This window comes from Lupinus angustifolius, chromosome LG08 (assembly GCF_001865875.1).
Source record: "Lupinus angustifolius cultivar Tanjil chromosome LG08, LupAngTanjil_v1.0, whole genome shotgun sequence".
NCBI classification, from domain to species: domain Eukaryota; kingdom Viridiplantae; phylum Streptophyta; class Magnoliopsida; order Fabales; family Fabaceae; genus Lupinus; species Lupinus angustifolius.
Window position 1 is genome coordinate 25,380,130 of NC_032016.1, and position 61,991 is coordinate 25,442,120.

General features: G+C 35.1%; 12 protein-coding genes across 16 annotated transcripts; 5 read left to right on the forward strand and 7 right to left on the reverse strand.

The window, feature by feature from the left end:
- Positions 1,352–10,363, reverse strand: LOC109355621. The gene is made up of 13 exons (XM_019598864.1): positions 10,159–10,363; positions 9,718–10,045; positions 8,903–9,080; positions 8,775–8,824; positions 8,195–8,287; positions 8,022–8,110; positions 7,754–7,832; positions 7,321–7,403; positions 6,836–6,914; positions 6,010–6,721; positions 5,380–5,466; positions 2,250–2,760; positions 1,352–1,911 (listed from the first exon to the last, which is right to left on the reverse strand). Exons 1-13 carry the CDS (start codon positions 10,188–10,190, stop codon positions 1,770–1,772), a joined length of 2,463 nt encoding a protein of 820 aa, XP_019454409.1. The 5' UTR covers positions 10,191–10,363; the 3' UTR covers positions 1,352–1,769.
- LOC109355601 (structural maintenance of chromosomes protein 6B-like) lies at positions 9,285–36,692 on the reverse strand. 3 transcript variants are annotated; one of them, XM_019598837.1, is made up of 27 exons: positions 36,406–36,692; positions 36,198–36,331; positions 35,083–35,138; positions 34,628–34,714; positions 34,234–34,554; positions 33,478–33,597; positions 32,867–33,001; positions 31,859–31,935; positions 31,701–31,776; positions 30,565–30,639; positions 30,293–30,397; positions 29,561–29,730; positions 29,338–29,440; positions 27,585–27,697; positions 26,532–26,736; positions 25,949–26,080; positions 25,316–25,430; positions 25,115–25,200; positions 24,919–25,014; positions 24,584–24,720; positions 24,251–24,353; positions 22,709–22,788; positions 22,532–22,610; positions 22,283–22,340; positions 22,008–22,105; positions 21,771–21,928; positions 9,285–9,299 (listed from the first exon to the last, which is right to left on the reverse strand). In XM_019598837.1, exons 1-26 carry the CDS (start codon positions 36,675–36,677, stop codon positions 21,776–21,778), a joined length of 3,186 nt encoding a protein of 1,061 aa, XP_019454382.1. In that variant the 5' UTR covers positions 36,678–36,692; the 3' UTR covers positions 9,285–9,299; positions 21,771–21,775. The 3 variants fall into 3 exon arrangements, with proteins under 3 accessions (XP_019454382.1, XP_019454383.1, XP_019454384.1); XM_019598838.1 differs by lacking the exon at positions 9,285–9,299 and adding an exon at positions 21,598–21,699; XM_019598839.1 differs by lacking the exon at positions 9,285–9,299 and having other exon boundaries at positions 21,812–21,928; positions 22,293–22,340.
- On the forward strand, positions 10,508–13,420 carry LOC109355603. Of its 2 annotated transcripts, XM_019598842.1 has the most exons (4): positions 10,508–10,718; positions 10,797–10,975; positions 11,174–11,557; positions 11,600–13,420. In XM_019598842.1, exons 1-4 carry the CDS (start codon positions 10,520–10,522, stop codon positions 13,199–13,201), a joined length of 2,364 nt encoding a protein of 787 aa, XP_019454387.1. In that variant the 5' UTR covers positions 10,508–10,519; the 3' UTR covers positions 13,202–13,420. The 2 variants fall into 2 exon arrangements, with proteins under 2 accessions (XP_019454387.1, XP_019454386.1); XM_019598841.1 differs by having other exon boundaries at positions 11,174–13,420.
- Positions 14,343–16,927, forward strand: LOC109355607 (purple acid phosphatase-like). Its single transcript, XM_019598846.1, has 7 exons — positions 14,343–14,754; positions 14,842–14,953; positions 15,084–15,313; positions 15,386–15,524; positions 15,903–16,123; positions 16,351–16,472; positions 16,565–16,927. The coding sequence occupies exons 1-7, from the start codon at positions 14,374–14,376 to the stop codon at positions 16,761–16,763; spliced, it is 1,404 nt and encodes a 467-aa protein (XP_019454391.1). The 5' UTR covers positions 14,343–14,373; the 3' UTR covers positions 16,764–16,927.
- LOC109355605 (F-box protein At5g07670-like) lies at positions 17,948–20,749 on the reverse strand. Of its 2 annotated transcripts, none has more exons than XM_019598844.1 (2): positions 19,448–20,746; positions 17,948–18,513 (listed from the first exon to the last, which is right to left on the reverse strand). In XM_019598844.1, the coding sequence occupies exons 1-2, from the start codon at positions 20,623–20,625 to the stop codon at positions 18,246–18,248; spliced, it is 1,446 nt and encodes a 481-aa protein (XP_019454389.1). In that variant the 5' UTR covers positions 20,626–20,746; the 3' UTR covers positions 17,948–18,245. The 2 variants fall into 2 exon arrangements, with proteins under 2 accessions (XP_019454389.1, XP_019454390.1); XM_019598845.1 differs by having other exon boundaries at positions 18,349–18,535; positions 19,448–20,749.
- On the forward strand, positions 36,965–39,202 carry LOC109355612 (BAG family molecular chaperone regulator 7-like). Its single transcript, XM_019598853.1, has 3 exons — positions 36,965–37,648; positions 38,017–38,307; positions 38,556–39,202. Exons 1-3 carry the CDS (start codon positions 37,034–37,036, stop codon positions 38,784–38,786), a joined length of 1,137 nt encoding a protein of 378 aa, XP_019454398.1. The 5' UTR covers positions 36,965–37,033; the 3' UTR covers positions 38,787–39,202.
- LOC109355618 lies at positions 39,658–41,272 on the forward strand. Its single transcript, XM_019598859.1, has 6 exons — positions 39,658–39,792; positions 39,893–39,948; positions 40,040–40,163; positions 40,254–40,360; positions 40,991–41,060; positions 41,146–41,272. Exons 1-6 carry the CDS (start codon positions 39,708–39,710, stop codon positions 41,247–41,249), a joined length of 546 nt encoding a protein of 181 aa, XP_019454404.1. The 5' UTR covers positions 39,658–39,707; the 3' UTR covers positions 41,250–41,272.
- On the reverse strand, positions 45,104–46,260 carry LOC109355614 (protein EXORDIUM-like 3). Its single transcript, XM_019598855.1, has one exon. The coding sequence runs from the start codon at positions 46,187–46,189 to the stop codon at positions 45,134–45,136; it is 1,056 nt and encodes a 351-aa protein (XP_019454400.1). The 5' UTR covers positions 46,190–46,260; the 3' UTR covers positions 45,104–45,133.
- Positions 47,480–48,732, reverse strand: LOC109355619 (40S ribosomal protein S20-2). Its single transcript, XM_019598861.1, has 4 exons — positions 48,659–48,732; positions 48,459–48,575; positions 48,258–48,371; positions 47,480–47,840 (listed from the first exon to the last, which is right to left on the reverse strand). Exons 2-4 carry the CDS (start codon positions 48,568–48,570, stop codon positions 47,698–47,700), a joined length of 369 nt encoding a protein of 122 aa, XP_019454406.1. The 5' UTR covers positions 48,571–48,575; positions 48,659–48,732; the 3' UTR covers positions 47,480–47,697.
- On the forward strand, positions 49,084–51,657 carry LOC109355610 (putative oxidoreductase YetM). Its single transcript, XM_019598851.1, has 6 exons — positions 49,084–49,197; positions 49,272–49,418; positions 50,051–50,101; positions 50,246–50,417; positions 50,502–50,736; positions 51,016–51,657. Exons 1-6 carry the CDS (start codon positions 49,118–49,120, stop codon positions 51,534–51,536), a joined length of 1,206 nt encoding a protein of 401 aa, XP_019454396.1. The 5' UTR covers positions 49,084–49,117; the 3' UTR covers positions 51,537–51,657.
- LOC109355613 (protein BEARSKIN2-like) lies at positions 51,913–53,934 on the reverse strand. The gene is made up of 5 exons (XM_019598854.1): positions 53,772–53,934; positions 53,155–53,432; positions 52,549–52,888; positions 52,391–52,472; positions 51,913–52,283 (listed from the first exon to the last, which is right to left on the reverse strand). The coding sequence occupies exons 1-5, from the start codon at positions 53,932–53,934 to the stop codon at positions 52,046–52,048; spliced, it is 1,101 nt and encodes a 366-aa protein (XP_019454399.1). The 3' UTR covers positions 51,913–52,045.
- LOC109355609 (probable beta-1,3-galactosyltransferase 8) lies at positions 57,044–59,984 on the reverse strand. Its single transcript, XM_019598850.1, has 9 exons — positions 59,852–59,984; positions 58,691–58,893; positions 58,539–58,603; positions 58,212–58,408; positions 57,871–58,128; positions 57,704–57,791; positions 57,497–57,622; positions 57,304–57,413; positions 57,044–57,217 (listed from the first exon to the last, which is right to left on the reverse strand). Exons 1-9 carry the CDS (start codon positions 59,883–59,885, stop codon positions 57,069–57,071), a joined length of 1,230 nt encoding a protein of 409 aa, XP_019454395.1. The 5' UTR covers positions 59,886–59,984; the 3' UTR covers positions 57,044–57,068.

Genomic DNA, 61,991 nt, shown 5'->3' on the forward strand with positions numbered 1-61,991 from the left:
TTTCCTTCCATGTCCAATATGAATAAAAATCATAAAGTTAATAACACTTATGCAGAATTAGATAATTCAACTAGCCCTAACCACAACTATGACAAATAATAAGATACTTGGTCATTATTGGTGGGCTATCCTACTAAGTTATTAACTTTCATAAAATTGTTTGCAACTTACATAACATAATAAATATATGTTGTGAGCTTAGGTAGTTTATAGATTTATTTCACTAGTTACCAAATTCATGTACCTACTAATTTATCAATGAAGGCAAACATATGAACTATTTAAGTAATTTGTAATGTGTATTTAAAGAGTATATATATATATATTTTTCATTAGAGTATATTATACTAACAATATTCTTTCATATACACAAATCTCCCTATTTTATATAAATATATTATATCCCCTACAAGGAAGTAAATATAATTGCACTGAACTCTTCTTAAAGATGATAAGTCTAATTAAGCTAAACCTCAATTAGTGTTAATATAATTTACTCATTTTATCATTGTAATTCAATATAGTAACCAACTTCAATACTCAAATACCAAAAGAGTTGGTAGATAAGGCCATGTTGAGTAACCCAACATTGTTGGCATGAATGGTAACCCAACATCAGAATTGACTGCATCTTACTTGAGATACAAATTCAGTTTCAGGAAATTTTCATGTCAGCTCTGTATGAAAAGTAGCATAAGAGAAACACAGAGGTTAGTTGATAGTATTGTCAAACATCACATCACCTTGCATACTTGATACACCAATGCCCAAGCCAGTCAGCCACTTGAACATTGATGTAGTTTCCTGCTACATATCAACAAATATTAAACTAAACTATGTTGTCTTTATACTTACAGAAGGCTTATATCATCAACAGAAAAATATAGGCCGAATAAGGATGGATCTTGCAACACAATAAGCGAGGTCTACTATTCAGCTTCTAGTACTCTTCCTTACACAAACATTCTATGCGGGAAAAATTTAATTGTGTTTACTGTTTAGTGATCTTCAAGGTCACTAAAAAACTCATGTTTATTACATTTTTCAAAGGGATTACACTTAACTTACCTAAATTATGGTTAAAATTATACTAACTTATCCTTAGGAAGATAGATATAATAACTTGTAAAACAAGATTAGGAAATGCAATACTGTCACTGCTGAACACCCACAAAGTAGTATAACCATTGTAAACAAGATAGGCCAATGAGATTATTTTACCCATAAGATAGAAAATGCACTAGGTGAATAGGATATAATATTATAGCTCCCCAAACTCTAAATTGCAAATATATAAGACAGACTATCATATCATGTCTCTATTATCAATTTTACCAAATGAGCCCTAACATATCAGTTTAACAAAATGATAACAATTTCATCTTTCAAAATATCTCTATTCATGAAATACAGAATACCACTACGGGCGCTAATCATACATCTAACACTTTCTTAGGCTTACCTCCCTACTCTACAGCAATGGTGACCTATACATCACAAGCAGAAAGATACTTGTGAAATCAGATACATGCAGAAAAAAAATCTATTTCGCAATTAAAAACCTGCAGCCCAAAAAAGTACCGGGTCGGGTAAGGTTATTTCTTTCAAGAAAACTGAAATGGGTCTAATACATATCGCCTAGCCCAAAAATCAGTTGCCATGTGCGCATCTAGGAATATAAGTTCAGTAAGTAGAGCCCTCAGATGAAACAATCAATTCAATTAGAAAGTCTCCACATAAAATAATTACTGAGCGGATAAGCTGAAAGTTCATGTCTTTGATCGCTTCTGCTTTTGTGGAATAAAACGGACCCCCTGATTCCTGAGTTCCAGCATCTTCACCTTTCCACCATCTAAGGTAACATGTATCTTTGAGGTGCCTTCCACTGTGTCCGACACCACTCCCTTGTGCCTGGAGAAAAAAAATATAAAGGTTGAAAAAATGGTTCAAAAAATACGCATCACATTTATTTCTTGTTTTCAACTTTGAAAGATAAGTTAATGAAAGACACAAACTAAATAAACAAGTTCCAAAGCAGCTACATCAATAAAATGCACTAATCCTTCAGCGTAGTTCTTTCAAAGTGAAGCTTTTGGGGAGTAACAAACAGATGGAAGAAGCTTTATTAAAAACAAAATAGTTAATAATAAACAGCCGATACATCATTCCCTAACCCATAGCATTATTTAATATATAGTTTTCTCCCATTACTTGAACAGAATTTACATAAAGCTATACAAGGCACTAACCAAGAATTGTCAGATGTCTGATGAACTTCAACTCTCTTTCCAATTGCATCATTACCCAATTTCATCAATATCCAGTTTGCAGCCATGATCTCATCCATTTGACTGTCTTGATGTGACTGGCTTACATTTTCAGTCTCATTAAACAACATTTTCTCCTTAAAAGGTGTTGGTCTCTTCCTTTTCGATCTCTGGCCCTTGATTATAGTCTTCTCCTCCTCCTGATGAGGAGAATTTAGACTTTCAAGGCTTGGTTTCTTCAATTTAAATCTCAGTAGAGGTTTAGAATCTTTCGGCAAATATTGTGAAGGTGCAAGATTATTATTATTATGATTATTTCCATCTCTCTCCCCATACTTTCCTTCACCTCTTGAAGTAGCTTTTACTGTTCCTACTTGATCAAATATTCCATCAGTACTATATTTGCTCCGCAAGGCATGAGTACGCTCTAAACTTCCATCAGAAATATTCCCTCTACCTAAAAACTTTGCTTGGCCAAAGTCAACTCTGTTTCCTGGGTAACAATAACATACTTTACTTTCTCATTAGACAACTTAAACAAACATCAAATACATCTTCAAATGCTAACGGTTGATGTAATGGGAAAAGATAGACAACTTTGATACAGACTGAGGAAAAAGAAAAGAAGAAACCTAGTACCTTTACCATCAATATGTCTAGCTGCAGCACCTTGTCTGTCTAATGCAAATTTGTCTCCCTTCCTCAACTGGCTTATGTATTCATTTCCTATGAGGATATTTAAAAGGGAAAAGTCAAACAAAAGAAAGAGAAAGGAAGGAAAAAAAGAGATATTAAATCATTCAAGAATTCCAACAACGTGTTGGTCTACTGGTTTAAGGTCCCACTAGATCCCCAGGATGACCAAAAGGTCAAGGGTTTGAAACCTGAGAGTGACGGTTGTTGGAGGGGCAGCCACGCACCCAGAAATGGATTAGTTCTTTACTAAAAAATGAGTGAGGGGATACCCTTGGTAGTACCACAAAAAAAACATTCAAGAACGCACACACAAAGCAGATACAATCAGTGTAATCATTGTATGTTTAGTAATTAAATTATTCAAAAGGCCTATTGCATGTCTTTTCGCTAATAATGAATAAAACACGTAACTGATTTAATAAGTAAAAAAAGGGTGACAATTAAGAATCAATCAGCCAACCCAATCACACAGAAACAATTCCAAAAATGATATGTTTCTCTAGCTAATAATATATAGTGACAATCCCCCTCCCCAAACTCACACAGGAAAAAAAATAACAATTGAGATTATACCATTAACATTAACCAGATCTTGATCTCTTTGGCAGCTTGAAGTATCAGAGCACGGAGAACTAGCTACATTAATTTTCCGTGCACCCAAATTTATAACCAACTTCTTCCCTTTCACATTCTGAGTTTTATCATCATGTTTTTCACTCTCCTCTTTGCCATTCATAATATGTGTCTTATTGCCTTTAATTCGAACAACTCTGGGCTTCCTCTCTTCATCACTGACCATCACCTCATCAACAAATTTATGTTTTGAAACCCCTGGCTGATTGGTAGGGCAAGATATTTCAGCAGGTGATGAATAAACATCATGACCATCATTTCTCAGGGATTGTATATCATCATCGTCCAAACTATGTAAGGATCTGGTATCACTATGCCCTTCACAACTACGGCGTGTGTCAATTTTACCAGACACAAATGACTGAGAGTCCTTTTTCTTAGCAGTCTTTTTGCTTGAAGATTTCTTTCCATAATCTTTCTTCTTTGGTGTGTGATTGGACAAATTCTTTAGAGAGAACTTATAGGAACGCCCAGAATCACTCTTTAATTTTAAAGGCTTGCCAATATCCTCATCGTCTGAAAATGGTGAAATAGAAAATATTTCATCTTGAGTTGGTAAACCAGCTGCAGCCCTCAAGCTGGCAATTAAATCTCTATCGTCAATATTCCTTCTCCTCCAAAGCTCTTGAACAGCTTCATCAAGACCCTGGACCTGGAGCATACACATACATACATGATTGGTGCAGAGAATAAAATGGACTTAGATGTAATTGGAAGAGTATTTTCCTAATAAAATAGACTTAGTTATGTAAGCCACACTGATTACCTGATGACATTCCCCACGACATGTGGGACATTTATACTGCAGATTCCCATCCACTTGAAATTGATGATATTTTTCATCACTGCAAAACATTTGCTCCAAAATAAGCAAACTAAAAATACTATACTAATTTCATAGACAAAGAAGACAATATAACATGATTTATAAAGACCCTGTCAGGAGTATGGATCAAAGAGCAGTATCATTCCAACAACAAAAGGACTTGAAATAGAAACATATTCAAAATAATTAATCTACAATATCGCTGCATGATTAAAATCCGAATACTAATATTGTTGCATGATTAAAATCCAATTACTAATCAACCAGGCACTGAAGAGTTAAGATCAAGAAGTTAAGAATGGTCATGACATAATAAAACAACAACGGAATGTTCATCAATGTAAGTATTCTGGATTTGCAATTGAAAACGGTCCTATGATACAGTGAAATTAGTCCCTCTTCACTCATATGATAGGTAAACTAACCTAATATTATCACAATGGATATGCACCCAGCGCTGGCAAACATCACAGCAAACCATTGGTGTCGACTCTGAATCTCTGTAAACCTACAAAATATGACAAAAGCATATGGTCAAACTTCAGATTTCCTACTCTGCCACACATTGTTTATATGTACATATAGGTATCACTACAGTATTTAGGGAACACAAACAATGATGGAATTTGAAGGTAAAATGAAATTTACTTCATATATTATGCATGAAAGTACAGTGTAACATTTGAGAAGCAGAGGTGCGTGGACATGGGACCTTATACAAGTTTGTGGCACATTTTAGATACACAAAAGTCCCCTTTAAGATTGATCTACATACTTTCCCCAATGATGTCAGGGATATGTTTTACTAACTATTCCCCAAAATCAGATTAGGAAAATTCTCATTAGACAACTTAAACAAACATCAAATACATCTTCAAATGCTAACGGTTGATGTAATGGGAAAAGATAGACAACTTTGATACAGACTGAGGAAAAAGAAAAGAAGAAACCTAGTACCTTTACCATCAATATGTCTAGCTGCAGCACCTTGTCTGTCTAATGCAAATTTGTCTCCCTTCCTCAACTGGCTTATGTATTCATTTCCTATGAGGATATTTAAAAGGGAAAAGTCAAACAAAAGAAAGAGAAAGGAAGGAAAAAAAGAGATATTAAATCATTCAAGAATTCCAACAACGTGTTGGTCTACTGGTTTAAGGTCCCACTAGATCCCCAGGATGACCAAAAGGTCAAGGGTTTGAAACCTGAGAGTGACGGTTGTTGGAGGGGCAGCCACGCACCCAGAAATGGATTAGTTCTTTACTAAAAAATGAGTGAGGGGATACCCTTGGTAGTACCACAAAAAAAACATTCAAGAACGCACACACAAAGCAGATACAATCAGTGTAATCATTGTATGTTTAGTAATTAAATTATTCAAAAGGCCTATTGCATGTCTTTTCGCTAATAATGAATAAAACACGTAACTGATTTAATAAGTAAAAAAAGGGTGACAATTAAGAATCAATCAGCCAACCCAATCACACAGAAACAATTCCAAAAATGATATGTTTCTCTAGCTAATAATATATAGTGACAATCCCCCTCCCCAAACTCACACAGGAAAAAAAATAACAATTGAGATTATACCATTAACATTAACCAGATCTTGATCTCTTTGGCAGCTTGAAGTATCAGAGCACGGAGAACTAGCTACATTAATTTTCCGTGCACCCAAATTTATAACCAACTTCTTCCCTTTCACATTCTGAGTTTTATCATCATGTTTTTCACTCTCCTCTTTGCCATTCATAATATGTGTCTTATTGCCTTTAATTCGAACAACTCTGGGCTTCCTCTCTTCATCACTGACCATCACCTCATCAACAAATTTATGTTTTGAAACCCCTGGCTGATTGGTAGGGCAAGATATTTCAGCAGGTGATGAATAAACATCATGACCATCATTTCTCAGGGATTGTATATCATCATCGTCCAAACTATGTAAGGATCTGGTATCACTATGCCCTTCACAACTACGGCGTGTGTCAATTTTACCAGACACAAATGACTGAGAGTCCTTTTTCTTAGCAGTCTTTTTGCTTGAAGATTTCTTTCCATAATCTTTCTTCTTTGGTGTGTGATTGGACAAATTCTTTAGAGAGAACTTATAGGAACGCCCAGAATCACTCTTTAATTTTAAAGGCTTGCCAATATCCTCATCGTCTGAAAATGGTGAAATAGAAAATATTTCATCTTGAGTTGGTAAACCAGCTGCAGCCCTCAAGCTGGCAATTAAATCTCTATCGTCAATATTCCTTCTCCTCCAAAGCTCTTGAACAGCTTCATCAAGACCCTGGACCTGGAGCATACACATACATACATGATTGGTGCAGAGAATAAAATGGACTTAGATGTAATTGGAAGAGTATTTTCCTAATAAAATAGACTTAGTTATGTAAGCCACACTGATTACCTGATGACATTCCCCACGACATGTGGGACATTTATACTGCAGATTCCCATCCACTTGAAATTGATGATATTTTTCATCACTGCAAAACATTTGCTCCAAAATAAGCAAACTAAAAATACTATACTAATTTCATAGACAAAGAAGACAATATAACATGATTTATAAAGACCCTGTCAGGAGTATGGATCAAAGAGCAGTATCATTCCAACAACAAAAGGACTTGAAATAGAAACATATTCAAAATAATTAATCTACAATATCGCTGCATGATTAAAATCCGAATACTAATATTGTTGCATGATTAAAATCCAATTACTAATCAACCAGGCACTGAAGAGTTAAGATCAAGAAGTTAAGAATGGTCATGACATAATAAAACAACAACGGAATGTTCATCAATGTAAGTATTCTGGATTTGCAATTGAAAACGGTCCTATGATACAGTGAAATTAGTCCCTCTTCACTCATATGATAGGTAAACTAACCTAATATTATCACAATGGATATGCACCCAGCGCTGGCAAACATCACAGCAAACCATTGGTGTCGACTCTGAATCTCTGTAAACCTACAAAATATGACAAAAGCATATGGTCAAACTTCAGATTTCCTACTCTGCCACACATTGTTTATATGTACATATAGGTATCACTACAGTATTTAGGGAACACAAACAATGATGGAATTTGAAGGTAAAATGAAATTTACTTCATATATTATGCATGAAAGTACAGTGTAACATTTGAGAAGCAGAGGTGCGTGGACATGGGACCTTATACAAGTTTGTGGCACATTTTAGATACACAAAAGTCCCCTTTAAGATTGATCTACATACTTTCCCCAATGATGTCAGGGATATGTTTTACTAACTATTCCCCAAAATCAGATTAGGAAAATATCAAGAGAAAAGACTGGCACCTTCAAACAAACAGGGCAGTAGTTTCCTTTCACAAACAATCTTCCACATGCATCACAGCAGGTGTATCCCAGAAACCACCTATAAAAGGGTTAGCCCATCAAATTAAAACATGTTGAATTTAAACTACTATTGAACAACTAAGAAAACTAAAAGAATTTTAAAGTACGTTAAGTAGCCTATTTGACTAACCAGTGCAAGACATAAAGAAAAGGAAATCACGTTATATATGCTTCAAATAAACTACTATAAGTCACTCGGAATTTATACCTCACACTCAGTCCATTTCCAGGGACATTCGATCCGCAACTGTGACACCTTGTGTGCTTTGGGCACAGATAGAGGCCAGTACTAACATTCTGCATTATGCACAATCATAAATGAAATGGGATGTACTGTACGAAACCAATATTAAGCGCATTGGTAAGTGACATGGAACCTACCTTGTGAGGCGGTTGAAGACAATAACAATGGTAAGCGCCATCACACCTTTTGCAAAACATGAACTTACTTGGATCACCGGTCCTTCTGCAAGCCTGGATAAAAGCTAATATAGCATAAGACTAACTTGATTTTAATGAAACATTATTGGGAGATGGCAACTTCTTCGCCAACACAAAAACCAAAGACATTCAGTTGATTATCCAAAATCAACTTAACTTCCAGACACAAAATATACATAGGATAGTGAATGAAGTCAGTCATCACACGGTATACAATATAAGTATGACTTTCCTTTAGAGAGAGACTTTCTCATTGTGTGTTAATAAAACAAATGTCCTACTCCATATAACGAACTAGCAAATCATACCCCCCATCTGATACCATAAACATAACTATGAAGTCGAGCAACATATTTAAAATCACAGGGCATGGAAACGGCAAAACACATAATCAAGGACATAGTAACTTCAGACGCTCCTGATGGTAAAACACTATTCAATCTATAGCAAGGACGATAAGATATTTTTTGCAAAAAATAAGAGCTAGACTGAGTCATTAGAATTACACGTTACGCATTACCTCACAAATTCGGCAAGCGCGACAGGTCCATGAACTCCAATGAAATAAATCTGACAAAGAAGAGTCAGAACATAAGAACGTATGGCACTTAGAAATATTAGAGCATAAGAGCAAATGTACTTTCTTACCTCTATTATGAGCCCAACTTCTCAAGCAGTTCCTATGGTATTTCTTACTACAACTTTTACATGATAGCATCTTTTTTGCTGTCTCGCTTCCATCATTTTCAACCCGATTGCACATTCGACAAAAAACTTTCACGTTAGATTGAGCCGGTTCTTCTCCATTAATATTTCCTGATGTATCCTGTTCAAATAAATCAATATGATAAACACATATTAAAAAAGTCATGGTATCGAATCTAACTAGACTTGAACATACAATCAAAATAAAAGGAAAAACAAACAAAACCATAGTAAAAAATTACTACAATAAAGCCAATATAGCAGCAAAGCATACACAAGAAACAAATGAACAGATAAATCCTCAACATCATTAACAAGCGAAATTAGTAATGATATTTAGCTCATCCTTTAGGAAACTTACTGTTACAAAACACTTATATGACACACTACCCACAGATAAGTCGATAAGTGTAAATCATAAAATAATTAAAAGATATATAGATGAAAAATAACTAAATTCTAAAATGCACATCAAGAGAACACATAATGATCTTAACACATAGCATATACTGGTTCTTCATAAAGAAAGTCTTGTAATAATATTGTAAAAAGTGACGAACGAACTAGAAACCGTGTGCTACAACCGGTACCATATAACTATGATTTCTAACAATCAAGACGACATTTAAGATGAATCAGCATCAAATGACTCAACAATTCACATAACATTTCAGCTGAATTTAATTACTCTAATAATCATCAACATCACACATTCTAAGTAAAAATCACCAAACAAATCGAAGAAGCAGAAGACTCACGGCAAAGTCACCGGCACCGGACTCTAACTGGCGAGCAAACTCCTCGGCAGCAAGCATAGCGGCGGCGCCTTTTCTCTGTAGAGCGACACGTTTGGCTTTCATCGATGCGGACTCATCCAAAGCATCAGCGCAAGGTGGAGCTCCATCCGGTGGCAGATTCGGTGGAGGCGGTGGTGGTGGTAAGACCTTGGGGACGGCGACCTGGACGGTGTCGATATTAGTGGGAGTATCAGCGGCGAGGAATTGACGAAGAGCGGTGACATGATTGAGAAAGGCATTGTTGTGAAGAGAGGTCGGAAACCCTAAAGCGCAGAAACAGATTCGGCGACTGAAAGAAGAATGAAGATATTGAGAGAGTGAAGAGAGTAATAAATATAATAATAGAGTTGAAGTAATTGAAATAGAAATAATTGAGATATAAAAGAAAGAAGGAAAATAAACCATGTAATTGGACAAGCTACATGAAATGCCATATTGTGTGTACTTGATTTAGGATTTCAATTTTCGGCTTCAGGGGATCCTTCCCTCCCCGAATTTGACTAGTATTTTTTTAAATATAAAAATATAATAGTTGGAAAATAGAAAATAAAAATAAAAAATAAAATGGGGGTGAAGGAGGGAAGTGGTGTATTGTAATTGTAAAGGAGAAAAGTGAGCGTGAGATGAGGAAGGAGGAAAGAGAAGATAATATATGGATTGCCTTTTGGGTCACTCCATTGGGTGAGTGTGTTTTTGTTGGGCTGAAAAGTGAAAGCCCATAGATAAAACAAAAGAAAGTTGCAGGAAAGAGAAAACGAACTGAATGGTGATGGTGATGGGCGATTGGATTTCCGAAACGAACTGGACGGTGGCCTCCGGTTCTCTCTTCAATTCTGTCTCCTTCCAATCTTCACTCTCTTCCTCTCATGATTCCGATTCTAATTCCGATTCCAATTCCAATCTGAATTCCCCTCTCATTCTTCACCCTCCTTCACCCGATTCTCCTCCTTGCCAAATCACAAGTCAGTTTCTTTCCTTATTTATAATCTATCATTCTTCGTTCCATCATATAATAATGACAACTATATTTTGAATTGCAGTTAAATTTAAGGAGAAACATGAGGTGAGACAAGTTTATGTTCGAAGTACGGCTCGGTTGTACGAGATTTACTTTGCAACCAACCTCCACTCCGACAATGACTATCTCTGTACTGTTCGTTGCGGTGTTGCCACCAGGGATCATCAACTCCTTCTCATTCACTCACCCACCACCACTCAGGTATTCACTTCAATCATCTTTTCATAAATATATTCATTACTGTAATATTGGATATTCTCTCGAAGCCTAGATCATAATCCTTTCATGCATTCTTTCACTTTCTTTTTTAGGGTTTCTCTTGCTTTCGTGATCATTATGGTATGACTCTCAATGTTAGATTCATTTTCTGACTTCTAGCTCCTCTTTTCCTGTCCCCAGGATCCTTTTGAGGCTACAGCGGAGATTGACGATGCAAATCCTTGTGTTTCTGTTACAATCCGTCTGCTCTCACTTCAAACTAAAGATTGCGTTTATGTTGATGAGATTTATGTGTTTGGTGATCCTGTTGATTCAGAAAGCCTTGAGACTCACAATAACGAAAACTCATCTGCCAGTACTCTCATGGCTATGTTTCTTCCAACTATAATGCAGTTATCTAAGTCATCAGGTCTTAGCTGTCTTAATGCTGTTTCAAAGGATGGTCTGGGAGAAACCCACCCGAGTGATTCTATAATTAAGACTCAGCTGAAAGGAAAGTTGACAGAGGTGAATGGATGTTTGGTGGGTCCATCCCATCCAGACTCACCCTCACAGTTTGCTAAAATCGAGAGCAATCACACTGCTGTATTGTCACAAGCTGCTAAAATTGACAGCAATTATAATGCTGTACCATCACAAACTGCTGAAACGGAGAACAATCATACAGGCGTTCACATTCAGGTTTCTGAAACAGAGTGCAATCACAGTGCTAACACCTCACAAGTTGCTACTACTGGAAGCAATCATGGCAATTCTTCGGGTGTCAGTGTCGAAAGTGCCTTGGAACGGCTGATAACACGGATGGACAGGATAGAGGAAATCTGTTTGGGCTTTCAAGAAAAAATGGTAATGCCCATGAGCAACATTGAGGCAAGACTACAGCGAGTTGAGCAGCAACTTGATACACTGAGTAAGAAACTGCAAAATTCTGGATCACACTCATGCTGTACAATTTCTGCACCCGATGCTTCTTGCCTTGAATCAGATGCCAACTCCCCTGACAATTGTTTTGGCTATACTGCCACCACGATAATCGAATCAGATGTGAAAGATTTGCATATACATGTACTTGATGCCTCTCCTGATGATACATCTTACTCAGCAAATGCTACTCAATTGCTCCCAGGTCTTGTAGTTAAAGCTCCTGAGTTTCCTGATGGCGATGATGAAGAAGATGATGCATCAGGACAAGAAATGAATTCTTCAAATGATAATGGGAAGCTGTCAATTGATGATGCTTTATCTTCTGCATTAGCTAATTTGTTATCTTCAACATCTCCAAGGTATAATACTAAAAGGCTAACGGTTAAAGCTCCTGAGTTTTCAAATGAAGATGATGATGATGATCATGAGATTGAAAGAAGTGACGAGATAGAAAAAAATGACTTGGTTCATGTCGCAATCAGTGAGAAAATTGATCACATCCAACTGTTGACTCCATCCGACATTTCTTTGCAAAGTAGTGAAATGGTAGACAGAGATTCTAATTGTAAACACTCTGAAGAGATTGCCCAAGAAGCTGAAGAATATGCTGAACTTTATAGTGGGGAAGCAGATCAAGCCGACGAGTCTGTGAATGCCAGTATTGTAGCTGAACATAATCCAAGAACAGTTTTTAATAACTTGGAAGATGAAAACGGCAAAATCAATGGTCGCAGAAGTGATGGTTTGTCATTCAATGGAAGCAACATTTCAAATGAGTTGCTTGACAATCAGACCACTAATGATTCTAGTATCACTCAGGAAAGATTGTTTGCAAGGACCGATCTTACAATTGCAACAGAAGTCCCAAAAAAAGCCTCCAATGAGGACATCATAGAGAATCTTCTTGGATTTTCACTTGCTTCCTCTGTAGTCAATTTTGAAACCCCACTCTTGGATGTGAAATTCATTTCTCAGACAAGTCCTGTTACTAATAAGCTTTCCCTTGAAGCCCTCCTGATTGACACACCAGAGGGCAGTGATGTTCTTCCCAATAAGGAACAATTTAAAAGCAATGGCGATGTGTCGGATGAGGGGCAGTCTAATTTGGTTTCAATAGATGATGGGGAGCATGTGAATCAAGTTAGTGATAGCCATTTTGCCGTGGATGCTAACTATTGCACGTCAGAATCTGCCCCTGTGAACAATAGAGATGATAGTTCGCCTGAGGATCATAAACGCAAGCGCGATCACATATATAGAGATTTTTCATCAAGTCTTATATGAAGTGGTTTCATGCTGTTTCAGTTCATTAACCTTGGACTTGATTCTAATTCATCACTGTAGAGCTCAAACATTATAAGCATGGCTGTTTTTGTGATTGTGATATTTTTCACCTTATCTAGATTTTGAGTCAACAGAAGATATTTAGCTGGAACATGTTGCAGTTATTACTTGCTTAAGGTGTGGTCGCATGTGAATAGGGTATGAAGTTTGAATTGTTAATCTGAATAGTCAATTCCACCGTGGTTGTACATGCATGATTTTTAATGTTTACGGTTCAAAAATTAATTCCGCCGAGACATGCATGATTATTGCATAAATAGTCACACCCAAAATGAATTAATTCCTTATCCTGAAAGTGAAATAGTACCAATAAATTTTTGAATGAAGGGTTAAGGAAACTAATTAGAATGTGCAATGGGTAGATATTAAACTTTTTTTCCATAGATTATATGTCAAAATGTGATTGAATAATATAATTTATTAAAATCAAAGTCACCAGAAAAGTAAAAAAAAAAATATTCTGAAAAAGGTGAGATATTAATGAAGTATATTTGGAGATGTGAAAGTCAACTGTATTCTTACCATCACTATTATACCATATATGTGTGGCACTGGCACCTACCGACACCGATTCGACAGAGCAAACAAAGGTTCGTGTAATAAGCTGAATATATATTCATAAATTAATAATAGTATCCAAGTTTTCCTCGTAATAATAAATATAATTTTTATTTTTAGTTGAGTCCTACAAATTACTCTTATTTTTAATTTTTTATCTTTTATAATAAATTTTATACACTATCATTATATTACATATTATCATGTTTTATTACTATTAACTCTCAAAAATATTATACCACCAAAAAAGGGTAGTAGTGAATGAAAATAAATCTATGTCCCTATTATTTGATGATTAAAATATAAAATTAAAAACATATGAAGTGGTAGACAGAAATTGAAAAGTGGTAATGAATGGTAGAAGTACCTTGACCGGCACTTTATGTCGTTGACTTGTAGCTATAATAGACTAATAATCTCAGAATATTCTTATTATTATGCCATTAATATCTTGCACATTATTCTAATTATGGTAATATAATTCCCATAAATACACCCCCCAAAATCCAAGTAACCTTGTCCTCGTGTCCTTGAGAAAAAGAAGAAGAACAAAAATGGGTTCTTTTTCATTTCATAGTTTTGTAACATTAGCTGTTTTGTTTGTGAATGTGTTGGTGTTTTGCGATGGAGGGAAAACAAGCACTTTTGTTAGGAAAGCTGAGAAAGCTATAGACATGCCACTTGATAGCGATGTCTTTGATGTTCCTCATGGTTACAATGCTCCTCAGCAGGTTCATATAACACAAGGTGATCTTGTTGGCAGAGCTGTGATTGTGTCATGGGTCACAATTGATGAACCTGGTTCAACCATAGTGCGTTATTGGACTGACAAGCATAGCCATCAAAAGAAAACAGCTAAAGGCAAAATTGTTACTTATAGGTTCTTCAATTACACTTCTGGCTTTATTCATCATACTACCATCAAGCATTTGAAGGTATTATTATTTTTAATTATTTCCATTCAATTGCTTCTCATTAATTCATAAATTGTTCATATGTTATGTGTTTTGATTTATGGCCAGTATAACACTAAATATCACTATGAAGTTGGATATGGGAATACCACACGCCAATTTTGGTTTATAACTCCTCCTCCAGTTGGTCCTGATGTGCCTTACACTTTTGGTCTCATAGGTAACTCTATTCTAGCCCTGATCTGATTCATAGTTTCTAACTCTATATAAAATTTCATTGTATCTGTCCCAATAGGCTAATGTGATCACTTGTTTCTATTTAGTTGTAACAAATTGGGATTATTTTGCAGGTGATCTTGGTCAGAGTTATGATTCGAATAAAACACTTACTCACTATGAACATAACCCGAGAAAAGGGCAGGCTGTGCTCTATGTTGGAGACCTTTCCTACGCAGATAACTACCCCAATCATGATAATGTTAGATGGGATACGTGGGGAAGGTTCACAGAAAGGGTTGTTGCTTATCAACCTTGGATATGGACTACAGGGAACCATGAACTTGATTTTGTTCCAGAGATTGTAAGCCTCTTACAAAAGTTGATTTACTTTGTTATTTGCCAATTGTTAATATAGATGGGTGATTTGTTTCAGGGTGAAACTGTACCTTTCAAGCCTTTTACAAACCGTTACCATGTTCCTTTTAAACCATCAGAGAGTACTGAACCCTTCTGGTATTCTATCAAGAGAGGTCCTGCACACGTCATTGTCTTAGCCTCATACCAAGCCTATGGTAACGCTATATATGTCTTTTGTATGATACATACTTTTTTGGAGAACATATTATACTAATTCTTTGATTTTCAATGGACATAATGCTGTTTGTAATACATTTCATAGTAGCATTTACCCATAACTTGTAAATCATCAAGTTATACTGAATAATTTATGTTCTCTTCTATGTAGAATATGCTGCTTATCTAGCATGTTTAGGTGTTATAAATCATTAGCCTACAACACTATATCACTTGCCTTAAGTGATTCACAATTTCACATGTTAACAAACATATAAAGTTGATTTGCTTTCTTCTGCCACTCCGTTACTGCTTCTATTACTCAATGTGCATGTGTATCTCTTTCAGTAGAATCATGTTCATGTCCATATTTTCAGGAAAATATACACCACAATACAAATGGCTTGAAGAGGAGTTGCCGAAAGTCAACAGGAAGGAGACTCCTTGGTTGATTGTTCTGGTGCATTCACCTTGGTATAACAGCTACAACTATCATTTTATGGAAGGGGAAACAATGAGAGTAATGTTTGAGTCCTGGTTTGTGAAGTACAAGGTTGATGTTGTCTTTTCTGGCCATGTTCATGCCTATGAACGATCTGTAAGTGCCACTGCCCAAATTTGTTGTTCTACTTAAAACTGAAATCCCTTCTTCTTTAAACTGCTACTAGTATGAATTATGTATTATTAGGCTTGTCCCTAAAAAACTTGTGAGGAAAATAAACGACAAAACATTGTGTTTACCTGATTAGTGGGATATTATGCTTTTCTAACCCAAAATAGACTCTGTGTTGCCTTTCATTGACAACTGATTTGTTTATGCATCAGGAACGCGTGTCAAATGTGAAGTACCATATTGTAAATGGTTTGTGTACTCCTGTAAAAGATCAATCAGCTCCGGTATATATAACCATTGGGGATGGAGGAAACCTTGAAGGCTTAGCAAACAAGTAAGCTCTATACACAAAACATAACAAGTGTTATTGCAATAGTAGTTAATTTTATGCAGATAGTTCTTATTTAATCATCCCTTGCACTGCAGCATGACAGAACCACAGCCAAAGTACTCAGCATATAGAGAGGCAAGCTTTGGGCATGCCATTTTCGACATAAAGAACCGGACACATGCTCACTATAGCTGGCACAGGAATCAAGATGGATATGCTGTGGAGGCTGATTCTCTATGGTTTTTCAACAGATACTGGCACCCAGTTGATGATTCCACAACTCACTCACATTAGCACAATGATTTATAGTGTTCTTTGGAGTGAAATAATAGATGTAATATTAATAAATTCATGATTTGGTAATTAAGTGTATGTCAAGAGCACCAACATTGATTAATAGGAGCTTTGCTATTCTACTTTGTGTCTCTGTCACGTTAATGCAAATTGCTTCCTTTTCATAATCCTAGAATCATCTTGTTTGATGATATTCAATGCATATTCCTTCCTATCTTTAGTTATGAACATGACAATAAAATGTGTGCTTGTTATGGACGAAATCTCTATAATTCATTTATGGTGTACTAATTCATACCTCATGTGAGACCTTTTTTATTGAATAAATAAAAAAGTGTTATTATGTTGTCATGCATAGTCAACTCTTCAAGTTGGAACTAGAAAAGGGGTTGTGTAGGTGCATTGGGGTTAGCAATTTATATAGAAAGAAGATTGAGTGTCTCTCACATTTTTGTTCTACACCTCCAGCTGTTAATCAGGTATTTACACTTTCATATTAAGGTTGTACCTTCATTATTTCTTCACATTAGAATCATTTCATTTTGGGCACATGACCCTTGCAATAAATTAGTTCTTCACATTTCTTCACATTAGAATCATTTCATTTTGGGCACATGACCCTTACAATAAATTAGTTCTTCACATTAAATCATTCATGTATATATATACATGAATGATTATGATTAAAAATTAATTAACGATAACATAATTATTAAGAATAAGAGAATAGTAGATGACATAGTTTTATATTAGTCTTATTCTATTGTCACACAATTTATATTTCTATCTTACATCATATTTATATTAACTCTCCAAAATAAACTCTAACACTATTATTAATAATTTTAATCTGCATCTATATGACTTTTATTCAAGTCAGTAATAATCTATTAAAAATAGAATTATGAAATTAAAAGAACATGAGTTTATGGAGACAACAAAACTAGTTTAAATAAAAAATAATTCGAATCTATACATGTCTGAAGAAACGTTAAATGTAACATGTACAAACGTTACATTGAATGATATAGAGAGAACTATAAATGTAGGGTTGGGCAATGCTTTGTTTGCTTTATGGTAATGTAATCATTGATCTAGACATGTAAGGACTTCCAAACTATGTCCATTAAAAGTGCTGCATGACAATGATATTGAACAATCACAACATGCAAAGGTTATTCAAGTCTCAAAGGCCCACATATAACGGTAGCCTATTATTATTTTAACTAAACTTTCACATTGTCTAACAAAGCAAAATGCAGATAAACAAAGTACCCAATTAGAGAATTGGGTTAGGCTAACATAATTACATTAGGGAAGACAACAAAGAACAATCTTCCACCCTAAATATCTAAGTTAACCTTAAATAAAGTGATTACACATTGATACAATTTTCACTAGTGCCAGTGAAAATAAGATGTTTCTAAGACAGTAACCTAGATTTAGATGACACAATAACTACAATTCAAATTCATGGTATCATCATGTCTTTTTGAAAAATTTACCACCTTTGTTTCCAATGCCAATCCCCACAAGACTTGATGGGAGAAGTGATTTGGTATCTGGCCTCCATGTCAAATCTTGGAGAGTGGTAACTAAGGTGGCGAGCGCAGGAGAGATTTCACTGTCCTTTATGTTCTTACATGAGACCACCCTAAGGCTCTGAAGCTCATTCCATGAATGAATTACTGACTCTAAACTTTCTGTTGTTAGCAATGAGCATCCTTCTAAGTATAACATTTTTACCCGCCTGAATTACACCAACAGTTAAACTGTCAATACATGACTCAGATATTAACAACCAGTTGAATACAGTTCATATAGCATAGCTTGTTAACTCAACTCAGATTAGCAAAACATGATAGAAAAAAAGAAGATTTTTTTTAATATTAAATGCTCAAAGTAAATTCAGTTGAGTTCACTGTCAGCCAGTTGCAGCATTAAGTTTTTGGCTTAAATATGTTTTTAGTCATAGTAAATATACGTAGTTTCGATTCTAGCCCCCCAAAATTTTTATGTTTTTAGTACAATTTTTTCTACTTGATCATTTTGGTTTAGTCCTTGTTGATGATGGATGTACCAACACCATAGTTGACCATGTCATAATAAGTATAACATGTGTCACATGTGGGTGTTAGCCACATCATCACTAGGGACAAAATCAAACTTTTGATATATATAATATAAGGACAATAATTCAAAATAAATAAATAATAGGAACTAAAATCAAAATCTGGTAAATTTCCATGGCCCAAAAACATATTTAAGTCTACAACACTCAATGTAGTCCTAAAAAAAAAGTATCGTCATCACATAGGTCCTTGAAAGTATTTTTGTCACTAATTAAAGCCTTAAAAGATTCAAAACACCCTTAAATTGAAAGTTTTTGTCACCAATGAAGTCCTTAGAAGGACAATATGATGACCTTTTAAATCTTTAAAGAAGGGTTTACCCTTTAAAGTTTCAACATATTAGTTAAACAGGCAGGACCACATTGAACCCAAAAGTTACTTGTACTTTATAATCTTTTAAGCTTTCTCTATAGAGCTACAGACAAGATTGGCAATACATTCAATATTGGCTATTTAAAAACACATGTCAGAATTTAAATTTCATGTGTTGTTAAACAGAGCAATTAGGATAAAAGTAACTATGAACCGATATATATTGTGAAAAGGAATTACCTGCAAACAATTGCAAAACTGAAAATGTTGTTATCCAGTCCCCAACAGTCATGAATAATGATCTCCCTGACAGTCCTGCACACGGAAAACATAGCGGCCGCAATTTTCTTATCGCGCAACTGGCATTTCTGCAAATGCAGCCGTTCAAGTGAGGGACAAGAACCCAAATATTCCTCAAGTCCCAGATTCGAATCAATTCTTTTACACGACTGGAACTTCAAGGTCTTCAAATTCTCGCAATATGAAAGTGCAGCCAACCACCCATCATCCATCCTATGATCGCAAAAAGTCAACTCCTCCAACATCTGACAACACTTCCCAATAGCTTTAATCCCGTCGAAGCTCCCTTCACAACCACATAGCTCAAGCTTCACCAACCTCTTACAGCCCTGAGCCAAAATTGTTAAACCGATATCAGAAACAACCGAATTGTAAAACCCATCGACATTCCCAACCAACTTTAAGATCTGCAAATTAGTGCAGGCGGCAATCCCGCGAAGCACATTGTCACTGCACTTCTGCAATTCCAATTCCTGCAAAGTGGAACACTCCTCAGCCACACTCAAGAGCCCCATCTCACTAGCCCCGATCACATGAAGGCGGCGTAAATTAGGGCATCCACTAGCAAGGGCACTGAGGCCACTATCAATGACTTCAACGGGCAACATGTTATCCTCACAAAAACACCAACCTGATGAACATGCGGAATCAACGTGCATCGAAATGACACGGTTGCTCAAGAAAATACCGGAACTTGGGGGCGAAATCAAGCAGCCATATATCAAATCAACGTGATTGAGGTTAGGGAAGCGATGAATCAACCTTCCGGATAAGAGAAAGTTCCAATCGAAAACCCTAATTGAACGAAGTAGTCGACCCTGGAGATAGAGCCAGCGCTTGCAAACAAGGGAATTGTAGTTAGTCTGGGAATGAGGGAGTTTGGAGAGGATCCTGAGAAGAAGCTCGTCGGATAAGAGAAGAGTCCGATCGATGATAGAGAGATTGGGGATTAGGGTTTTCCCAGACCTGGGGGAAGAAGGGAGAGAATTGAGCTTCATGGCGAGAAGCATCTCATTCATGGCTTTGTTCTCATTCACTGACAGATTTGACCACCTCGCCGATCTCTCCTCCGACTCCATCTTCAAACTAGGGTTAGGGTTTTCGTTCGGAAACGACATCGTTCAACTTCAATTTCATTCTAGTTCTAGATTCTATAGCAGTGTGCTTAGATTACTTAAAAGATTAATACTTTCGAGTTTTGAGGTGGGACCCACAATTCTAACGGATTTGTTCACTTTATTTAGAGAGTGTGTTTCTCTCTTTTGTAGTTTTCATTGTAAGAAGAGAAGACTCAGACTCACATTTTATATAATTTTCTTTCTCTTTTTGTTAGTTTATGGATTATGGGCCAACTAGTTGACTCATGCCTTTTCTTCTCTTCTGCCACCTGTGCTACTAACAGACAAATTATTCCTTCCTTCTTTTATTTACTAAATATTTAAATGTAATAATTATTCTAACTACTCCTAAAAGATCCTTAATAACTGAAGTCTCTTCAAAATTAGACATAAAAATATCAAAAAATACTAACTTCAAAAAATTAGATTGTTGGAAACCATTCTGAGTTTTATAATTGTGTAGAGATCAAATCTGTATAAGCAAATTTTGAGACACCAAAATAATTCTTTACTCTTTTACATTCTTTCCCATTTTTTGTAAATGTTAATATCTTTTTGAGGTTCATAGGTCACACGAATGAGTTCAAATCTCTTGCTAGCGTGATAACATTGTTAATATTTAAATTACTAAAACATAACTGTAATGATGTAGTAATGTAATACCACGTTAAATCTCAAAATATCAAATTAAGCCAACAGTTAAATATTCAACTTATGAGAATAATACAACTCTGAATTATACCAAGAAAAATTATAAGATTTAAAGGATCTAACTGGAAGCTTACAAGATTAAATTTATATATTTATTATACACTAAAAACTAGTTATTTTCTATAATTTATGACTGTTCTATAATATTGATTAAATTTTTATGTAATTCTTTTATCAATAGAACAACTATTCGCTTCTATTCATGTAACTATTGGTGGGTCTCATGCACCATATGATGTTGCTTATAATAAACCCATAAATAATATTTTTTTTGTTGCTATGAGAAAATTGTACTTTAACAAGCACAGAATCCTAAGTCGTTGATAGGGATTGATTTAAATAATAGATGATAAGAGTAAAGATGAGACGAGACGTACGGCACAAGAAAATAAGTGAAAAATAAAATAGCATGAAATTATGAACATGATGAGTACATTGATTAAGAACGTGGGGCTGCCATTATCAACTTCTTAACCCTGGGCCCCGCCTTGACCAAGCTAATATCATGAGGTGTGATGAATATCCATTGGGATCCATGTGCTGTAGCAAAATCCACCACACTGTCCAAGCTTATTTTTCTGCTTACTGGATCCTGCTCATCCATTTTTCATTCAACTTCAACAAATGGAAAAAACCAACAACTCTATAACCAAAAATAATAACACTCATACCATAAATACATCAAATTCATCCATTGCTCTGAAAGGGGCTTCTGTCATTTCATGAAGAGCCAATGCAAAGCACAATGTCGAAAAAGAACGCTCTCCACCTAATTACCACCAAACTAATTATTCAATACAGAGGAATGCATCTATAGACAGAGATATCAAACCATACAATAAGTTATCAGATTGTTTTCCAATGTCCCTCTGCTTTGAAATCAAAGGTCACAAAATGAATTGTCCTAAATGGTACCAGCATATTCATCATTATCCTACAAACAAACCTGAAAGCCCCCGAGTGTCATGAACAGCTCGGTTTGATGCGTCTTGCGGCATCTGTACCTACAAACCAAAAAAAACAAATAAAAATTATTAAACAAGAATTTCAGTCACACATTGAAATGCAAAAAATACACATATCACCAAGTATAACCAAGGGTGTTCGTATAGCAGCACAAATTTGTACCTACTTCACAAAAATAATTAAACTAAGAATAGGCAGAGGAAAGAATATAACAGAAAACTGACATTACCTCAATCGATAAGGTTTTCTCCTCATAACTAACTTTGATAAGTCCACTGATCCCCTTCCTTCGCAGATGGGCATTAAATCTGACCAAGAGGAATATTTCATGGAGTCAAGGTCAAACGGAAAGAATTAAATTGTGATGATAGCCAACAAAGATGGTATACAGTGAAAGAATTCATACTTCCAAGAAAGCTGGCCCTTCAAGTAATTTGCATTTCTCTGAAACTTGCCCCTTCTTAACTTCAATGCTCTCTTGCAAGCCTGCAATGAGATAAAAAAAAATCATTCCTCGACAATTGAATTAAACAGCTACACATCTAAAATAAATGAAGAAACAAAAACTTGTAAAAAGTTTAATCACACCTACATACTCATGCAAGGGAACATAGAATCCCATTGCCAAGAATAGACCTAAACCACAAACTGTGGATTTTAAAAGTTACATAGAAGTCTAGTTAACCAAAATTACATGAGACCCAGGTAAGATCATTCAAATCATTCACCCCAGGCCTGTTTGCTGTGCTGTATCGCTGGAATTAGTCACTGGTTTTATCACTGGAAAATTCACCATCAGCTACCACTGCTGATTCATCCAATTCCGGTCAACTTTTGAAGAGACGGATATCACCATCATGTCCAAGGTTGCCAATTACCTAAGAGGGGGAAGGCATGGTTGTTAAAAAGCATGCACCAAAGCGTTGAAGTGTGCGATTCAACGCTTTTGAAGGTGAATGGTGAGTTGGATCGGACTAAAACTCGTTCAAGAGACAGAGCGTGGCAGCGTGGTGCTTTGGAGCATAGAATCATTGAAGCGCTGCTCAAATCACATTGGAGAATAACACTTTCACTGTGTAGGTTATCATCCCGCATGTTCGGTTAATTGACCCATTTCGAGCCCAATTCTCCCAGCTGCCTAGCCCAACACTTTAAACCTATTTTTTTACCAATTTTAACCAAATTTTCCGAGCCCATGTCGCCCCAGCCGGCCAGCCCACTACATAATCCTATCTTTCAGAATCAATACTAAAAAAATGTAGCCTACCCTAAAATGTTTCAACTTTTGGACTCAATAAAACAAAAAACACTGGTGCCACTGCTGAATAATATAAACAACACTGGTGCGACATATATGTGTATTCTTCAAATGTAATTTTGTATTTAAGGTGGAGCTACGCTTTGTGTTATACTCCACCTCTTCTACGATCCTACCCTACCTTCCCGCTCCAAGGTTGACTCTATGCTTTAACCACTATGGTGGAAGGGGACATGAATGGATACATATTTCTAACAGTTCCAAAGTTTCAACAAAATTGGTCAAACTCCTCTCCTCCTGTAAGATAATAAGAGCCCTATTCTGCACATGCCAAGCAACTTCACAATGGAGGAACTAGTGACTACCAGTCACCTTACTCCAATAACAGATAACAAAAATTACATCTGTATGTTTATGAAATGTTAAGTGTAAGTTCTATTAAACATTATAAAAATTGGCGGTAAAGACTAATTCAAAGTTTTGACCACATATCCAACTACAGAAGGAGAGAAAAAGCAATTTTTAGAACCAAGTTCATCAATGAAGATATTAAATTGCATTAGCTTTTGTTCTACTAGGGATTATCATAGGCTACAAAGCATAGTGCATAAAAGAAAAAATCCAGAAAGAATCAAGATATCTGTAAAATTGCAATAATGATAAGAATAAATAAAACCACAGAAAATATACCTCCAATTTCTGCCTAAGCGCTTGGTAAACTTGCTGCCTTCTTGTAATCTTGCGTAATTTTTTCTCATACAGCATCCTAAGATCATCAATTGATTCAGAGTACCTACAAAGGGAAAGAAAAAGAAAGAAAATCATTAAAGAAAAATCTAGACATAAGCTTCTCCAGGCTACAGCATGATAAGGTGAATGAAAGGTAGTCATAAGATGGTCAAGTGGTTAAGGTGGAGGTTTAAGGAACGGAATAATAAGAGGTTGAGGGTTCAAGTCCCAACCACTACAAATACTAACATTTGCTTATAAAAAAAGGTGAATGCATATATTATAATTACATGCCTTTGGCTCTCCTGCCTAAGTCTCTGACTCAGTTTCTCTAACTGGGCACTGATTTGCTCTGGGGTGCTCCCGTCAGAACCTCCTAATGAATCAAGTTCCCTCTCACAGCAAATTACGGAAGCCTTTTTAATGTTCTCCTGCACTTTCAAACAAGGTTAATCTCAGCAACATGGAGAATTGTGGTGCATTGACAAATACAACATTGCCATCTTAAAAGTTTATGGTGCATTGACAAATACAACATTACTTATGTTTTTAAAGGAAACAAGTGTCAGGCATACGGATAAAACAATAATTAAACCTCCTTACCATCACTAATCTAAATAAAAACGCACCTCACGTGTCTTCATATGATTCAGATAGCATTCTTCTGCCTCTTTAATATCAGGCAGGACCTTATTTTTCATGACACCATCATAATGATCCTTATCCTGTAATTTTTAAAAATAAACAATTCTTTCTTTTTTCATAAAACAAAAATTATCAGGTGTTTAAAGCACTACTAAAGGACAAAAAGAGTAAAGAAGAGACCTTTTTTGCCAAATCCATTTCTCTTTCAATCTCCACAAGTTCTTTCTCAGCTTTCTCAAGGGCAGCAATTTCCCCGTTCGCTGACTCTACATTTTCATAATGTTCAATAGATTATGCATCATAAAACATTTCTGCAATTAAATCAACATAGCTGCTTATAATCACACTAAAATAAGAGAAATAACTAGTACAAAATCACACCACAAAGCTTGCTAAATTTTATTTTGAGATCTTCTGCTTTTCCATCTGCTTCATGTCTCCTATGCTGAAGGTCTTCCAACAAGTCTTTGTCATCTTTTATTTTTTTCTGGACTTCCTAGCGTTCAATAAGAATTACAGATTGCTTAAACATAGAAACAAAAAGTGTACCCTGCATTAAAAAATGAAAGGCACAAAAACAAACCTCAAGGAATAAAGACACATGTTCTAAAGAACTCTAGATTATATTATTTGGTTTTGATGTCTGTTCATATTTACCAGTTTTATACTTCATTAGTATTGTTAATCCTTTACTCCAATTTTTAATTTACAAATTCTCTAAGATCGAATATGTTCTCTACAATTTAAGCAAAATTCAGAGCCAGTCACATATTTCTCAATTCATTTGTATCCTTATTTGATTGATTTAATTGTGAGTTCTTTTTTCCTTCCATTAGCAATGTGTAGGGTAAAAGGACAATGAGCCTAGTTAAAGTTGTATCTCTCAATGAGCCCCCCACCCCCAATAAAAAACAGTCAAATACAATTCTGTGAATGATTGTGCCTATGGCTGTTAACAACACTGCTTAGAACAAGTAGTATCTCTTGTTAAAGAATGGGTAATAGGGAACAAACTGAAATTTCTTCAATAAGCTCATCAACAGATGATGAAGGCGTTGAGCTCTTTTCCACAGCCTGTTGATGCATTGCCTCATCCAGAGCTAGTTTCTTAGAAGAATAACTTTTTTCGGCATTAAAACAAACCCTCTGGAAGAAAAAGGAAACAAAACAAAGAAGCAGATGAAGCACTAGTCAGTAAACATGGATATATCGATAGGCAATAAGTATAAATAGATGGTTGTTAAAATGTTCCATTTCAGAGGATTTAGATAGGGAATATTTTAAGATACTCCAAAATGTGTCCACGTTTTGGATTTGTGGCAATCATGATTGTAGCTTATTATAGCAACTATCAGGGAAATCCTCTCTCCAATTACTTATGAGATTGCCTTGTTTCTTGGCTTTTAGGTGTTACCCCAAGGGTTCTTCACAGGAGCTTTAGAAATTGATTTGCGAAGGAATGTAAACACTTTACAGAAGTCATGAAATATTTTAGGACTCTTTGTGCATTGTGACCAGCTACTACTGCATAAAGATAATTCATTTTGGAAACAAACCAAACCACCATTACAGATAGTCTAAAGTCTAACCAAAGCACCTTTATAGATTTCAGTTTACTTTCAAGCTCCTCAAGCTTGATCTCTGCCTCTCTTTTATTACTTTTGCCATCGTTAGCCGCCTTTTGTTCATCGGATGCTTCAATTTGAAGATCCTTAATCTGATCTTCAAAAGAACTACGTAGACGTCCAGTTCTTATCCATTTACTTGGGGGAATATGAGTCTGCACTGAACCTCGTGAAAAACTAGAAATAACCAAGATCAGAAAATGCAGTTCCTATATCATGGATTGAAAATGCATGCGTACACAGAAATTTCTAACGGATTGAGCTGTACTACTTCATAATAAAACTTCACGCGAATCAACAAAAAGGAGTTGGAACTTAGATGCATCCTGAATTCCTGTTACGTTTGGTATTGAAATGAAATGGTAGATATACTGTCAAACAAGTATTGCATTTCAATGCACCATTAGTCACCAAAGGCTTAAGCTATTAGGTACAGGTTCAGAAACGGCTCTATATCTTTAAACATGCCACCTCACTACAATCCTTTGGTCTTGACACATGGGCAACGACCACTTTAGTAATTTCACCTTTTTAAAAGTTTTAATTAGGAATGAATGCAACAGGGATCAGACTCCTGAACAATTGACCAAAGAGGCTCTAATGCAACATCAAGGAACACTCACTGACACTTTTAATTCATATTGCAAGAAAGACTGCAACTAATACATCAAGGTAAATACAAATGTAGGAGCCATAATACCCTATTTATTTTCACAAGAAATGGGAGGGAAAAAACAAACATAAAGGAACTCCAAACTCACGGAAGAGGCATTCAAGAGAAGACCATGCCAAGAAACTATACTACTTGCAGGAACTCTACTGTCAAGGAAAGAACACAAGAACCAAGACTAAGCTAGTAGACAATTAAACCCAATTACCCAAGCAGTGTCCTACTATATGAAATAGTAATATTTTCATCATTTAATTCTTTTGATCACGTGAAGATTCGGCATTATGCACAAATTATATATTTACACACATGATGTGCACATTAGACACAGGGAGGACAATTCGCATTCACTTACCATTTAGATCCATTAGCCATGTATACCTCCTTCAAATTATGGATCCTTTGTTCGAAGGCAATCACTTTTCCAATATTATAATCATTAACAAGCACTTGTCTTTCAACATTTCCCTGGCAATGCAATAAACATAAAAAAATGTAATAAGAAGACCGGGAACTCAAAGATACTTTTTTTCTGAAATCATTTACCATTTTTTGGTTAAAAATAGATAACTGCGGATGTTTTTTCTTCTGATAAAGGTAGGAATTAATTAAGACCAACAGATGTTCATTATGAAGAATTGGGCAAGATATCCTCCATTCAAAATAAAATAAAAAGAGGAGAAAGAAGAAGACATTAAAAAACACAATGAAGCAAGGCCACTCAGTTCCCCAAACTTTATATAAAGGAAACCCCAGAAAAAGATCATAAGCTTTAATCGAGTAGGAGCCAAGTGCCAAATGTTTATCTGAAAGGAGATGATCATCCAAAAATATCTCCTCAAAGATGTGACAATCACACTCCAACCAGATGTACCAAAAAACGGAAGAGTTGCTACAAGAACTGTGCTTTTTTCTCCCAAATCCAGGAAAGCTAGTCAAGAGACACTGATCCAAGGACCCACAGAAAACCCAGCACTCCCGGAAAAGGCCAAACAAAAATCCATAAAGAAACAACTCAAGAAAATATAAGCACCTATGGGGCTAACTTGAGATGTAACTAATATGCTAGAATAATAAAATTTGGCAGTAATTAATGATAAGCTACAAAAATAAAAAAATTAAAGTAAGATAACTTTAGGTTTGGATAAAAGATTTTATTAACAAAAGAGATAGAGTCTCGCCTTTGGTGGTTTGACCATATAAGGAGAAGACCATTAGAAGCCCTATTAATAAGAAGAGTAGATCACGTGGAGGGTAGCCATATAGTTAGAGGTCAGGGAAGGAGTCGCGTAACCGATAATGGGTGCGACAGCATGCAAAAAATACTCGTACCTCTTGGTAAAATCAATAAAAATGACACTGACTGAAATAACCTTTTAACCGAAATAGTTTATGACAAAAAACAATGACATAGTTTGATCGATATAGCTGAAAAAACAATGACATAGTTTGATCGATATAGCTGAAAAAACAATGACATAGTTTGATCGATATAGCTGAAAAAACAATGACATAGTTTGATCGATATAGCTGAAAAAACAATGACATAGTTTGATCGAAATAGCTGACCCCAACTAGTAGGAAAAGTCTATGTTATTGTGATTCAAAAGATGGGGGTAAGATATCCTCCCAGAATAGCATTTAGTAAAGAATGGGAGAAAAGAAAAGCAATGGATAACATAATTGCAATAGGGCTACCCAATCCCCTTGCTAAAGCAATGAAGAAACAAACCTTCAAATAGGATATTAACTAAAGTTTAACAAAAGACACAGTCAATTACCAAATCCACTAAGACGTTAATCACAATATGATTATCTGATTGTAAGAAAAACGATGACATAGTTTGATCGATATAGCTGAAAAAACAATGACATAGTTTGATCGAAATAGCTGACCCCAACTAGTAGGAAAAGTCTATGTTATTGTGATTCAAAAGATGGGGGTAAGATATCCTCCCAGAATAGCATTTAGTAAAGAATGGGAGAAAAGAAAAGCAATGGATAACATAATTGCAATAGGGCTACCCAATCCCCTTGCTAAAGCAATGAAGAAACAAACCTTCAAATAGGATATTAACTAAAGTTTAACAAAAGACACAGTCAATTACCAAATCCACTAAGACGTTAATCACAATATGATTATCTGATTGTAAGATGGAAAAAATTGATGGATGGTTTGTATCAGGAAGCATGTGCGCTGGTATCATCAACCTACACCGAAGAGTAAAACAACATGATCACAACTACACATAACACCGCCAAAGGAAACCAAACTGATATTAAAGACAAGAGCATGGAAGCAGGCATACAGAGATGGTGATAAGAAGCTACCTTGGTCTGGAAAAGTCATAAATAATAATTTGAAGGTTATCATAGTGTGCTTCCTTCGCACATTGTTTCAGAAGTTGAAGATCCTTATGATCAGCCACTATAAAAGAATTGAGCATTCGCCCAATTGCATGTTCAACGGCAAGCGCCCATTTATCACCATTAAGCAACTTCTGTTAAATCATAAAAAGCAATCCAAATTAGAATAACTTACTGTGCCAATTAACTTCCATTGACAGTTCAATTAACTGGTAAAGCAAGGAATAAAATTCCATTGACAGTTCTGGGATATAAAGTGTTGAACATGGAAGGAGTCAACACCTCAGACAGTTTAACTATTGCATCCAACAAAGTGAGAATATATTAGAATAAAGGAGAGTTATAGAGCAGGAACTCTCCTAAGAGCAGAAAAAGCAAGGACAGGAATAGAAATAATCTGCTGAATAGAGCTCCATAATACCTCTGTATACTTAATAAATAACCCCCTCGAAACAGCCATAAGCATAAACCCACAAAGAGAAAAGATAAAGCACTGTTGATCAATTAAATTAAAATGGTCTTACTATATCAAGCATATATTCATTTATTTCTTCATCTAATGAGAGGGCAACGGCTATCCATGAACAGAAACGGTACTTTGATTTACTCTACAACCATCAGAATGCACAAATGTACAAATACACCGAGAAAGCAATATGTAAGATGTGACAAGAAGGCATCATAAACTATATTTACCAGATGGGCGCCAATTGGACCAATAGGTGGCATCTTAAACCTTCGATGATCTCTCTCAATTATGCGTAAGAGGTTCATCACTTTATGTCCTCCAAAAGCTGCAATCTGCTTAAAAATATTGTCAAGGTTATGAAATACCCACAATAAAGTAAGAAACTTCCAAATAAATTGCTTTAGTTCATTAGATCTATTACGGAAATAAACAAAATGCATAAACATGAAAATGAAAACCTAAATTTTGAGCCTCATCTAAACTGTCAGATTTGTCATACCTTGTTACTTTGGTGTTGATGAAGATCACGGATACTAGAGGAAAGACCACGGTGCCTTTTTTCATGATCTTGGATCTAGGAAAAAGCAAAAAAATAAAGTGAAAGGCTGTGTTAAAAAACAAATTTCAAAGAATAATGCATTCCAAAATGGTTCTCGAGGAAGTCTATATGAAACAGCCTCCAGGCCGAGTCAGAAAAATAAAACACTGGTGTCTAGATTGAATAAAACAATCTATGGTTTGCTATTGCTGGAGCACTGCAATATGCCACTATAACTAGACCCGAGATTAGTTATAGTATGAATAAAGTGTGTCAATTTATATCTCAACCCTTAGAAGAACACTGAAAAGTTGTCAAACTGATACTTAGGTCTCTAAAAGAGGCAAAAACATATGGACTTCTGTTAGAGCTTACAGTTTCTAGTCAACTACACACACTTAAGGCATATCATGATGCTGATTGGGCATCTGAACCTGATGATAGTAGATCTGCAGCAGGACTCTATTTTTTTTCTGTGACAACCTGAGTACAGGTGACGCTGTCTCAAATCCAGTTCTACACTCAAGAACTAAACAAATGGTACATGGCCTATTTTTGCCAACAAGAGTCTTATTGTAGCTCAAACATCAGCCAAGACCACTATCAGCACAAGACCATTATATTGCATGAAATTAGAATCGCACTTAAGGTGATGGATCAGTTTGCTGCGTCCGGACCACCCTGAGTTTGAGGGGGAACTGGAAATATTTACAATATATGTTAAACTAGTGAGCTGCCTCTCACTGCTTATGTTTAACCTAGGTGTTAGTCATATTGCAGATGTAGTTTTAGTTAACAAAGTTGAACGATTTCTGCCTGGTTGTAGAAAGATACTATCAGCTACTAACAGTTTCTGCTAACTCTACTATGACTAACTATTTTAACTGATTTTCAGTGAGATGAATAATGTTCCAGTTCTTTTACTAAATTCTCTCCTCCCTCTTCCGTCCTCTCTCCAGCACTTCATCTGATATTCCTACAACTTCTCAGATTTTATCTTCGTGATAAATATGTAGTGATTAAGAATGACTGATCCAGATTTTAAAATATAGCAAAATAGCACAGACAGCAGCTTAAAGCAATAAGAATCAGCACACCTCATCAGCAATCTTTCTGATTTCATCTTTTATGTTTTGTACGCTGTTACTCAACATAATCTCCTCTTCCTTCAGCCTGGACTGATAAGAAACTATTAAGAAGTGGAACTTCTTCAAATCCAAGTAAAACAAAAAAACAACACAGGTAATTGCATAACCTTTTCAGATCTAACTCAGCAGAGCGAACTTCTTCTTGGAGCACTATCAGTTTCTCCTCCATGTCAGCCTCTTCAGCCTTATTATTGCGAAAAACAATATGCATTAAAGCTCACACAGTAACATTAATGGCTATGTTATTCACATATTAGACATTTCAAGTACACGATCAAGCGGATAAAATCCAGCATACACCAAAAAGAGCATGTCAACACTATGGATAATTGCAGTGAAAAAAATAAAAGCAAGTGAACAGTAGAATGTTATCCATTGCAATGAGTATGATGTATAACAGAATAAGCAAAAAAGAAGAATAAAAGAGAGGGTGGACCAACGACCAACAACCAAAACAGTACCAGTCGCCAGAATTGTTATCCACCGGCCGGCAAAATCAAAGAACGGGTGGAGAGTTCTGTTTTGATTGAATGGGTTGAGAGCTGCTCGCACAAGGTCCTTTTGTTTGAAATGGGGATGGGGTGGAGGCAAAAAGGTGAAAAGGCCATAAATATAGGGGACTGTTCAAAAACGGAGGGTAAAACGAGAATTTAACCTGTCGACTCTAGCACACTGTGATCCCAATGGGAAACCATGAGCACAGCTGTGATTTGGGGTCACGACGGAGAAATGAGATGGGGCACGATCGCGCATCTCAGCAAGGCCTCAATTGAGACGGAATCCCAATAGGATTGACTACCTAGCCTCTGATTCGTAGTTTGATTCCAAATGGCAACCACAAAGTCAAACATCAAAGCAATGAAAACACTCTCATTATAGGGATATTATCATATCTAAAAATTAATTGCGAGCAGTTTAAAGGAATTCCATGAAATCAGTGAATAAAGAAAAAAAATTCACTGAATAAAGAAAATAACCATCTACAATCTTTAAAACATTAAGCCTATGCAAAGAAGGAATAAAAAACAACACAAAGAAATAAACTAGAACCAGAGACAGAGTAAGGAATAAGAATCATAAATAAATGTTATCCATATACAGGGACTTCAAAGAACCTGAGTATTTTTCATATGCTGCTCACGGATATCCTGCATTTGTTGTTTAAGCGTTCTAAGTTGCTGCTCCATTTTCCGTACGTTGCTAGTTTTGGATTTGCAGTCCAGCTCAAGTTCTAATGCTTCTTTTGTAGCCTTAATGGGGGAAATGCACCAGTAACAGATAAGACAACAATTATCATTAATGAAAAACAAAAACATGACAATTATTACCACACAAAATAGGCATAGAAAAAAGCAAAATATCCCTTATCCACAAGTTCAATTAAATGACAAGCAAAAGGCTAAAATAAAAGGGGTAAAAAGGCATAACTCGGAAGTGATAAAAGGGCGGCCAAATGCATGGGCTCCACCTTGTGGGTCCAGGGAGGATAGATGTACGCAATCTTACCTGCAAGCTCAAAGTTTGTTTCCAAGATTGAAACATGCAACCTCTTGGTCGCTAAGCAGCAACCTTACCATTGTATTGAGGCTCAACCATAACTCAAGCGGTAAAGCAAATAAATGGAAAGATTCTCCTAGTTGCAGGGTGAAATTTTGATCTGAATAGTGTTCAAAAGCATTCAACAAAAGGAGGAATAGGAGTAAGACCTCCCCCACTAAAAACATACCGAGGACACAGAGCGGCTTAAATTTTCCTTCAATTGCTTAACTTGTGATGTCTTTTCCAACATATTTGCAATTTCATCTTTTTTCATGGAACAGTTTTCTACCAATCTTTCAATCCGGCGCTGCAAAAGAAATTAGTGTCCAATTTAACTCTATCTATTAAATTATACACAGAAGAAAAGTGAAAATAGCAGCAAAGCAGACAATGTTGATAAAGTTTCCATATCGTAGGGCAAGCCTTTGCAGATATGAACAAAGATAGTATCTTTCAAGCAAAAGACATGCAAAAAAATGTACGTGTAAAGCTCTCAAACCTATAATTTAGTAACACGGAATAATGTAACATGTTTGTTTAAAGACCCGCAAGACAGATTGGAGGCGGGATTCTTCCGATCACAAACCGAGAAAACCGTTTAGAAAAAAAGTTATAAAAATGACGGCTCAATGCACGAGACTCACACTTAGTGGGGTCTAGGAAGGTGGATGTATACAACCTTACCTATTGCATCAAAAAGACAAACAACTAGACCACTAAAAATTGACCTTATGGAAGTATAACTAAACATAAAAGGAAGACACTTAAGGAAGTAGAACAGATTGCAAAAGGGGGGAATGATAACAGATTGAATCGATATTATTGGAAGTCCTTGCTTCATGCTAAGAATACATTATGGAATTTATTACTCCAAAGCAACAGACAACTTCACACTGCATTGAAAGATGGAAACACTACAAGACAAGCACACAGGCTTACATACCAGTTGTTGGTCAATCTTAGCTTGGCAGGAAGGTATCCGGCTCTTCAGCTTTTCAACTTTTTCGTTCTGTACTTTAAGTTGCCTGTCCACATGAAAAACCCATGACCATGCAAGTTTCTTCTTTAACTGCTGAACCTGCATAGATATTTGTTCTACATGTTCCATAGCTCTAATTTTAGCTTCAATCTCTCTGAGCTCCTTCTCTATGGGCCTTATTGCAGCCTCTAATTCTTCAACTATGCCAGCTGCAATATTTATTTCGCTAGAAATGCTTTCCAGTAGATCACTGACTTGCTGAAGAAGTGTGGCCTTGTAAAAAAACTGTAAATTGAACTGTCAGCGGAGGTTCTAAATAAGCTGCATCGAAAGAATAGCATCAACATGAAGAAACAACCTTAAATTTATCTTTGCTATTCCCAGAATGCAAAAATTCTCTGCTTTTGTCTTGACTCATAATCACACATGGATTCTCGACATCAATCTGAAAAGGGAGAGGATTAAAGAAAAATTTAAAGTCGGGAGAAAATATAACCGCCCAGATAAGGGGGAGGGGGAAAAGACAGAGTTATAGATCTTGTAGTTATTACATGAAGAAAGTAATAGGAAACCTTGCATTCCAATCACACATACATGACAGAGACTTTTTCTCAATGAATTCATCTAAGGCAACTTCTCAATAAAATAGATCATTAATCATGACCTAAGTCAAAATACATTAATTCAGGCAGCCATCCACCTTCATAAAAGATGGTATAATATGCTACAATTGAAGGTTCGGTTGAAGATTTTATTATATTGAGAATTTATTATTATATAAAAAAAAAGTAGTGTCTTACGAGAGAAGCCTACATTAAAATGTTCAATGATTTCTTGGAGATCTGCTCTCCCGTGGCTGACTGTTTTTCCTGCCAACAAACCCAGATATAGAACATATTAGTGAATAAAACATCTTTGACAATCATTTATAGAAAGTCTTCCAAAAGATTTTTAAATTACCTAACATTTAATTTAGGATCATATATTAGTATACTCTTGAATCAGTGATAAGTACCCCAAAAAACATAAAATTCATCATCAATAAAGAATAATAAAAAGTTTGGTTTAAAAAACCAACAAAAAAGGCAACCCAGTATACGAGGCTCTTACCTAGTGGAGTCTTAGGAAGGTATATATATGCAGTCTTAACCTCGCAAGTGAAGAACATGATTCCAGGAATTGAACATGTTATGTTTCCGTCTCAAAACCAGTTGGCAATGAGAGGAGTAACCTAACATATATTTAAACTATTCTCGAGACAATAAGATAGGCAATGTGAGACGTACTTCCCAACATGGCCCCTTCACAGAAGCATGTCGTACCAGGCGAAGGGTTACATTAACTCATAACTAAAGGACATGTTTTGGTCCATGACAATCAAGGAGAAGTTGGGCTTTGGCTGGCTTTGATATCATGTTAAGGTTCCATATCAAAACCAATTAGCAATGAGAGGAGTAGTCCAACATATATTTAACTTATTTCCAAGACAATATAAGATAGGTGATGTAAGACTTACTTCCAAACAAAACACATGACCTCCGGATAACAAGGCAAGTATTCTTAATGTTGCGTAGAGGCTCACCCCCAGTTTTTAAGATAAAAACAAAAATAATGTGGCACATTGCACGAGACTCATACTTACTAGGCTCCAAGAAGGGTAGATATACATAGGCTTACCCCTTGCAAGTGGAGAGGATATTTCCAGAATTTGAACATGTGACCTCGTAGTCACTAAGCAACAAACTTACCGTTGTGCTAAGCTCACCCTCTTTAAAATAAAAACAAAAGGAAAGAATTAACAAAGAAAAAGCATGACATAGGGAGCCGATCAGCCGAGACAAATCATTTGGAATTATTTAAATCAACCTATGAATGTTAAATTCAGTGACTCTTAATAGTAAAACAATTAAGAAGAGAAGAAAACGTACCTTGGTGGTCTTTTAATGTGATAGAGCTTGAAGATTGAGATATCTTACGTTGTACGATTATAAGATGACCATATTTTTCAGGTTTAAAAGCATCCTCTCCTTGATTTTGAATTTCAACATGGACGAGAGCATCGCTACGGAATAAAGAAGGGTGTAAGAAATGATGTTAAACATTGATATGAAGAATTGTATTGGAAAGAGAGAGAACCTGGCACCGTTTTTAATGAAGTCTTTGAGAGTGGATGCTCTTTGAGTCCCTTTAGCTCGAGAACCAAATGCAATGCACAAGGCAGTTAGAATTGCACTCTTACCACTTCCATTTTGACCAGTAATGAAATTGAGGAAGTTGTCGAAATGGGTCTCGAGGTGGGAATGACACATGAAATTGAGCAATCGAAGCTTCTTGATGATCCCTGCGGTTGGGTGTTGAATAAGAGGACTGCAAACCCTAACAGGAGAAGAAGAAGAAGGTTCCGCCATGTTAGTGAATGAAACGGTGTCGTGTTCGTAATATCTCTCTCTCTCTCTCTCTCTGGCGGGAAGGAAAGGGGTATGTGTAATTAGAATTGAGGAAAGGGATACTAATAATCAAAAGACGGGCCAACCCTTTAGCCCAACCTTGTTACACAAATTCTCATATTATCACTCCTTTAATTAATTACGTGTCACCAATCTTATGTTATGTTGGTATTTAACTATTTAATCTTATGTTATGTTGGTATTTAACTATTTATCATACGTACCCTACTTCATTTAAACATATTCCCTTTCAACATCAAACATCCATTGCTCTTTTTCCAAATCAGCTATAACCGAGTCAAACTCAGTTACTAACCATGAGCCGATTCAGACGATTCCATATCATCGAGGAAGAGGAAGAAGAAGAAGAAGCATTGGTGTACCACTACTCAACTTCACCACTTTTCTTCACCCATGAAACCACCTCTCTTCTCTTCCCCGTAACCCTCACCTTCCCTTCCTTCCAACCTCACAAGCCTCACAAGCAGTTCTGCCTGCAAACCCTGGACGACCGGATCTCTGACCTAGAGTCGCGTTTCCACCGGATCACCACTGGTAAGAGTGGCGGCGGGGGAGGGGATCGGAAGTACACGTGGACGGCAGAGATCAAGGGAGAAGAAAAGGACGGGTTTGATCGGAAGTATAAATGGATAGCAGATTTGGTTGAGGAAGAGAAGAAGAAGGAGAAGAAGAAGAAGTTGAAGAGTATAAAATGGACGGCTGAGATTAAGGGGAAAGGGAAAGAGAGTGGGAACATAAGGAAGTATACATTTGAGGTTGGAAGCAGTGACGATGATGCTGAGAAGAAGAATAAGAAGGAGACAGAGAAAGTGAAGGAGGAGAAGAAGAAGAAGAAAGGAAGTGATAGATTGCGCATTGTGGAGATTCAAGAAGCTAATGCTACTGCTCACAGAGATGTTGTACTCAAACAGGTTTCTTAACTTTTACCACCTCATTCATTCATTCATTCATTCATTCTAAGAGTTATAAGGTTTGGTTGGCATCATTTATATTAAACTAAACGGGTACAACTTTTAGAAGGTCTGACATGAACATGAAGCCAAAAACATTTTTTACATAAATCATCTTCACATTTTCTTCACAATATGTTTTTTTTGCTGTTAGTGGTTGCTAGCTCAATGTTGAAGATTGTAAAATCTGTGTCCTCAATAATTATTTTTTCTAATAGATGGTGCTTATATTTTCAAGTAAATATGTTTATAAGGGTTGAAATTTCATACAATTAAATGTTGCTATGTTTGAAATTTGAAACATTTTAGTAACTTCCTTGTCCTTGCAGGCATTTTCAAAGAGGTTTAGAGCTGTTCAAAATGACAGAGGGAAAAAGAATGAATTATCTCCTCAAGATGCTGCATTGTTGATCCAAATAAGCTTCAAGGCTTATTTGATTCGTCGGTCAAAGACTCTTCGTGCCCTCAGAGAATTAGCTGTCGCAAAATCCAAGTTAAAGGAGCTCAGAGCTAAGTTCAACAACTTCACTTACCGCCGTCATGTAGCTCGTGATTCAGAGGAACGCCAGAGATTTTCTGAGAAAGTCATTGTCTTGCTCCTCACTGTTGACGCCATCGAGGTAGTGATGTCCACATTTTTTTTTACTGTTTAACATTAAATCTGGTGATAATTGATGATAAGTACTGAGTATTAAATCCATAATGCATTTTAATTAGATTAACAGTTGTGAAACCTAGATACTGCTTCCCGTCCAATAGGTATTTGGTTTAGAATTTGACAGTTGTCTAACATAGAGCGCATAACAAACAGAATATGCCTCTATTTATTAGTTAATCTAACAGGCTTGCTAATTTCCTGTGTTTATAGGGAGCCGATCTGATGGTGCGGTCTGCAAAGAAGTCAATGGTGGATGAACTGGAAGCAATGCTTGATGTGATAGATCCCCAGCCTGATGAAAGATCATTGTCCTTTAAAAGAAGGCAATTTGACATGCCTGATGGAGTTATCCGCAAGGAAATTGAGGATGGAGTTGCACAGGTTGTGCAAATGCTTGATGAAGCAGAGAATAGCAGCAGCACCTTTGAAGCCTACCTCTGAGAGAACAAGGAGTTTTAGATTAATATCATGACAATTCTATCAACACCCGAACATCACTGCTCACACCCAAACATATGGACCATCTGCCTGGCTATTTACACTTATGGATGGTCCACCCGTCTATGTGTGAGCAGTGATTTCCGGGTGTATATAGAATTACCCTTAATATCATCCTATGCTTTCCCTATGCTGATGTATTTTGTTTCTAGACGTATTTCAGTTTAAGATTCTATAAATTCTAAATTGGGCTTTCATGTTTGGATTTTTGTCTTGCCGAACTTAGTTGTCTGAATGGAGAGATTGGCTTGTGTTGGAGCTGTGTTATTTAAACCTTGTTAATTTACCTCGACTGTTAGTTGTATCCTATCTGTTGGCTACTTAGCTTTGTCTTCAATATGATGCATCCCATTTTTCTACTGTTCGGTTAATTTTATATTGAGAAATTGGTAGCTAGCATGAAAAAGTGATTGCCAAACTACATAAACAATCTTAGTCATAACATAGTAGAGGTGATATAGGATCCTGTACACTCTATGGTACTAGAGAGGCAATAGATCAAAAACAAAATGAAATCACATTTTTATCCTTTATATGTAATGATATGACATTTTTATTATTCAATATAAATGTAAAAATAATGTCTCAGTTATCGGATATGTGAGAGGTTGTTTTTGATGATATAGATTCTGTGGGACACTTCAGAATATTAGAAGGCAATATTGGAAGAAAGAAGTGGTTGAGAGTTTCTTACACACGTTAATAATTCCCTGTTGGATAACATTTGCATTGTGTTGGGGCTTGGGCCCAGAGGTCTGGGCCCAAGAGGCATCCTGTTGTGTGATGAATGATGTAAGTGTGAAAGAGAGGGAAATAGGGAAATAGGGAAATAGGAGAATAAGTGTGAAAGAGAAGAAAAGGGAGATGCAGCAGCGAAAAACGACGACGTTGGGAAGGCCTTCTGGAACTGATGGATCTGATTACTCCTACCGTATGGTAGTTGATTCAAGTCTGCTCCATTTCTCTACTTTTATTATTATTGTTATTATTCATCTTTCTTCTTTCAACTTCATATATTTGTTCTTTCTTTCTTTCGCTCTTATTATTAGGGTATCAACTCGTTGCAAAATGGAACAAACACCTCTCTCTTCTATTTATCATCCAGGTCTCATTTTTTACCACCACCAGGATCCATCATACATTTATCTCTCTCTCTCTCTCTCTCTCTCATATATTATCTCAATTCTACCCTGCAGGCTCTCTTTCTTTTCATTGGACTCATAATTGCAATTTTATCACCAACACAAAACAATAATCTCAACACCATTGCCTTTTCTTCTCTTATTCTTACTCTCATTTCTCTTATAATTGCCGAAATAGGTTGCTAAACCCACACTTGTTTACTTTCTTTTCACTTTTATTTTGTTTCAATCTCTTAAATAACCTATCTTTCTAAATCTTGTCATAAAGGTCGAAGACGAAGCCGGCCCAGTTTGTTGAGATTTTATGTTGTTGTCTCATCAATAGCACTGTTTCTCTTTATTGTCTCTCTAGCTACGCACTATTCCCTGCATCAAGTAAGTATGCTTTTTTTTATAAGGGTCTCACAGGCCTCAATTTGTTTCAAGGTTCACTTTTCACTTTTCATTTGTTTCAAGGATCTTCTGTGGTCAATAGTTTAAGTTTTTGTTTGTTTTCAGTTCCTTGTTATTTCTCTATCTCCCCCTCCCCTTTTCACTCCAACAAGAGTGAGCACCTTGCATTTTAGATGATCCAAATCCCAGAAAAGCATATCACATATACCATTAATTTGCACTTGCATTGTTGAGCATGAGCAGTAAAACTTATTGCAGAGTCATATGGGTCTACAAGACAAGCGAGAGTATTATTGTTCAATAGCAAGTTTTTATTATGACTGTGTTTTAATTTTTAGTAGAGCTAGGTATGCATACAGGTATTAAGTGCACAGACATGGGTTTTTTGTACTACCAATGATATCTCCTCATCTTATAGGTAAGGAACTGATCATTTTCGGGGTGTATGACTGCCCCTCCCAATAAGTGTCGCTCATAGGAATCGAACTCTTGACCTTTTGGTCATCCTGAGGATTTAGTGGAGTCTTACATCACTATACCAACGTGTAGAGACATGGTTTGAAATTCATTGCTATTTTTCTAAATACCCTAATGGTTTGCACTTCTGTGTAGGCTATCAAGGATTTTAGTTTTGGGAAAACAAGGAAGTTGGATACGGTTGGTTTTTCTGGTTTTCAAGCTGGTAAGTTCTATTTCCAATTTGTGATTAGGGGTTCCTTATTATTGGATAAAGAAGTATAATAGTAATGGGTGTTGATATGTTGCAGGTTTGCTGGTATATTTATTCACCTTATCCGTGTTTAATATTTATACCGTCAAAGCTGTGCTTTCCCTTCTTTTTAACATGTCCCCTCCTAAGAAAGCCTCTTAGCCCCCAAGATATCCAAATTGATTTGTGACTGTCTTTGACTTTTGAGGTATTGAACCTAATGGGGGAGTGGAAAAACCCTCAACTGATGGGAGCACTTGTTATGGTAGGATTGATTAAGTTTAATCTTTGGAAAATTGTGTTTTTTGTTCGTTTAAGTTTTTGTATAACAATTTATTTGATTAGAATCTTTGAAAATTTTAAATTTTGGGAAATGGTTTCTATCTGTTGAGTGATGATGTTTTTGTTAACACATGGGAGCACTTCATCTATAAATCAGTCATATAATCCTCCTATTACCTGTTAAAGGATTTTCTGAATGCTTGTAGTTGCCATTTATAAGCTCAAAACTTACTAGACATGGGAATGCGTGGGGCAGGTTTAGCCAATCACAATCTTGCTTTCCTTAAGAATCTGTTGAACTATCCCACCATACTCAACCCCATTCTACCTATCTCACCATTTTTTTCTTAATCCTTTAAATTATATTAACCTATGTATGTATTTTTTAAATAAGTCATAAATCAAATGCTTCTAATTCAAACAATGTATAAAAGTGGACATCAAGAATCTTAATTTTTATAAGAAACTTAAGAATTAAATCACAATGTTAATGAAGTATATGAGTTTAATTTCATTATGTAATTGTTACTGTGATGTAAATTATTTGGAATTGGGTGAGTACCACGAATTTGAGTTTTATTTTGAGTGCTAAAACCCTGAGATAAAAAGATTGAAGGACTTGGGAGTCCTCGGTCTTAATATTATTTTTGTAAGAAGAGGAGGACCACTGAATGTTAAGTTGGTTTAATTGCAGGTGGCTTAGATGTGTGAAATGCCAAAATCCATTAAATGTTTGTCCTTTGTGAAGTCTCAGATGAACATGAACCCAACCAGAGCCTCTCATCCCATCTAATTATTGCGCATCATATTAATCAACCAACTCCTTATTCATAAATATCAAAATGTTTAAAGATGATGTTATATAAAACTCATTACAAATTTCTTACCACCCTTACAAATTTCATGCATTTCAATACACACTACCATCAAGACAGGAGTACCTCTGTTTCTTACCACCCTTATGATATGATAATGAACAACAAAAACAATTAAGTTTTGATTTGAGTAGTGTTAAAGGTATACACCTAAAATATTTATTGGATTCCTGAACATGGCATTGATGCTGCAATTATAGTAGCAGCTTGTGGGCCGTTGTTCCCATCAGTGAGAATAAATGTGGCCCATAATATTAATCTGTTCTTTGTTATGGAAGTGGGACCACATGGGGTGTTCTTTTGCTGATTCAAGGACCTTCTTGTAAAAACAAATTATTTTGCTAAGCTCCAACAGAAGCAAACACAGCACAAGAGTAAAGACAAAGAGCATGCATGCGCTTCTCAATTTGTTTGGACTTTTTTACCTCAAATAATTCCCACTGCACCTCTTTGTAGAAAAGGGTTTTCCAAGAAGCGCGCATGAATATATTGATTTTCACAATGGTTTCAAATTGATGACTACACTATTTTTTAGGTGTATGTATGCATGGTGCTACTAATTATATATCTAATGCTCAGAGGACTAGTGGAAAACAAAAGATAGTTCTTTTAATAGAAAATCATATGTTTAGTATATTACAAATAAAAAAGTCCCACATCCATAAAAATAATTAGAATTTATAATAAAGATAATACAAGTTTATTTTTATTTTTTACTATTTTTAGCATGGGACAGAGGAGTATAATTTTAGAAACAAGTCTTTTGGATTCTTTGTGCATTAGTTATAGCATCTGCTTCATACATGTTAGCTGTCTCTGATTGATTGATGATGTTAACTCATGAGATTGTGATATTTAATTATTTACACATTTTTATTATTTAATATAGCTAAAAATGTAGTTTGGCGAATATATTACATAAATGAGTAATTATAGATCTTATAAAATGAATTAAATTCAGGTGTTTTCATTTTATGAGATGAAAACATTAAAGCTTAAAAAAACGTTTGTAATATGAGAATTGGTTATTTTCTCCCTATATATCTAGTGCAGGTAGGGGGTAACATTTCTGAAGCTGGTTGAATATTTATGTAGTCTAAGTCTAAGTCTATGTCTAAGGGGTCCCAAAGGTTGAATGCGTAGGCGTATAATGAAAGATATCGATAGCAACAAAGTTCACTACACAGGAGTATGGAGCTAGTTGCGTATTATTATATATATTGTAATGTATGAAAATGACTTGAATGTCAATCATCAAAAACCATGCGCCGCTACCATCACTTTTCCTATTGCTCTTCAATCTCAATCATTGTGTGTTGAAATTTTTTCAATAACATCATATTTAATTTAGTGAAGAAAATAGAAAGTGGGCAAGCTTAGATATATAAATAAATAAAGCTGCATAATTAGTAGAATTTCCATAATTGTTATGATTGTTGGTGAAAATTTCTCTAATCGAATAAAGTTAAGATAGCATTATAACTTGCAAAGTATACTATTCCCACTTGAAACAGAATAAATTGAAAATTATTTGAATTGAATAAATTTTGTAATAGAAACTAAATATGCCTCACTCATGTAATAGAGAGCTTCACCCAGTTGAATGCAGTAGTAAATTAATTTGCATGTGTTGTTTTGAAATTGAGCTGGGTTTCCGGAAAATGCGTTAATTGATGACCAATGTTTTAATACAAAAAATTTCCCACTTTTGGGTCAACCTCAATATTTAATGCATTGATCGGCTACTCAATCCCCTTCCCATATTTCTTAGATACACATTACTACTACACTTATTTTCTATTAAGGTGTGTCCAAAATAGAACAAATAAACCTTAATGTGAAAACTGGTACTAGTTGGATGGGGATCACCTGTCTTATTGGGTGTCCCATTTGGTGTCCCAGGAATAGAGAAAAATGGATAACTGTGCCTAAGTGACTGCTGCAAAATGAAAACGCAAATTCCTAATCTCATCGAGCAATGGGTTCTTTTTTTCTTTTTTGTTTTTACTTTTCGTGGTTGGGTTTGTAAGGAGCAGGTGGATGCTTTTGTGTTTAGTACACAACAAAACGTGCCCCACTTTAAGAAAAAGAGTTCCCAAAAAGCATTTTCAAGATTATTGGTTTTCAAAAAAGAAAAAGGAGTTACATCATAAGCCTCATCTCACAAATCCCCATAAAGTTTATCTTCAAAAAATATTGAGAGTAGGGCCATAGGGACCCTCCTACGACTTAGACTAGTTGTTTTTTTGTGTGTGGTTTTTCAACCTCATGTACATGCCTATAGATATATCTATGGCTAAATATGATGCCAATATAGACCCATTGCATAAATATCTACTAATGTACGTCCCCATTATTCAGATTTTAATAGAATTGCTAGGAACACATATGTGATGTTAAATAATTAAAAGACGATGGATGTTTGCTATGCAATTCATTATATAAAGATTCCACAAAGGAATATTATGATGTCTACTCAACATAAGACACTGTTGGTATTTAATAATAAGATAATTAGAAATGATTATACGGTTTTGATAAGGATAAATGATAGATGTTGTTCTCCTTTTGGTTGGTGCAAGATAGATAATGTGGCTTCTCATATTCACTCTCTCTTCTAAACCATATTCACTATTCATTCATTTCCCACCCTCCTTCTTCAACTTCCTCTTTACTCCCTTTTATTCTTCTTTCCATTTTCACCTACTCCCTTTTATTCATTCCCATCAAACCATTCAAATATATATATATATATATAAATATAAAGTTCATATCATCATACATCATATGTAACAATAAATATGCATTAACGAACAAACTTAAGCGAAACTCCCACAGAGCATTACACGAGACAAAATTAAATAAAAGTGATAACAATAATAATAGTAATCAGTGATCAAGAGCATTAGGACCAGTACAGTAATTGAGGACATGACTCCAAACCCACTGAACCAAAAACTTCCGTCGGATCCCATTGATGTTATACGTGGCACCATCATGAGCGTCCAATAGCTGACCAGTGTAGGAGCCACCACCTCCAGTTCCGTAAATACCCTCACAAAGATCAGCTATCTCGACAGGGAAAGTGGGGTCCTGACCCGCATACCAAGCATTCGCTAATGGGTTTGATGCCAGCTCAGCCATCTCATGAGCAATCACACTTATCATGCCATCTACCCCAACGTCGCCGTTTGGTGACTTCAACGCCTTTCTGTTAGATGGAGGTAAATACACTGGCATTGCGAATGGGTAAGCGCAATACCCAGGGCACAACTTTCCTGAGTTACCCACCCACGCGTATGGGAGCGTGTATCCCACCAGTGATGGGAAAGTGAAGTAGTGGAACCCACACACTGACGTGCAGAAATCCTGTACGTACACGTCATCTGCTGTTAGTAAAAGATACAGACCACTACGTGGATTTATGGGTAGAGGTCTCGTTGAGGCTGTGATTGCGCTCTTAATCACACCCTGTAATGATAAACGAGTGAGTGACTTTCCATGTGAGTACAATCTGTCGTTTTTCTCTTCGCCAAGGATCACTGATTTTGAAATGTTGCCTCCGGTTTGGTCAGTGTAGAGTTGTACGGTTCTCCACCAGGCGGAGATGGAAGGGTGTGGGACAGTGGTGTCGGAGACGGAGTTCACAAAGTCGCGTATGATTTTCTTCTGGTTACGGTTCCAGGTGCCGTACCATATTATGTGGACAGTAATGTTAGAGGTAAGGACAGGTCCCATGTGGTAACGGAGTTGAACGAACTCAGATGAGCCTTCGTATTTTTTGGAGTCAGAGAAGGGATAGTGAGAGGAGGTGTTGTTGTTGTTGTTGTTGTTGTTGATATTGGAGGATGGAGGCCATGGACGCCATGCGTGGACAAGAGGGGAAGCAAAGAGGAAGATGAATATGAATATGAATATGGTGAAGAAGGAGGAAAGCATATTCATACGCAGAGAAGAGAAGAGATAGTAGATGGGAGGTGAAGGTAGCTACTTTATTTATACCCACAAAACAAAGTAACAAACATTCATTCATTTGCGAGTAATGGAGGACAGTTAGATTCTTAAAGTCAAGGGAATACCTGGGGCCCACTTAACAATGCCATCATCCATTCCTGCGCGGGAAATTCCACTATAGGGGTACTTTCGCTAATATACTATTATATTATCTACCGGGACAGGTTATTAGAACATACAACTAGTTTATGACATCAAAAATCACTTAGGTGTCTGCGTCTTTATTTTTAATTAAATATATTTTAATAAAATTTGGTAATTCAACTATAATAAACTTTTTATCATAATTCAACTATGTTTGGCCTTCAGGATTATCTTTCATGTAAATAATTCCATCTTCATTTTCTTGGCACTTAATTCATGTCATGGTTAAGCAGTTTTTAGTTCCAAGTTGTCTCAAGCTTGTTTTTCTATTTGAGCGACAATAATAAGAAACAAAAATCAGCTAAATGAAAATTGAGTTGGAAACACAGACAAACTTAAATTTACTCTATTATTCATACTGAGATTCAATTGTTCATGCCCAAGCTAACTAACTACGACAAAATTCTACTATATTCTAAAAAAACAATGAAAAATCACAGAAAAGCACAGTTTGCTTCATCGTGTGTAGGACAAAGCCAATAATCTTGGAAAAGTTAAGAATTCCACTTAACATTCATATACAAAGTACACCTCCATTATAGGGTGAAGAAACTCCAACAATACATTTGAGAACACAAATGCCTCACTCCGGGTGTGATGCATGAAGTAGAGAAATGCCTCACAGAATGAAACCGACTACCTTACAGATTTTGTTAACTTTGTGCCCAAAAACTAGGACAATGTTACTCGATCAAAACTTTCACTGATCCATCAGCATTTGGTATTTTACCATGTGCGACTTCATTAGTAAGAATCCATTTCGGTAAACACAATTCAATGAAAATACAAACTATTAGCATATGCTAAGAAAGTGGCATACTATATGAAATACCCATGGCCTAAAAACCACATTGAATTTCCTTTTAACACTAACTAATATAAATAATGACCAATAAGCAGGAATAACAGCCAAGGAATCACTTTAAAGTTTAAAATGTTCCAATCATTTTAATCGATACAAAAACGTTTTGCCATTTCTAACATACTTTCTGTAACTAGGTTTCTCATAACTAATGGATTTGTTATTCAACAAACTTGCATAATTTCAATAAAAATGATTATATTTAAAATGTAAAATGATTTTAAAATATATTAAGCATGACATTTCTCATGGTATTCATCAACGTCCACAGACAAAAAAAAACATAATCACGGGAAGTCTATAGCTCTACCACAAATAATGAACTTCAAAAATTTAAACGGTGGAAGGAAATGCATTAACCCTAATGTACTACACTCATCATATTCCTGGCCAACATAAACTAAAAATGCAGAACAAAATAAAATGACTAGAATCAAGCATCTGCAATGGTAACCTCGACCTCAACACCAGGTTCAATTGTGATTGAGGTAATCTGCTTCACCACCTCAGGGGAACTGAATAGATCAATGATTCTCTTGTGAACTCGGAGCTCAAATCTGTCCCATGTGTTGGTACCTGAAAGGATAAGCAGGGTGTGAACAAAACAAAACAGCCATTTAAAATGAAACTACAAAAATATGCATAGATGAATAATTCTATCATCACTCCAAATATACTATCAATAGTCTATAGCACATAGTAACAGTCAACAACTTATATTTTACATTTACTACAAGCAAATTGGTAAGACTGATATATTTGGTCGAGTACTGTGATGTTTTATCTAATTAAGATTGGTTGACAAGCATGATAATCAATTGAGAGTGTTAATAACATCTACCGATATTGACATTAAACAGAACAATGAAGGTTAGACATCCTTGCAGACGACAATTCATTAAAAAGTGAGCTGCATTTGCAAATTCAATGCTTTGTTTGTTTCCAAACTTAACATCAATAACAATAACCAAAGACACAAAGATGAATTATTACCTTCTCCACAGGGTGTTTTTCTAGTGGTGATGTTAAGGACCTTTGTAGGCATCCTAACAGGTCCCTTTACTCTCAACCTCTTGTCCTTTGCACCACGAACCAAATCCGTACAAACTATCATTTTCATCATAATATCATCAAATCAAACTCATTTTCATTAATTAGGATTAATTATTAATAAATGAGTCAAATAAAACAAACCTTTCTCCAGATTTTGAACGTTCTTGGAGGAAAGGGTGATCCTAATCTTGTGGATCTGTTCAGCAGGTTCCTCCAAACCAGGCTTAGTAGGCTTCACCGCAGCATAAGCCATTATCTCTGTTTAAACAAAATTAATTAACAAAACGAATGAGAAGATAACAGAGTTAAGGCAAGAGATAAATAAATAAATAAATAAGAACCTTGGTTGATTGTGATGGTGATTCAAATTGCAGCTGTGTTGAAAATACGGAGAAGCTAGGGTAGGGTTTCAACAACACACTCCTCATCTTGTATTTCTCTCTATCTGTTATCCATATCTTTAATGGGCTGGGCCGAATTCATTGACTTCCAAATTGTTTTTAATGAAGAAGCTAACAGGCCCAAAACAACTATTCATAATAACGTAGGGAGTCCACTAAGTAATAAGGGTTTGGTAATTTTGGAATGAAGGAGGGGAACCAAAACAGAATGATGATAGTATAAAATTAATGATTTGTAAGTAATTAAAATACTGAAGATCATGCAAAGTACACTTGTGGTTGTTGAGATGAAAGTAATTAAATAAATTGACATATATAGGTGTCCTTGATTAGTAAGGCTATAAAAGTGGGTAGAAATAAAGGTTTTGGTGAAAGTGCATCCAGTAAAAGTTAAAGAAGATGGAGAGAAGTGTGGATATGGATATTGTGATCGTGGGAGGTGGTATATGTGGCCTAGCAACAGCGCTTGCCCTTCATAGGTTTTATCATATCTCTACTTCATTGCATCTTCCACATTATCTTCTTCATTCATTGCATTAAGTTAATGGTGCAGGAAGAGAATCAAAAGTTTGGTGTTAGAAAGATCAAAGGAGTTGCGAGCAACAGGAGCAGCTATAATCGTGCAGTCAAATGGATGGTATGCACTTCATCATCTCGGTGTTGCTTCAATACTTAGACAAACTGCCATTCAAATAAAAGGGTAACATCATTTACTTACTTTTATGTGTTTAGACCTAATATTAAGTAATCTAGTTTAGTCCCTATAAATTCTTCACTTTTACTTTTAGTCCCTAACTTTTATAATGGAATATATTAGTCATGGAAATATTTGTTTTTTTTTGGGTTAATATAAAAATTGTTACATTTTAAATGAAATAAATACATTTTTGAAAGGAAAAACACATAATTAGTGAGCAATATGAAGACTACTAACTAAGATTATAAAAATAGTAAATAATGGAGTCTGTCATTTAGCAAAAATACGGTTCACCTAAATCCCAACTATAATATCAAACTAGGCTATGAACTCATTTACTCAAAACATGTTAAATACCATCATTGAAAGTATGTAAGCAAACAAAATAACAGCCAACAAAATAATATTTGAATCTTAAGAGACAAAAATTAAAAGTGGTTAATTAACAATGACTAAAATCAAAACTACTTAATTTATAGGCACTAAAATTAAAATAGATAAAGCTAAATCCACTACCAACACTTAAACAAGACACAAAGTATAAATAAATTAGTTACCACAATCCTAATTAAAAAGAGCTATTCACATGTGTACGTGTGATTCAGGCTAACTCAACTATATGTTAAATATTTCAGGGGAAGATTGATAGTGGTTGGTGAGGGTGAACCAAAGGAAATGCCTTTCGGGTGAGTTAATAATTGATTAACGTAGAGTAATTCTTTTGAGTAGTACATGTGAGGGTTAAGTTATATATGTATAGTATAATTTAAAGTTGAATATGAGTTTAACCTGATAGATAATATATAGATGTTAATGAAGGAATTGAACAGGGTTAATGGAGAACTTAGGTGTTTAAAGCGAAGTGATTTAATGAAAGTCATGGCGAATAGTTTGCCAGAGGGAACTATAAGAACGTGTTGTGAAGTGCTTTCCGTTGAATTAGATCCTCTCACTCACTATCCACGCCTTATGCTTACCAATGGAACTATCCTTCAAGCCAGGGTATATATATTTATATATATATTCATACATTAACATTCTTCTCATTTCATCAACTTTCTATCTCTTTCTATTTGGTAATATCAGGTTGTGATTGGATGTGATGGGGTTAATTCCTGCATAGCAAATATGGTTGGGTCAAACCCAACGAAGCTCATGCTCTTCTCTACATGTGTTGCGAGAGGCTTCACAAATTATCCAAGTGGTCATCAATTTGCTAGTGAGTTTGTTGTCATTAGCAGAGGTCAAGTCCAACTTGGAACAATGCCTGTCACTCACAACCTAGTTTACTGGTTCATCACCAGATTAAGGACTTCTCAAGGTTACGTTCCTCTCTCACTTCAAATAGGAAATTTAACCGTGTCTCTAAATTAAAACATAATATAATTCGGTATAACTTAAAGAGATAAAGGGATATACTTAGCATTTGAATAAATTACCTCAACATACAAGCAACTGAACCAAGGGCCTATTCAATAATTTAATCTTCTATTATTTTCATCGTCTCTTTCTTTATCTTATGGTACGTACTCTTTACTAGTAAAGATTTTAATCATAGATTTGAATAATGATTTTGTTTAAAAAATATATACAAAAGCAGATTCAACAATATCAAAGGATGCACATCTTATTAGAGTATCATTAATGGAATCAATGATGGGTTTCCCGGTACAATCGATGGAAATGATTAGAAATAGTGAGTTGGAGTCGTTGCATCTCACCGAGTTGAAGTATAGGCCACCATGGGACTTGATTTTTAACAAGTTCAGGAAAGGTACAATAACACTTGCTGGTGACTCCATGCATGCAACTGGCCCTTTCATTGCACAAGGTGGTTCTGCTTCCATTGAAGATGCTGTTGTTCTTGCTAGATGGCTTGCACATAAGAAAGTAGGATCAAGAGAGTCAAATAATAATTTTATGGTTGAAGAAGCATTAATTGATCAATATGTGAAAGAAAGGAGGAAGAGAATCATGTGGCTCTCTTTTAATTCTTTCCTTATCGGAAAGAAGCTTGATACAAAATCATTCATTGTGAGATCCATTATTATTGCAATCTTGGTTGTTCTTTTTAGAGACCCGAATTGGCATACCCAATATGATTGTGGAACTCTACAATAAGATATATGAAGAAGGTCTAAATACATGATTAAGTTGAAACAATAATCATGGATCTTATCAAAGCTAAGCTAGTAATTGGAATTGGATTAATGTTACTTGTAATAATTTCTTTCTCATTTTTTCCTTGCTGCATGGACCTTTGCTGTGTATAAACTCATGTTATCATAATTTTATAAATGGATCGGAGTACCTCAAAATTAATTTTTCATAAGTATAATAAACAAATCCTAGAATTAGACTTCAGTGAATTAACACAACCGCAATTGCATTTCGAATTAACACTACGGCAATTGACAAACAATGAATCATTATATTATTATCAAGTCGTGAAATCAAATGAAACGTAGCAAATAACCTTCAATCAGGATCAAAATATATACTTAAGTAGTTTTTAACCCATATTTAAATGGTCAGAGGAATCTAATTATCTCCAACCTTGCAATGGCACTTAATAACTTAGTATAGTTTGAATGTAATTAGTGAAGATAGGGAAATGTATATATCATTATTTATTTAGCATAGCCCCAAAAGTCCATCTCTCCACGCAAAGAAAGTTGGTTGATGTTGTGTGGATTTGCTGCATCATCCTCAAACCTAACCGCTTTGGTTGAGTCTTGGTTGTTTCCAAGATGAGAGGTCACAAGCCTATCAAGCACACCCCATTCATTCATTCCTTCACCCGTTCTTCCTCCACCACCTGCTGCTTCGCACGACCCAACTTCCATGCCTGCCTCCGATATTTGGTACCTTTTTATTAACAAAAACGAAAGAAGAAAGTTTTGCTAAGAGGATACAAGAGTTACTCTAACTGTTACATATACAATAAAAAATTATATATTGGACAAACTTTGTACCTCAGGCCCTCACTACCACTCTCGCAGTCTTTAGGATTTGTCATGAGTTGCTTCACTATCAAAGGTGGAACTGACGGTATACCTTATTTTTATGAACAAACAAATTTTATTAATAAGCTAGAGAGTACAAGGTATCCATCTTATATCTGAGGGTATACCTGATGCATATGAGTAGTCATAATCAACGTCTTTGTGGGTTTGGAGAAGAGATTGTTGGGAGTGGAAGAGTGAGTAGTGAGGGTTTTGGTGCTGCAAGAGGGGATAATGGAGACCAAGCTCGGGCTTATCAAGCTCAAAACCTGAACCTGAGGGGTTCCTAGGGTTTTGTTGTTGTTGTTGATGATGATGCAGTAAGTAGTGGTTCTCTCGATGATGCATGAAGGAGCGAGCATTGGTGTCTGATGAGAAATTATTGAGTTGTTGTGTGGACCCACCTTCATTTCCAATCTTGAATAGGTTCTTCTTCTTGAACACCCTGCACACCACCCACTCGTCTTCCTACAAACAATACATTCACAATCTTTTATTCAAACTAATAAATTAGGAATCAGACTCAAGCTAAACAAGACGGGCTAACACATCTAAAGTCTTTTATTCAAATTCAAATTCATGTCTTACTAAATTATATGAGTTGACTTCCTATCCACTTTCAAGATTATATTGAAAGTAGTGTTCCTATCCACTTTCAATTCGTATTGGTTGAAGGATACATAGAATGAGATATATAATAATTGAAATTAGTGTGAGTTGAGAGAGAGGCATACATTGTTATTTGTTTGAGGGTCATTGGCATCTTCTAGGCGGTATTCATGCATGATCCAATCAGTCTTTTGTCCGTGAGGAGCTCTACCTTTGTAGAACACAAGTGTTTTCCTCATTCCAATTTTCTTGTATGTGTTCCTAATGCACTTGTCTCTTCCTGTTGCTTTCCAAAACCCTGCATTTGTTGCTCTATTTGTTCTTGACCCTGTTGGATACTTTCTATCCTTGTGACTGAAAAAATACCACTCGTTTTGTGGTGTTGATCCAATTCTACATCTTTCTGTACTAATGTAAAAAAACTAACATAAGCCAACCATCAAACATTTTTTTTGCTGAAAATACTTCATTGATTGATTAAAATTTCATGAATCTTTAATCTTTCTCATTCATTGATTAACTACTATTCCTTTTTTTTAGAAAAAGGTAAGTTGTACGGTCTAAATGTTTAGAGTTTAGACTCTAAAATGTTTGCTAGAAATAAATCACAAGTATAATTATATATGATATGAATGAATTTCTGTTAAACAAGGCATGATGCTTAAGGAACTCTTGCTTTTCCAAAATTTTATCGTGAAAGAGTAAGAGAAGTAATTAAGGAAGTGAAATAAGGTTACTTTACCTTGTAAGTCCCAAGGCTCCATCTTGTTCAAGTCGACCTCTCTAATAACATCCATGTCAAACTTTTGAAAGGTCACTTTTTTCTTCAAGTAGTAATGGAGCAACTCTTCATCCGTCGGGTGAAATCTAAACCCTGGTGGCACACCACCATTAGAAGAAGCCATGTGTTAATTCTCCAAGTTCAATTATCGTAATCTAAACACTTTACCTATGAACTTTGAGCTAGGGAACTTAATTATCTAAGCAATATAAGATTTGTACGTGATGTTGCAAGCATGGGACTTTATATATCATCATCATGGTTGTCAACGCCTCCATCACAGAAAGTGGGCATAGGGAAAGGGTTGACGGCCGGTGACTACGCCGACGGGGATGGTTATAGCTACATTGTCGTATAAAGCAAGTTTACGGAAAGATAGGGTTCCCCCACAAGCATATAAGGAGCGTAAGCTACACTCTCCTATCCATATATTAACCTATATTAACAAATCCATCACTTGTTATTTTCACTCCAAGTAACTAGCTAGAGAGTTGATGTAGTATTTCAACAATTACAGTAGTTACTAGAGATGACATCAGCGAGAATGTATGCTATTGTTGACTGCTGAATAGGATAACCCACGCGCTACTTAAAAGAACTCATGCAATGAAAGTTAACCTAGTTTTTTGGAAATATTTAAATCCGTAAATAATCCCGAGAAACTAAAAACTTATGTGTTACTTGATTGTTCCTAAAGCAATGCTCGGAAAAAATAGCTACTAAAGCTTCTTGGGATTCGAACATTTCATTGGACGGCCCAAGTTCAATACAAATAAATTCTTCTTCTCCATAGACATTTTTTAATGCAAATTATTGATAATCATATAAACCTCAACAGATTTTGGGTTTAGTTTTAAATGTTGATATAGAAACAGTTGGAGACGCAGTCGCCATTGGTGGGGCACGCACATGTGGGTATGACCTTAAGGCCTTTCAAATTGCTTCATTTGATTCAATTGCACGCTTTCTTTCTGTATTTTCTGTGATTTACTATGCTCCTCCTTCCATATGGGAGTTGCAACCTTGCATATCAATTACATATATGATTTCTTCACATAAAAATATTAGATTGTTAAAAAAGTTTATACTTTTCGGGCAAAAGATTAATTATAAGCTAGGAGTTGAAAGTTGATAAGACAATTTATTGAATTAAAACTCTTTAGCGAGGTTAAAGATAAACTAATTAATAGATATAAAACACCACATGTATTTAGCTTATAAGTTACTATCATTGTGTTGGTCCCGCTAGATCTAATAGTATTAACTTAAAAGCTATCTAATAGTGTTACCAAACACGCTCAAAGTCACATACAAAATCTAATAGGTTAATTCTTCGATTATCCTGAATTTTTTTGCAGCAGTAGATGGTGTGGGTAGAGTTATTTTTCATATTGGTTTAATTAAGAAACCCTGTGCTTTTGCTGATAAAAAAAGTACCATGTATGTGCTTCTTATATTGATTTATAAAAACAACTCTTCATCAGTTCTCTTATTAGTTTTTATCCCTGAATATTTTTTGGGGTTATAGTAGTATTTTTTCAAAGGGAAAGTAGTAGGTTTAAGAAAATGGAAAGACGAGAATCTAACCATATACCAGCTACAAAATGTCAAATTAGTTTCCTAATTTGGATTTAGAAAGGTACCTAAATCATATTCTTCCACAAAACATGATTAGGCAATTCATGGAAACTTCATTTAATTTCTCAGTCCATTTGCATTCATGCATGCATGTTTCTCCCATAGACCGAATCAATTTATTCATTAATGACAGCTTTTTAGCCATGTTGACTCAAACCTGTGGTGGAAATTATGTGCAATAAAAGCTTATATATATATATATATATAAATTATATACATGCATGCCTAGTTTCCATACAATGTTCTCATATATGGTATCCATATCTTGAATTAGAAGTCATCTTTTGGCTGTGTGTGATCAGTGTCTCTCTATATTGTCTGTTTGAAACGTTGGTTATGGAAATCGTTATAACTACAACATTTGAGAGTCTCACTGTTCCTATAACTTTTCCTTGTAACAAATTAAATTATATATGTAGTTAAAATCGAGAATAAATTTATAGGGACATGACTAAATATTTTTTATTTTCCACTAGAACAACTCTTGTTTATGACATTAGCAAAATTTAGATTTCAGTTTATAACTAGGTTGGTGTCTCCAAGGAGAAAAAAATATGGGTATGTTCACTACACTTAAAACAACTGAATGGTAATTACCCTTTGATTAAATTTAATAAAACTTTTTTTGAAGTGATTATATAATTATTGACTGAAGCAAAAAAAAAAAAGTAACATTCGCCTTGCCGTCATAATAAAACTTGTAGAATTGTAGTAGAATGCTTGTGTTTTTTTTTGTTGAAATTTTCTCTTGCCTTTGATGTGGCAGTAGGTGTACGTATTTTAGACTTAATGAATGTGTAAATTCTTTCACATTATTAACATATCATATCATATCATTCATATGTGAAAGTTTTACTTAATAATTAATAACTATTAACACACGGATAATCTACATTTAATACTAAGACTATCTTGTTTTTATTTCATAGTGACCTTCAACTTATTTAGCTCAATCTTCAAATATGGAGCCGTATGGCCACACTTTTAGGCCATTCTTTATTTAGAAGCCCATTCTTGTAAGTCAAAGCCCAATTGTAATGGGAAAAGGAAATTTAAAAAAAGAATATAAGAATAATAAAAAATGGGAGATAAATTAAATGATACATAGATAATAAAATAGGTATAATATATTGTGAGTATATATCTCTTTCACAAAATTGTTTTGGAAGAGACTGACCACATCCTAGAATACATGAGATACCCTCTTTGAGTATTACTTAACAGTTAAAAACCTTTTGTTAAGCTTGATTTGTTTATTTGGTTTTGTTAGAGCTTGAATTATATACTCGATTTGATGCTGAATATGTGTGTGAATTTCATGGCCAATTGGAGCCCACCACAAGAATGCACATTCTTCTTCAAGTGTATCACTAACCTTGGGACCTGTCTGTGATGTATCAAATTAAATTTCGTATACTATCTTGTTTGTTAAGGAAATATCCCTTGTTTAATCGCAAAAATATCTATCTCGATTTTAATAGTAAGATGGAAATTGAAAAAGCCCAAGAAAATGAAAGTTAATATTGCTGATATATTGTCTGACTATAGGAAATTTGCAATACATTTATTTAAAATGTATCGAATCCCTATGATGCAAAAGTATAATAATAAAAATGTGAATTAAAGGTCTACGTTCCAAACAGCTCCATCTCCTTCCCCACAAGCTTTGTGTATATCCTTCATTCTCTCCACCGACTTACATATACCACTGCACGACCAATCAAATGATGCCACACACACGTTACCTGTCCTTGCCTTCCAATCACAATCTGTAAGGTACAAATTAAATTAAATGAAATTAATATTTATAATATTATTGTTGTTGAATGGAAAAAACAATAAGAATTTAATTTACCTGGTGGGGTCCCGCAGCACATTGAACGTTCATCAACATGTTCAACTTCTAGGCCTAATAACCATGATCCCAAAGATACGTCCTCATTTGCGTATCTATGCAATATGGGCCTGCAATGTACTAATTAATGTATCTATGCAATAAGAGAGTAAAAATTAAACATTTAAGTGTTAGATTGGGAAAGGATAAGGACCAGTTGATGGATATATAGGTAGCAAGGTCTTTGGAGATGGCATATAGTTGGCCAGTGGCATGCCTGAAATATTTGTTCCCTTCTTCTCCAAACTTCCAGTGCTCAGCCTCATGATACTTAACCCCTCTGCATGCGTGCCCCACATTATTATTCACCATACATATATCATTCTATCATTCCAAATAAATAACTAATTCAAAACCTTACTTTTGATATAGAACTGGACCAGATTTCATGCAACCAATATAAACTCTTGGTCTTGATCTGTACTTAGCAAGTGTACTCACTAGCATACCTGCATTATTATAAAAGAAATTTGTAATAATGTTATTAATTAATTGATATATATATATAGTAGTAGGGAAAATAAGTACCTAGATTTAAATGGATGTCATCATCGACTTTGACATAGAAATCAGCATCCCAGATAGAAACAACAGTGGAAAAGAAGAGACGTGTCTTTGAGGAGAGTTCATGGTATCCCTCAACATGGTCTAGCCTTAGGAAGTCTTTGTGTTCTTCTTCTTCTGCATCAATTCCTTTATCAAGTATCCCACCTTCTCTGCTGCTATGCCCAATCATGAACCTTATCACTATTCCCTTCTCCCTCTCCAGTTCCTTAACCTCATTTCCTTATCATCATATATACCACATTTATTTATTTATTTTAATATTTACAATTATTAGAGGTAACATAAAACAATTAATATGTTACCTTTAGGCAACCATGTTTGACGTATGGAGTCTCTTCTCTTTTTGCTGCTAAAGGCTGTGTTGATTCCAATGACCACAAAAGCTTTTTGTAAATTGTAGTTAGAAGAAGCACTTTGTCTCAAGTACTTCCCACCACTTTCACTTGTTCGAGCTGCTTTCAATTCCATTTCCAATGTTGCAACTGTCTTATCCAGAGACCTATATTTATATATATAATATGTATTTAAACACGTGCAGGAGGACATTACTGTTAGTGTTAGGAGAGTGCTTATATTATAAGTTCACTAGTCACCCATATCAGATCATATTAAATTAAAAATAAGCATACTTGATTGCTTCATGGGTATTTGAGACTTCCTCCATTACATCACCTGGCTTGCCTTCAATCAATTTCTGTATGAATAACATGTAAATGAGGTATGATATAATTCATGATGCATTAAACATTACATATAATAATAATAATATTATTATACTAACCCGCTTATGATCACAATCACGTTTCAGTGGTAGTAATACATGATCTTCATGGTTAGAGGGGCCACTCCACATTTGGCCAGTGAAGAGTGTTCCAGCAACAAAGCATCCAATGCATAACAAAATAATGGTCTTTGCTGAAACTGCCTTTCCCCTCATCTTTTTAATTTTCCAATAATCCACCACCTTCAACTTATTATAATAATCTGGACCCGTCACAAAATTTCTCATACAAAAGTTGATGACCATAGGTTCACTCACTCACTCACACACACATTATATAATAGGACTAAATCTGATCTTCTACAATTTACGCCACTCAATGTGGTTATGTGATGGTATTGGTACAAATATAATAAATTTAATTCAAAATTTATTAAATTGCAATTTTTTTGTTCAATCACAATATCATGACACGTAGAGTGTTAAATTTGATTTCATCCCATATATAATATGTGTATATGCACCAACTAAATGCCAAACTAGTTGGTTGGAAAAAAGTTATAAATGAAGTGCTGTATGAGTTACCATAAAATGCATAAATCTTATGATCTTCCCTGAATTGTTTGAATAAAGGGAAATTCTGGTTAATGCAGCTTTCAAGCCATCACATCATATCCATTAAATAACGGAGGGTGTTGAGCATATCATGTGCTCTTGTGTGATATGTTGATAGTAAAAAGCAAAGAATGTGTGAAGCATAATGTTTATCTTGCTTCTTAACAGACAAGAAAGCTAACTTTAATACTTTGTTAATCACTAAATAACGTGAAGACATGGACAACAACATATATAAAGGTACAAATCAATCACTTCTTACGAAATACTAGCCATGAACATGTTTTAATTAATCATTATACGGACAACTTTTTCCACCCTCAAACGTTGTTAAACACTCTACAAAACTCTTATTAAATTTCTTTTCTGGTGCCATTTTTGTAGGTTAATTTTTTATAGGAATGAAAAAATATTTGCAACTAACTGTCAAGATTTGAACCAATTGTTATTTTTATTTTTTATAAACACATTGTATATACAAATCACTCTAGGGGATTATCATTTTGCTCCTACGTTGTATATGTCAATAAACATAAGCATCCCACACACACACAAAAAATAGAAAAAAAGAAGAAACTAGATGTATTGGATTAGGTAACCAATTACCTGAAAATGATGTATTTGATTGCTGCAGGATCATATCAATTTTGATTGAAAATTATTGTAATGCTTCATTTGAAGCAATTTGTAACAATGTACCTAATTCAAGCTCTCTCTATATATGGCATTATTATAGTAGTTATTACATATGGTGTGTTTTCTTTTTTATGAACATATATTATATATGGTGCGTTTTTATGGCTAGTATATTGGCAGTTTGATCATGTAGTTTTGATGATGCAACAAAAAAGAACGTTATTACTGTATTTGTGTGTGATATCTCTCTAACACCAATGTTGCGTGTGTGCTCAAATTTGATGCAAAATTCTATTAGAAACAGAGCAGCACATGTCACTAAAATGTTTACTATTCACCATTAAACTGTACGAAAAAGATTATAGAATTTGATGGAAACATGAACCTGAATTCGCAGTGCTTAAATATATATAGATATTCTTAAAAAGTAAAATCATGACCAATATTTAAACATTATACTACTTTTGTGAGTTAAGGACTTAAGGTAGAGTGATGATAATGGATCCAATCCAATATAGGTCGTGTTAGTTATTCAACCGACTTATTCCATCATGTGATGTTTATTTGTAATGGAAATCCTGTAGATAAGAGATTTAATCAATAGTCATAATTCAAGGCTCAATCAATACACAAACCTATATAGCTATATATGTATCATCCCCTTCACCTAATAATGCTAATATTAGCTACCAAGGCGATCATATTCTCTAAATTCAAACACAAATACTACAAATTACCAAAACCAAATCAGAGTATATACTATGCAAACCGGTACACAGATCATGCTTCATATACAAGAGTATGATAACACAAATGGTGATCCTTTCACTAAGAAAGCTAACAAAAACTCCTCTTACTTCAATTCTATTCAAGACTAAAACTGGGGGAATTTACGTATACTTTCACTATTTTTTTATTGTTTCAGTATACATTTTTTTAAATATTATAGAAAGAGGTAGATTTTACCAAAATCATGACTTCTATTGGGAGTGAGCATAACCGACTCTATGTGATCATTTAGTTTGTCCCAATCATGACCAAGTCTAAATATGATTGGTTTCGTCAGTTTTAGGGTCGAGCTCATATTCTAAAATTAGACTATACTAATATTTATGTTGAGTAAGGGACAAACATGATCCCTTTTATGATCGCTCATTCACCATGTTTGTATGTATGTGTTCAATTGTTTACAAAGTAATAACATATTTTTCGTCCAAAATATTATTGTTTATATAACATTTTCATTCTATATATATAAATATTTGTAAATGATTAACAAAATAAAACTTTATACATATATAACTTCATATGTCAAATTAAATATTCATAATAAAACTAATATTGTAAAGACTTTATCTAAAAAGGATGTACATTAATTTAATTAGTTCTATGATCGGGTCAAAAGTTAGTATGACTGAAATTTGGAGTTGAGTTAACCTTTATGTTTAAGATCGAATTCAAATTCAAAAAATAATTTAATCAAAATTTTGAGTCAGATAAAAGATAAACCTTATATGAATCAACCCGATATTTACCCCTCACCTCTACCATTTTTTTTCAATTCATGGCCCCATTTCACATTTCTCATTTATTGTTTAAAAAAATAGGATTCTTGGTTAGCATCCAACGTTTTGCTTTTATTAAATTTATCATATTATTAAAATACTCATCTTTATATTAGTGTTATGAGAACTGGATCAAACTATGCTGTCTGACTATTAATCGGACTTGAAAATAACTTTGGTTTGTAATCTTAATCAAATGAAGAGTTGAACAACTTTGAAAATGAGAAATTACAGCCCGACACTATTAAATCCGGTTAGATCAGAATAACCCGAGAATTGAATCAGAAATCAGACTATTCAGTTAAAATTTAAAAAATGGATCACCACACTAATGTTTTTTTTAGTTCCCTCCAACAAAAGAAAGAAAAATGTTACTTCAATATAATTATTAATTATACAAAGCAATATATTTATGTACAATTATATATTTATAAATAAAGATTACTAATTATATATGAATTATTAGGCACAAGTGAGGTTTAACCATTTATCCTAATTAAACATAATATAAAATATATGTCCGTTTTACAACATGTCTTGAATTA

Coding starts and splice junctions, on each gene's coding strand:
- LOC109355621 (XM_019598864.1), bottom strand. CDS start 10,190: ATGGCATTTCATGTAGCTTGTCCAATTACATG. Junction 8,111..8,194: donor GTCTTCAACCGCCTCACAAG/GTAGGTTCCATG, acceptor TGCATAATGCAG/AATGTTAGTACTGGCCTCTA. Junction 1,912..2,249: donor CAGACATCTGACAATTCTTG/GTTAGTGCCTTG, acceptor TTTTTTCTCCAG/GCACAAGGGAGTGGTGTCGG.
- LOC109355603 (XM_019598841.1), top strand. CDS start 10,520: ATGGTGATGGTGATGGGCGATTGGATTTCCGAAACGAACTGGACGGTG. Junction 10,719..10,796: donor TCCTCCTTGCCAAATCACAA/GTCAGTTTCTTT, acceptor TTTGAATTGCAG/TTAAATTTAAGGAGAAACAT. Junction 10,976..11,173: donor ACTCACCCACCACCACTCAG/GTATTCACTTCA, acceptor TCCTGTCCCCAG/GATCCTTTTGAGGCTACAGC.
- LOC109355607 (XM_019598846.1), top strand. CDS start 14,374: ATGGGTTCTTTTTCATTTCATAGTTTTGTAACATTAGCTGTTTTGTTT. Junction 14,755..14,841: donor CTACCATCAAGCATTTGAAG/GTATTATTATTT, acceptor ATTTATGGCCAG/TATAACACTAAATATCACTA. Junction 15,525..15,902: donor AGCCTCATACCAAGCCTATG/GTAACGCTATAT, acceptor CCATATTTTCAG/GAAAATATACACCACAATAC.
- LOC109355605 (XM_019598844.1), bottom strand. CDS start 20,625: ATGTCGTTTCCGAACGAAAACCCTAACCCTAGTTTGAAGATGGAGTCG. Junction 18,514..19,447: donor AGTTTTGCAATTGTTTGCAG/GTAATTCCTTTT, acceptor GGTGTAATTCAG/GCGGGTAAAAATGTTATACT.
- LOC109355601 (XM_019598837.1), bottom strand. CDS start 36,677: ATGGCGGAACCTTCTTCTTCTTCTCCTGTTAGGGTTTGCAGTCCTCTT. Junction 34,555..34,627: donor ATAGCAAAGATAAATTTAAG/GTTGTTTCTTCA, acceptor TTCAATTTACAG/TTTTTTTACAAGGCCACACT. Junction 31,777..31,858: donor GCTGAGTTAGATCTGAAAAG/GTTATGCAATTA, acceptor TTATCAGTCCAG/GCTGAAGGAAGAGGAGATTA.
- LOC109355612 (XM_019598853.1), top strand. CDS start 37,034: ATGAGCCGATTCAGACGATTCCATATCATCGAGGAAGAGGAAGAAGAA. Junction 37,649..38,016: donor GAGATGTTGTACTCAAACAG/GTTTCTTAACTT, acceptor TTGTCCTTGCAG/GCATTTTCAAAGAGGTTTAG. Junction 38,308..38,555: donor TCACTGTTGACGCCATCGAG/GTAGTGATGTCC, acceptor CTGTGTTTATAG/GGAGCCGATCTGATGGTGCG.
- LOC109355618 (XM_019598859.1), top strand. CDS start 39,708: ATGCAGCAGCGAAAAACGACGACGTTGGGAAGGCCTTCTGGAACTGAT. Junction 39,793..39,892: donor CCGTATGGTAGTTGATTCAA/GTCTGCTCCATT, acceptor TCTTATTATTAG/GGTATCAACTCGTTGCAAAA. Junction 40,164..40,253: donor TCTTATAATTGCCGAAATAG/GTTGCTAAACCC, acceptor CTTGTCATAAAG/GTCGAAGACGAAGCCGGCCC.
- LOC109355614 (XM_019598855.1), bottom strand. CDS start 46,189: ATGAATATGCTTTCCTCCTTCTTCACCATATTCATATTCATATTCATC.
- LOC109355619 (XM_019598861.1), bottom strand. CDS start 48,570: ATGGCTTATGCTGCGGTGAAGCCTACTAAGCCTGGTTTGGAGGAACCT. Junction 48,372..48,458: donor CGTTCAAAATCTGGAGAAAG/GTTTGTTTTATT, acceptor TGAAAATGATAG/TTTGTACGGATTTGGTTCGT. Junction 47,841..48,257: donor AAAAACACCCTGTGGAGAAG/GTAATAATTCAT, acceptor TTATCCTTTCAG/GTACCAACACATGGGACAGA.
- LOC109355610 (XM_019598851.1), top strand. CDS start 49,118: ATGGAGAGAAGTGTGGATATGGATATTGTGATCGTGGGAGGTGGTATA. Junction 49,198..49,271: donor ACAGCGCTTGCCCTTCATAG/GTTTTATCATAT, acceptor TTAATGGTGCAG/GAAGAGAATCAAAAGTTTGG. Junction 50,102..50,245: donor CCAAAGGAAATGCCTTTCGG/GTGAGTTAATAA, acceptor GGAATTGAACAG/GGTTAATGGAGAACTTAGGT.
- LOC109355613 (XM_019598854.1), bottom strand. CDS start 53,934: ATGGCTTCTTCTAATGGTGGTGTGCCACCAGGGTTTAGATTTCACCCG. Junction 53,433..53,771: donor GGAGCCTTGGGACTTACAAG/GTAAAGTAACCT, acceptor ACATTAGTACAG/AAAGATGTAGAATTGGATCA. Junction 52,473..52,548: donor TGACTACTCATATGCATCAG/GTATACCCTCAG, acceptor CATAAAAATAAG/GTATACCGTCAGTTCCACCT.
- LOC109355609 (XM_019598850.1), bottom strand. CDS start 59,885: ATGATCCTGCAGCAATCAAATACATCATTTTCAG. Junction 58,894..59,851: donor ATCAAATACATCATTTTCAG/GTAATTGGTTAC, acceptor TGACGGGTCCAG/ATTATTATAATAAGTTGAAG. Junction 57,218..57,303: donor GTGCTGCGGGACCCCACCAG/GTAAATTAAATT, acceptor TGTACCTTACAG/ATTGTGATTGGAAGGCAAGG.